This window comes from Astyanax mexicanus, chromosome 2 (genome assembly GCF_023375975.1).
Source record: "Astyanax mexicanus isolate ESR-SI-001 chromosome 2, AstMex3_surface, whole genome shotgun sequence".
Classification (NCBI taxonomy): domain Eukaryota; kingdom Metazoa; phylum Chordata; class Actinopteri; order Characiformes; family Acestrorhamphidae; genus Astyanax; species Astyanax mexicanus.
The window spans coordinates 38,411,661-38,483,749 of NC_064409.1; the positions used below are offsets into that span (position 1 = coordinate 38,411,661).

At 38.0% G+C, this 72,089-nt stretch overlaps 2 protein-coding genes across 6 annotated transcripts; one reads left to right on the forward strand and one right to left on the reverse strand.

Annotated features, from left to right (window-relative positions):
- The first annotated feature begins 4,300 nt into the window (after nt 1–4,300).
- On the forward strand, nt 4,301–42,260 carry tulp3 (TUB like protein 3). Of its 5 annotated transcripts, none has more exons than XM_015602657.3 (12): nt 4,301–4,451; nt 16,053–16,094; nt 17,153–17,204; nt 31,492–31,654; nt 34,026–34,214; nt 35,498–35,634; nt 37,470–37,661; nt 37,766–37,878; nt 39,124–39,241; nt 39,333–39,431; nt 40,512–40,683; nt 40,802–42,260. In XM_015602657.3, the coding sequence occupies exons 1-12, from the start codon at nt 4,435–4,437 to the stop codon at nt 40,933–40,935; spliced, it is 1,428 nt and encodes a 475-aa protein (XP_015458143.2). In that variant the 5' UTR covers nt 4,301–4,434; the 3' UTR covers nt 40,936–42,260. The 5 variants fall into 5 exon arrangements, with proteins under 5 accessions (XP_015458143.2, XP_007238002.2, XP_007238001.2 ...); XM_007237940.4 differs by lacking the exon at nt 4,301–4,451 and adding an exon at nt 10,427–10,634 and having other exon boundaries at nt 34,029–34,214; XM_007237939.3 differs by lacking the exon at nt 4,301–4,451 and adding an exon at nt 10,442–10,634.
- Nucleotides 42,261–44,392: 2,132 nt separating this feature from the next.
- Nucleotides 44,393–51,166, reverse strand: trim35-14 (tripartite motif containing 35-14). Its single transcript, XM_007237943.4, has 6 exons — nt 50,573–51,166; nt 49,137–49,232; nt 48,536–48,766; nt 47,289–47,311; nt 45,733–45,848; nt 44,393–45,612 (listed from the first exon to the last, which is right to left on the reverse strand). Exons 1-6 carry the CDS (start codon nt 50,966–50,968, stop codon nt 45,107–45,109), a joined length of 1,368 nt encoding a protein of 455 aa, XP_007238005.2. The 5' UTR covers nt 50,969–51,166; the 3' UTR covers nt 44,393–45,106.
- Between the last annotated feature and the right edge of the window lie 20,923 nt (nt 51,167–72,089).

Genomic DNA, 72,089 nt, shown 5'->3' on the forward strand with positions numbered 1-72,089 from the left:
ACAATATGTAAGTGTGTAATATGTAAGAGTGTAATCACTCTAAATTGTTTCCATTTGGAGGAATACAAGGTGTTACAACTTTCCCATGTTACACACTGTCACAACTGGACACAATTATATTCTGTCTCTATTGTGTAGATTTTAGTGTAAATATTTCTGGTCATAATCTTTCTGTATAATCTTTTGTTATTTTACATCTTTGCTTTGGTATTATATTACATACATTACATTTATATATGATATGATATATTATAGCTTTTTTGTCATGTTGACCATCAAGGGACTGCTTAATATGAATCAATTTACCAGGAAAGGCTGCTTATTTTGAGCTGGACTTTTTTTCAGCAGGGAGGAAAGAACATTACAGTATTTTAAGAAAAAACTCCAGCTAATCTATCCCCTTTTATGCCTTATGTACTAAATGTAAAAAATAATCTACAAAAATGCCTAATCAGGCTGGATTTTGAGGCAGTAAGGCATCCAGTCATATCTGAATAAGTTTAGTTTAGTTTGGCCTTCTGTTTTATTGGGTGTAAATGCTAATAGCTAATGACAACACAGCTAAACACTCATTCTCACTTAGTCTAGCAGAGAACTGTTGATATTCTGCCAACATCAGGACTTCTTATTCCTTTTTAATTAGGGTACAGAGACCTTCATTGCTAAACTTCCTTTAATGTAGGCATCAAGTCAGCATTGCCTGATTCTGAGGAGCACCAGCTGGTTTCATTAAGCTACACTAGGAGGCGCACTTGGAGGCCTTTTCTACCAACTGATATGAGCTTTAGCAAAAAAAAAAAACAGACATTTCATGTAATAATGTCGTTTTATGCGCCTGTCCTCTTTTGTGCACTAAGGTTATTTAAGTGGGTGAATCTGAACGTTGCTGATTCGGTTTCAGAGGGCTTTAGCTCCATCTCTATTAAAGTATTTCAGTATATTTTCTCAGAATATCTCAGCAGCATTTCGAATCTTTGAATTATGGAAAAATATACAGAGACTGGAGGGGACCGGCAGGTGGCGCTGCTTCTGCTCTATTTCTGTGCTTTAGATCTGGGGCGCTGCTGGAAACACTATTATTTCTTGTGTATTTTCATTTTTGTGTAGATTTTTTTTTAAAAAGAGTGCATTCCTGCCAAAAAAGTGAAGATTTAATGTAAATGTCTAGAAAAGGGTTTATTTAGGCTGTATTATAAGTAGTATGAATATATCCACAGCATTTCAGTGTCAACAAAGGTAGTTTGTAAGTGGTCACAGGTGGTTATTTTAGATTTCTTGTAAACCTGTCTTAAAATGTAAGGGACACTGAACCTCGGTGGGGCTAGTTGGATGACTCGAAGCGGGCGGCGGAAAATTTCCCTTATTTTTAAATCCAAAACTTGACAGGTATGTTTTTTTCTGCTTCAATATTAAACAGCTAAACGTTTATAAAGTAAAGTTTTTACTCCATAGCAGTTGTTTTTTATCCCCTTCCACCGTTTTTGTGAGACTTTTGTTGAATTGGCCGTTCCACCTTAAACCGTGCTAAAGTTAGCTGCACAGGCGCGCATTCTTCAGAGTGTACTTGCTGCACTTTTTTAAGGTGGAATAGTAAATCCGTGTAAGAAGCTGGTGAAGAACTTTGAACCCCGTTCTGTGAAAAATGTTGTTTATTTAAATATTGTGGGTCATGTTTCTCGTATCTTGCAATCCTATTAATTAAAGATGTGACTATAAAGTGGGTGTTTAAGTGAACAGCATGGATTGATGTGACACCTACAGGTAAGCCCAGAATTATTCATACCCATGACATGTGTTGAGCACGTGCTAAGCTTAAGACCAGCTTTTGTTGATATTTCCAGATGGTCTTAACTGGTCTTTGATGGCCTAGATGGTCATCCCAAAACATACCCTAGTCTGGTAAGCTGGTATATGTTGCATTTGGTTTTGGACATGTTTGGTTGTCAGGGCGGCCCTATTCCACTTGCTGGTCACTTATCTTAACCAATTTGAGCAGGTCATGCTTTTTTTTTTTTTTTTGCAGAAGGGGTATAGTGTGGGCTATAAGTATAAATACAAATTAATTTTGTATTTGTCAAATACTCATTTTCTGATTCGAACAAAGTGACATGATATGACATGCATGTCATTTAAATGAAACATGAACTTATTCCCGTTTATATTCAATACTCAAAAGATTTTTTTGCTATTTATTATTACTAGCACACTTGCATCTCTACACTGGGATTTGGGCCAATTTCCTGAAAAACCCTACCACCACTATTTGTCTTGAAAACATGTTTATTAGTGAAGCCTTAATGATAATCTTTAAAATCTTTTTGACACGTTGCACTACAATCTGTGTCAGTACAAGGAAACCCTTGTGCTTTCTTGCAACTTGCAATTTTCGATTATGTTTTGCACTGTGGTTACTTACTTACACCTGAAAATGCCTGAATAGGACTTGTCTTTCCTGTAAGTAGCCACAAGGTCCTCCCCAGGCTCCATTTGTTAACCGTTACAACTGACTAGAACCTAATTAGAGAACTACTGCATAAGCTGTAGAAATTTTGAGTGGTGTAGAAGCTTGGATTTTTCAGTTACTGTCTACAGACAAAAAAGGATGAGCAAGAAACTGCTGAAGACTGACAGGACTAAAAGAACAGGACATCAGCAGGTAAGAGATTGACAATCTCAGCATTTGACTTCACCAAATGATGAGTTTCCTCCCTTGAGATGCTTTTCCAGGCATTTTGCAGCAGCTGTCTTCAGCTTCTGCTTGTTTGTGAGTCGGTCTTCAGTAAGTAATTACCTGCTCAGTTGGGTTGACGTCAGGTGACTGACTCAGACTTTTAAGATCATTTAGTTTCTTTGCTTTAGAGATCTTGGGTGACTGAATCTGAAAAGAAAACTCTTTACACTTTAGAATGAATCCTGCTATTTATATTAATGATAAACACTAGTAATGCTATTCTATTGGCAGTCACATGCCAATGCCTTAACTGTGCCACCACAATGTTCGACTGAAGATGTGGTAGCCTCTGTTTCGGATCAAGAACCTTTTGTGTTCTTTTTCTCGTTTATATCTATATATATCTTTATATCTCGTTTATATCTTGTTTTGTATTGCTGAGCTTGCCAGTAGGATCCTTCTTTTTAATAACGTATGATAAATTGCATTTCTGCCTTCAAAACTATCACAAATGACTTGTTTAAGTTATGGCTATGTGCCTGCTGACATTCCATTTGTAGAGATAAATACACAAGCAGTAAATAAAAGCTCATCCTTTACACACAAAGTGTATACCACACTGCTTTTATTAACGCTGAATAGTGTTACATGCACATTTATAAGTAAATACATTTCATATTCATACTAAATGATGTTCAGCAATATTAGGTTATTTTTTCTGTGTTAAAATGTGTTAAAATTAATGATTCTTACAGAGAGCTTTCTCTCCATCATTATTACCCAGATAAAGAAAGAGCATTAAAAAGTGTTGTTTTAATCAGTTGGTATTTTATCTCTAATGCATTGGAAGAACACTAATTTCTTCATTAGCACATTGATTTAACATGATTTAATCTCAGCATTTTAACTCTTATAAATGCATAGTAAACAAAGGTTAAATAAATGTTGTTAAAAGGTTATTTTTTTCATCAACAACATTAAAAGATAAAGTAAAGCAACCAGACATATCCATAAATAACAATAATACAGAGTAAATACAAACTTCTCTCCCAGGAGTTGCGGGAGACAACTGCATATCAATAATTTCAATAAAATCTCGGAAATCAGGGACTTTTTCCTCCCAATCATGTGTGTGAAAGAGAGGGAGAGAAAGGCGCTCTCCTCATGTGCATATGCTGTGCATACAAAGAGTCTGTAAATCAGCAAATCAGTTTTTAGTGTGGGTGGGCATTGTTTTTTCTCCCTTTGTGGATGGAATGCATTCAAGAGCATCATGGCTCCCATCAAAACACATTTTACCTCTGACTACTCTATTTTGTAATAGTGATTTTAGCATTGCACATAATAGTAATAGCCAAATATTTTTTGGTTACCTCTAAAATAAAATAAATATTTTTGGGATGTCTGTAAATGTATCAGATTTTAGTGTACTAATGCAGAGACTGCAGATGATATGTTATAGGCGGAGCTCGTGCCCTCAGTCAGCCTGTGTGAGGGATGCTATTTCCCCTCAGTGTAAATATTCACTCTGTAAACGATTACATAAACCATGCGTGCGGAATATGTCTTAATCTGGCAACAGACTCCCTGTAAGCGGTGGTCCTGGATCTCCCGGCGCCGGGGCCAATCGGGAGCGCTGTTGTAGGGACGTGTTTGCGCTGCGGCGGCGGCGGCGGTACTTCTCTCTCTCCCCCAGAGCTGCTGTTCGTCTCACTGGGAGGGAAAGGGCAAACAGCTGGCAGCCATAGCAACCGCGGATAAACATGAGTTACTATATCAGGTAAAGGCTGCTAAATGTTATTGATGGGGCTGTTCTCTGGGTCTGAACTCTCACTATGATTAGAGCTGGGATCCGCTTCAGCGCTCTGCGGACTGTTCAGCGGATCCGATAACTTTTCTCACTAAATCCTGTTGAATACCGGACCGAGCCGCTGCGGCGGGTCGAGCGGGCTAGCGATGCGGCTCAGCGAGCCAGTTTAGCTTCACCGCTCCGCTAATTAACTAACTAACCAGAGAAACCAGAGAGCCGTAGGGACTGGGGGCTGTTTAAAAAGCACACCAGAACCTGACCTGTAGATTAAAAACCTACAGCACTGTAACGTTAAATGTGTTTTACACAGAGTGAGAGACTGGACACCAGGGCAGCTAGCTAACCTCGCTAACAGAACTACCGTTAACCTAACCTGGGCTGTGTACGGGCGTGTATCATGATGGCGTGTCTAAGTGTTTTCACGATTAACTGTTAAGTTAGTTCAACGATAGATAACCTAGAAATGTAGTTTAGCTAGTTAGTTATTTAGCTTGGCTAGGTTTAATAGGTTAACTAACTAACTAGCTAAGCTAACCTGCCTCTAGCTGCTTCAGTACCACAACTGTGTAATTACCATGCAATCTACAGCTAAACCTGCACTGTAGGCCTGTCACGACAACAATGTTATGTGGACGATATATCGTCCCAGAAATTATTACAATAAACTATATTATTGTCATTTTAATACTATTAAATGCCACTGACATAATGACAAAGCAATTATACCCTTTTAACCCTCTATAGCATGATGTGGCCCTCAGACAACAAAGCATCTTTTGGTTATTACACCATACTATACCATACCTTATTTATTATGTACTAATTTATTTGTTTTTTAATATAATGTTACATGACATATCTACGTCCAATACAGTCATATAAGTGGATCATAAGTAAAAATACGTATATGTGCAAGAATTTGTAAATAAGTATTTTAACTGTATATATTCTTTCTATATTCTTAGATTCCTGTTTTAAGCTGTAACCAAATTCCAAATAATAATATTGTCATTTAGATCATTTGTTTGCAGAAAATGAGAAATGGCTAAAATAACAAAAAGATGCAGAGACCTGAAATAATGCAAAGAAAACAAGTTCATATTCATAAAGTTTTAAGAGTTCAGAAATCAATATTTGGTGGAATAACCCTGGTTTTTAATAACATTCATTTCATGCATTCTTGGCATGTTCTCCTCCACCAGTCTTACACACTGCTTTTGGATAACTTAATGCCACTCCTGGTGCACAAATTCAAGCAGTTAAATCAAAGAAACTCATCATTTTTAAGTGGACTTATTTTCTTTCAGACCTCTATATACTTTTTTCTTCACCTACTGCTTGGAGTCGCATGTGTATCAGAATGTACATTTATACGAAACAGTCAAAACTATATCATAATGTGTAGTACTGTGTACTGTGTAGTGTAGTTTCTACTAGAAAAGAGGTAATTGTAGAGATAAACTGGCTGTAGATCTGTAGATCTGATGGTATTACAATAAACTGGTTCTAGCTAATCTCTGGAAAGTTTTTTTTTTTTACATTACATTACATTTGGCAGACGCTTTTGTCCAAAGCGACTTACAATAGTCAAGTACAATGTAAAATAAGTTTAAAGGTAAAAACAACTTTGGATAGGGATAAAAGGAGGGGAATAATAGGATAGAGGAGTGAAGGAGGGGAAGAAGGAAATGAGGTTAGAAGTAGTTAGTGTGTTAGAGGTGTTAAGAGAGTAAGTGCTCTTTGAAGAGCTCTGTCTTCAGGAGTTTATTAAAGATAGTGAGAGATTCTCCTGATCTGGTAGTGGAAGGTAGTTTGTTCCACCATTGGGGAACTCTGTATGAGAACAGTCTGGATTGCTTTGTGTGAATGTTTGGCAAAGCGAGGCGACGTTCATTGGAGGAGCGCAGCGGCCGGGAGGTAGCGTAAGCCTTCAGGAGCGAGTGCAGGTAGGAAGGAGCCTGTTCTGTCATCACCTTGTAGGCGATTGTAGCTTTGAATTTGATGCGAGCATCAACTGGCAGCCAATGGAGCTCAATGAGCAGCGGGGTGACATGTGCCCGTTTTGGCTGGTTGAAGACCAGACGTGCTGCTGCGTTCTGGATCATCTGGAGTGGTTTTACTACACAGGACGGGAGGCCAGTTAGCAGGGCATTATATTTTTCTTATAATACGAACTACATTTTAGTCATATGAAATACACACAATTTTATAAATGGTTAAAACTTTGACTTTTTACTTTTGTTTTGCCTCTGATATTTGACTTTATAACTTGAAAATTACATTAGATTAAGGGTGACCTATTGTAGTCAGGAACTACAGTATATAGCCGTCACATAGACACAGAGCCTAGGAGTTATCTCTTGTTTGATTATCGTTACAAACTCCACTCCCCACTCACTATTAATGATGCATAACTGTTTAAAATGAACAAATTGAACTTTGGGAATTAGGTTATGTAATTGAGTTATGTACAGTTACTGTCATTTACATTGTTTGACAGATGGGATAGATTCTCTTTTTGGAAGGCAGAGAGTGGCTTTGGTTTTGTGTCAGATTGTTTATGTTGGTCTGCATTTATCATGTTCGTGAACTCTGACTTAAGAATTCTGATTTAACAAAGTTACTAGTTTTAACCACTCGAAAAATAAATTCCCAATTAATGTATAGCTCAGTTTCTGCGAATCAAAATAAAGGTGTTTTGTATTGTTTGGCTAAGCAAGCTGATCCAGCTTGGTCTCCTGTTCTGATGCCTTTCTGTTCGGGGCTGAGTTCCCCAAAAGCATCTTAGCACAAAGACCCTGGTTAAACTGCTGGGTAAGTTTTTAATAGAAGCTTTTGGGAAACTGAAACCCACAATAAGGAATTGCCAACTTGCAGAAATAGTTTTCTTTATGCATTGTGTTCTACTATGAGTTTGGCTGATCTTCTCTTATCACCCCCTGACACAGCCGTGTCCATGGCCAACATGAAACACCACTCCTTGAGGCCGAGAGATGGAATGTAAGATGGATGAAAAGTGATGAAAATTGCAGGATGTGGTTTGGATTCGCCTGCTGGTGCTGATATTGTGTAACACAGTTTTAGACTAAGAATGTTTGACATAGTTTCTGTGCAACTCAGGGGGTGATCTGGGAAGGCATGTCAGTGGGTTCACATTGAGTGTCTGTCTCTTTTCTAATCTCAGAGAAGGGCTAGATTGGATAAGTGAGATTTTTGGATCCTCCATCCTTGACATTTAAGCATGATTCTCCCCAGCTGTGATTATTTAGACATGAATGGTGACGTTGCATTCCTTGGTATGGTCCAGTCACTGTTGAATTCCAGAGGGAGCTAAAACAGCACTTATCCAATGTGTGTTTTTGTCTCCAAGTCCAAATTACTGTGATTCTTGTTCAGAAGTTTGAAATTATGAGAAGCATCGGAAAGGTTTGCTTAAAGAAAATGCCTACTTAAAATATGGAGTGGCATGCTTTTAAGATGAAAGATACAAGCTGTAAAGGGCTAGAATAGTAAAGTTAGCCAAGGTAACTTTAGCCTTATTGTTTGTTTGTTTATTTGTTTAGCAAAAGACTTGCTGCTTTTCTCTGTGTACATTACAAGTCACAAGTCGATAAATCGCAAGAAAATTCTATATGATGTTACTTAAATTGTATAAAATACTCCTAAATAAGTGCCAGGAATTATGGATTTATTGTTTGTTTCAAAGAATTTGAAAACCAGTGTCCTTCACCGCATTTACCGTTTACCCTATTCATGAAGCAGTAACCTTAGAAAGTAAAATTCGGGGGGTGGTTTAGGAAGTTTAAGAGCTCTTATGTTTCAATAAATATATATCTGATGAAAAAAAATTATTGAATGACACATATCAATAATGTATCACAAACTAAAATGATACATTATATCACAATTTAGATATTTTGTCAGAATGCTCCACAGTACCTGGAATCAGGAAGTGACTGCATGCTCCACTTAATGTTAGCTAACTAAATCCATCTTTCTCTTTTATTTCCTCTCCTGTTTAACATATATTTACATGGACTAAAACTGGTTACTAGTTCTTTGAAAGGCCTGCATCATGATTCTGGAGCTGACTCTCCAGGCATCACTCTTTAGTCAGAAAGCCTGAATGGTGAGAATGTTGGTGTTTTATTGCAACTGATAGGCTGTAATTATTCCGTAATTGCTGGCTGTTTTGTTGCTAGGTGGCTGCTTTTGACTGGTAGGTATGATTGGACTGCCGGTACTGGAAATGCTTCTAATTATAGAAATTGCCTCACAAACCTGCTGGTGCTTTTACCAAAATATTTTGCATTGAATGAGATCAGGAATTCATTTAAGACCTTGTGTGTTAATGCAAAAACATGCCATGGATTCAGATAGTTGTGAATTGATCAGTTCACTGGTTACTTATAACAGTGTAGTCTAAGTATGTATGTGTGTGTCTGTGGTAAACCAAACAGCAAAGCCATTGTATTGCCAGGATAAACTACACAGCACACTTCTCTATATCTCAGTTTCTGCCATCCTGCATGGGTTTCTTGTCTTGCCCATGTAAAGAAGTGCTGTGGCTGTAGTAAAATTGGCATAGGCCCAAAAAACCATTTGGTACTGCTGTTGGAACTTTTTCATTTGTTTTGACAGCGTTGCTAATTACTCCCAAAGGGCATAAGGTAGCTGATAAAGAAAAGTGAGTGAAATGCACCCTCATACGCAGACAGGTAGGCCCAGAGGTCCGGGTCTCCCAGCAACATTGCAGAGCTCCCTCTGGTGCTTTCCTTGTATGGAAGTCAGCCCTCCTCTGAGCGTAACCCTGGGTGCAATTAAAATTTGACTAATGATGAGCCTAACTAGCTAATAATCAGTACAACAGAAACAATCAGAAACCTATATTATTAGAGCTTTTTTTTTTTCATTTTATCACCCTGCAGCTGTTATTAGAGTCATAATAGTCCTGCCTTCTTGAGTAATCAGATCATGAGTCATGTACAGCTAAATATATAATGACACAAATGTGTTTGGATGACCATTTGTCTTCAGATTTTGTGGTGAAGTGGCCAAAGTGTGTCTCATATGTTCAGTAATAATAGGAAGAAGAAAGTGCTAAAGAAGACGAATTTAAAGAAAAAACTGCTCTAAAGTAAACAAGTCTTCCAGGTCCCGAAACAGCAAAAAAACTTAAATCATCACACTACCACCACCATATTTTACAGTAGGTATGATGTTCTTTTTCTGAAATACAGTCTTACTTTAACGTCAGGCGTCATTGGATATACACCTTTCAAAAGTTCAACCTTTGTCTCGTCAGTCCACAGAGTATTTTCCCAAAAGTCTTGGGGATCATAAAGATATGTTTTTTGGCAAAATTTTGACAAGCTTCAATATTCTTTTTGCTCAGCAGCAATAGGTTTCGTTTTGGCACTCTGCCATGCGGGCCATTTTTTTGTGGGGTCTTTTGACCTCTTGGATGAGTCTTTGCTGCACTTTTGGGATCATTTTGGCCGTTTCACATTTTTTACCATTTCTGGATAATGGCATAGCTTATGTAATTTATTAGAATAAATTACACAAAGTCCTCAACTTTTGTTCATTTATTTTTGAACAGCAATCACAGTAACAAAAGCTCATGTTTATTTTGGTATTGAATCCTGCAGTCATTTGTGTATAGAATATACAAGGTATGAGAAAGGATACAACCCTGGATGAGTCAGTAGAAAAAAGATCGTAAAATCTATAATGATCTTAAAGCTGTTATGTTAGGATTGCACTTTTTATTGCAACATATCAGACAAAGGCTGATTAAGGTGAGCAAAACATGAAGAAACTAGCATGTGAACAGAAGTTTTCTCTGTGTTTCAGAAAGCTCGCTGAATGTTTTCACACTCATAGTTCTACACCAAAGGCTTTTAACTCAGCAGTAGCTTGGGTGTTCAAAGGATGTTTGAGAGGTGGTGTTGCCATAGCAACTGCCAGCTCTCAGGGCTCACCTGCAGCCGGCAACTGCAGGGAAGAGGAGAGGAGGAGGAGAAAGACCTGAGCACAGGTGGAGCTGCCTCACCCAGCTACACACACCAAAATACACACACTCACTACCACCCATGCCATGGACTCTGTGAAGACTTCCTCACAGCCTGTCTACAGCCGCTGGTCTTACAGGTACACACACACACCATCTTATAGACAGTTATTGTGTGCCTCCATTGGGTGGAGGCTGGTGACCTTGCTTTAGGTCTTAGCTGCTCGGAACTGTTTGCTGTAACTAGGTGTCAGATGTCGACCGTTGTCAGTGCTCTAATTGCTTGAGTTTGTTTAAGGTTGGTGATTTAGTTGCTATAGATTACAGCTCAGGCTCTGGCACTGTGTGCTTCTGTGTGTACGGTAAGACATGCATTGATGTTTTCAGATCAAAGGGAATGCTGGAAAGCTGATCGGTACTATGACTAAGTTAAAAACACTCATTATTGTTTAAAAGGACAGTGTTTGTTACTAAAAATATTACAGCTTACTTAGCTGATCTTATTAATTCTGATCTACATGTTTAAACTGTTCTTTAACCTCTTCATATATGAAATATCACATTTGAAGTAACTAAATTGATTAACTGTGAGCTGGAATTTACAGTGTAGCCGTTCATAACTGTTGCGTTTATATCAAACGGCAATTTATATATGTATATATATATATATATATATATATACACACCTACATTTTATACTTACAGGAGATTTTTTGTCACATCATTTTAAATCCATAAGCATTTGTGTGCACAGCAAAATCTGCCTTTTGGAATAGACTCCCTCTGAGTTTAATTAGCTTATTTTGAGTGTGTGTGTATATTAAATAAACCGAGTTAAAAATAACACTCTACTGGGAATTGATCTTACCCAGCCATTACGAATTCACACTTTCCAGTAAGGAAAATGGTAACTTGCTCTTATGACCTACAACATTGTGGGCAGGCAGTCACCAGTTACATTTTATATAATTGAATACCCGAGAAAAAGTAGCACCCGTGTAAGGTAAAGCCCTATCGGGACAGGATTGGTTTCTCAGGGGGTCCTGGGGTAATTCTCTTTTATGGGGGGTCCTCTGTGATTTTATTCCCGTCTGGAACGACCATGGCAGTGTTTTCCTCTGAGAAAATTACAGGCAGAATTACCTTCTATTTTTCGCTGAACTCCGTGGTCCTGCGGTACTTTTAGTCCTGTCCGGATCCACATGAGTTTCGTCACCTCGCATTAAATAAAAATAATTTAAAAAAACCTCACTGGTCCTTTTGTTTTTTCAATTAAGCCCAAATGCAAGAGTTTTATCACTGGCGTCCTCCTGAGAAACTAACCCTGTCCGGATAGAGCTTAATACTATTAACTAAAGGTGGCCGATGGGTTTTGTGTGGAGAATTCTTAAAAGTTTGGTGAGGGATTGGGGTTGGTGGTGAGTTAATAAGGGAGTGCTGGTTTGTTGTCAAGGCGGGGGGAATCAAATTAAAGTGGCATCCTTACCTACATACTGTTGCAGGAAACCCTGTACATGGAACAAACGTGATTGGAACGTTATAGTATTTTGTTCATTTTGTAGCATCTGTCTTGTTTAGTCATCAAAAATATACTTTACTTACTTTTAGCGTGAAACGCTGCTTTGAATTGCTGATGATCCAAATAGTCAATAGTTTCCCACTGCAGCGAATCATGGATGTCCTGGTCAACTAGTTGATTAGTCTGCTGTATGGAACAGTTATTGAGTCAGCAAAGCGTTGGAGACGTTTATGCACTATGGTCTTCAGCATTCGGAGAGCCCACTTTGTAACTTTAGGTGGTCTGATACTTTGTGGCTAAGTTTCTGTGGTTCCTAAACACGTCCACTGCAGCAGCTTCGCTCACAGTTTTGGAATATCTATTAGGGAATAAATTTCACCCACTGATATGTTGCAGTGGTGGCACACTATTACATCAACACACAGGAATCCCTGACAGTTATTAAGTAACTTGATTAATAAAACCACAGCAGGGGTTATATTATGATTGCTGTCTCCATTTAGCAGTATGTGGTATGAGGCAGTGCAGGGTAATGTTATGTTTTGTTTGGGAAAGATGCTAAAATTCAACGTTCAAGATGACAAAGAATATATTTATTTTATATACTATATTATATATAGTTTTTGATGTATAAATAACAGATGAAATTAACAGATGAAGAGATGAATGATTGGCTAGGATGTAGTCTTTAGAGTATACCCATTGTGCTTTCTCCCAGGGGCCTCTTTCCACTGTTGGCGGTTCAGAACAGAGCTGTTACTGGCTGTTGGCTGTGCTCCATTGGGGAGCTATCTTTGTGCCGAGCTTCTCCAGGGCACATCTATGAGCTAAGGTAGCATCCCTTGGCTTGCTGTGTTTACAACAACTTGCATAGTCTGGCAGTGATGACGGTCTTAAAGCAACAAAACAAGTAAAATGTCAATAAAAAATCATTACACTACAGCACTGGAAAACAAAAGTGATCACTTAAAAATGATGAGTTTCTTTGATTTTTACCAATTGAAAACTTCTGGATGATCACAAGCCATCAAACCAATTTTTGCACCAGGAGTGGCATAAAGATATCCAAAAACAGTATGTAAGATTGGTGGAAAAGAACGTGCTAAGATGCATGAAACTGTGATTTAAAAACAGGGTTATTTATTATTAATGTATTGTTTTCTGAACTTTTAAAACTTTATGAATATGAACTTGTTTTCTTTGCATTATTTGAGGTCTAAAAGCTCGGCATCTTTTTTTGTTTTTTCAGCCATTTCTCATTTGCTGCAAATAAATGCTCTTAATGACAATATTTTTATTTGGAATTTGGGAGAAATGTCCGCAGTTTATAATAATAAAATAACAATGTTAATTTTATTTAAACATATACCTATAAATAGCAAAATGAGAGAAACTTATTCAGAAACTGAAGTCGTCTCTTAATTGGTTCCAGAGCTGTATTTGCTGTGACTAATCACAATTAACCACATTTTTCCTACTTAACTCTAAAGCTAAGATTGTCTTTTGTAAACTATGTATCAAGTAGCAGTAAAATATAAGAAAAATGAATGAGAAAAGATTCTTTTACGGTTTTTATTTTCTCTGTAATAATGAATTTACTTTCTGACTCCATTTAATTTTCTGGGGGTAGCCTCACACCTACCCAGTTACTGACACAAACCAGTTTATTGTACTGGTAGAAGCCTCACACTCAGCTAGTTACTGAGGCCCCGTTCGCACGATTCCAGATATTTGTACAAAATGAAGGTAATCAATATTTCAATTTTTCACGGCAGGATGTTAGGGCCAAAATTGTTGTAATTATTAATCTGTCCCAAAAACAAGTGTGTTAAAGGATAAATGAAACATGTTATCATTGATGGCATTACAAAAAACATCATCTCAGTGGTTGTTCGCTTTACTAGTTTTGGTTAGGCCTTTCGCTATTGCACTGGGTGTATAAAAGTCAAAGAATTGCTCTCAGAAGCTTTCTAGCTATGCTAACCCAGTATGTGAACAGACTATTTACATCATAGCTTACCAGCTTTCCCTCACAGCACACAAAAAGATAGGAGTGCTGTGCAGAGCTGGCTGGCCGAGGACCTAAAGGTAACACATCAAACCAAACGTTCACACATCTACTGTGTACTGGCAAGAACTTGTGATATTATTTATATTGCAATATATTGGGATACTGTAAGCAAGACAATTTTTGAGATTATTTAAAACTAAATTTAGGAAAACTCTTATGGTTATAAAAACACACTTGTATATTTATAAAATTTTAGAAATATAAAATGTTGTTTTTTTATGCAAACATAACAATGGATTATAAAGAGTACAACACTGCTATCTAAGCTAAACTGAGTAAACAAATTTAACTGTAATTCTTAAAAAAAAAAAACATTCTTCCAAAGTCAAATGAGCACTGGGTGTAAATCTACAAAGATTTCTCTCTTTAAAACTGTTTATTTGGGTGAGTAAAGCGCTTCTGTTTATTTACACTTAAGCTGTGTGCAGCAGCATTAGCATTTGTGACCGCCCAACGTAGCTTGTTTTAACATGGTAAATGGGCAGACTACAGTCCGATATGCTCACCTCTGAACGGCGAAAGAGTTAGTGCTTAGCGTGGTTAGCAGCTAATGCTGCTCCAGCAGTGCTAGCTGGGGTTAGCAGCAGGCTGATAATGCTCTTCTCTGCATTGTGAAAAAGAGAGTGCTTAGTGTGTTTAGCGACTTATGCTAATGCTGCTCCAGCAGTGCTAGCTGGGGTTAGCAGCAGGCTACAGGCCGATAATACTCACCTCTGAACGGTAAAAGAGCTAGCGCTTAGCGGGGTTATCGGCTAATGCTAATACTGCACTAGCCTCGGCGCTGGAGACCTAAAGTGAAACTCCTGTATAACCCTGTACTTCAGCTCAGTGGCTTTACTGCTACTTACAACCTGACTGGTAAAATTCATACACAAGGCACACCAGATTATAAAGAGCACTGACGATTTTTGGGAAAAATTTAAGGATTTTAAGTGTGCCTAGTTCAAGAATACAGTATATCAATTGCAGTATAACAGTTTCTTGCCTATACAATGACCTAATACTAAGATATTGTACTTTTTCTTGTTGTTGTTGTACGAGAGAACATTTTAAACAAATGAAAATATGTGTTTCGTAAGTCTAGAAGAGCCATTTTTCAGTGCTGACTGCTGTTCCTGCATTTCAGTGTGTCAGTATGATGTGCTGCAGGAGCTCCTCTGCACTATTAATGCTGCTTTATATCTTTCTAATATTTTCACGCCTCTCTTCCAGTGTCCTCCTCTCCTTTCCTCTTCTCTCCTCTTCCTATTATCTGGTTCTTTTAATAGAAACAGCCTCTGAATCAGATAGTATTATCATGCTTATCACCTCGGCTCAGGGAGGCAGAAGTAGTTTGGTTCAGATGGAATACAATTAATTCTGAGTACAGTTGAGTGTGTGTGTGTGTGTGTGTGTGAGATGATACTGTGAGACGGCTTACAGCAGACACTTGATCAGAGACAGCTGAATGTAAAATGATTGTATTTTGTATTTTGATGAGCGTGCTGTCCAGCGAGTGAATGGGTGAAGGGTGGGCAGAATGTGGGTGAGATGATGACTTAAGGCTGACGCTGTGTTTGAGTTGTGTGTGTGTGTGTGTGTGTGTATGGTTTCGGAGCTAGAGGAAAGAAGCTGATCAGCACAGTGTGTTGACGTAGGTATCCATGGATACTGGAGTAGGTGTCGCACCAGCAAGGTTGTGTCCTGTCACCTTGCCTGTTTCAGACACACACACCATGAAAGATTTATACAGCGCAGTCTTAAGTCAGGACACGTCTCGCTAGCCGCTCGCTTTCAGAGTTGAGCGAGCCGCAGCTCGAGGAGCAGCATGTTGTACTCGCTGCAGACGAGCGAGAGGTAAGGAGGATCTGGGTGCTGCTGCTGAACATGATGTCAGATACTGACCACAGAGTCCATATCACTGACTAACCTCCTGTCATTTTCTCTTTCTCCATTTTGTGTTTGTCTGTCTCCACCACGGGAACAAAGACCCTCCAGCTCGGCCAGCTTCACCTCCACCGCCAATGCTAGGTGAGATTGGCACGCAGCTTTCACCTACACTCACCTCGCCTGAACATACCTGCTCCATTACTGCATGTACCACTCAGGGCACTGGCAGTCTATCCAAGTCTCAATCCATTTCCTGAAAACGTTCTCCACTTAAATCTGTTTTAAAGTAGCAGTTAGGATCCCCCGATGGATCCTTTTTTCTAATAACACTTTACTGTTGTGGACACCTATTTAACTTAACCTGTTTTTAACTTGTACATTTCTAAAAGGCCAAACATTAAGCAACTTGTTTGTTTGACTTACACACTGAAAATGCATCTGCTTTATCACATTTTGTCGTATTAAAGTACCAGGTTTATTTTAGGTGGATTCTCTGACCTACTTAAAAAAATCAATTAGTAGAAACATGAAAATGCATTTGAAAGTCACCATTTAATAGAATTAAGTGTCCTAGCATTATGATGTAAACTTAAAATTTAAAAATGACTAGAAGAAGACAGCTAGCATATTTTCATATCGCCAATGGGTACCATTACATTTTCAACGAACATCAGACAAAATGGCAAAATTGGCAAACATGCTTATTTCAAACCTTTTTTTTTTTCTATAATATATTAAATTGTAAATCTTTATTTGTTTCTGTGCATAAATTACAGGGCAGTATAAAAACCTAATAAAATGTTAGTGTAATGCATCATTTTTTATAAAATATGAAGGAGAAAACTGAAGAAAAAAAACGTTCCAGTCAGCTGCGTGAAAATGAGTTCAGTACGTTTGGACACTGAATAATCTCTTTTTTGAGTTGTTATAACCATTCACAAGAACATAAGCACATCTGATTGGTTAGCTTATTACTTAATAAATTACATTGGTCTAAACAAGAACAGCCTTATTTAAGAAAACAGGTTGTGTTGTTTTTCATGCTCTAGCAGTGGAGGCCTCTAGTGACAAATGTGTAGTATTGTTTTACTCTTAAACCGGAAAAAAAATATATTTTACTGCAGTTTTAATGTTTTATATTTTCTTCAGTTTTGCCATTGTAAGTTAATTTAAAGGTTTTATGTTGTGTTTGTTTGCAGTTCCTTGGATGATGACAGCAGTAGCCTTAGACAGCAAAAGCTGGAGAAGCAGGTAAGCAAAATATTAAACACAGCAGTAGTAATAATATTATTAACCTTGTTAAAACAAAGCCTTATATTAACAGAATGACAACTTCACAGGAGATGGAAAAAAATCACTTTTATTAGAAATCAATATAAAAAGGGTTTTAGTTTTTCTATTGTTCATACATTTTAACATAATTTAAAGTACTCCAAAAGGTACAAGGTACTGGTACTATAATCCTTCCCAAGCAGTATGTCATTGCCGAGTTATTTGGTCTAAACTGTTGTTTTCTTAACAGCATGATCTGCTGAAGTTGCTGCCCTCCACTAGTTTAAAGAAATACACAACAGCATGTAAGTGCACAGCACAGGAAGAGGCTGAACAGATAGTGTAGGGAGATTAATCAAATTAATTTGAGTAATTTACTGTTTTAATGTGATTTTCGAAATGGGATAATCAAGATTGTGCATGTTGACATGTAGAACCCCCCAGATGCAATATCAGAAGATTGACTTGTGTATCTGTGATTTTTGTGGCAGTGATTTTCATATTTTGCTCTTTTCTTTAGCTGAAGGATACGGAGATCAATTTTGCAACTCGTTCAATAGAAACGCTGCTGGGAAGGTTATTGTGTTTATTGGTTGCTCTTGAACACGAAGATCTACAAATAAAAAAAAAAATAATCTTTTTCAGTTTTGTATTACATTATATTATGTTTGCCTTATGTACATTGAATTGTAATCGAGAATCCCTTATAAATCTGAAGAATATTGAGATTTAATATATTTACAATATCACCAGTCCTGTTTATCACAAAACAGGCAGATTTGCATGTTCAATATACAATACAGACACTAGTCACATGAAGTCAAGTTAAGTTAAGAGGCTTTTATTATCATTACATCTGAGTGTAGGTACACAGTGTAGTGAATTATGTTTCTCCGGAGCCATGGTGCAACATGGAACAACAAACAAAAGACAATATAAAATGCAAGATGTAACGAAAACTATAACATTACAAGTGACCTGATGAAATGGGGTCTTTGAGAACAACTGAATAAATAGTCTTTAACAACGGTCTTGTCTAGCTGACCTGCATGAATTTTTGCACCAGGAGTGGCATAAAGTTATCCAAAAGCAGTGTGTAAGACTGGTGGATGAGAACATGCCAAAATGCATGAAAACTGTGATTAACCAGGGATGTTTCCTTTGCATAATTTGAGCTTTAAAAGCTCTGCGTCTTTTTTGTTAATTTAGTGATTTCTCATTTTCTGCAAATAAATGCTGTAAATTTGGGAGAAATGTTGTCCGTAGTTTATATAATAAAACAGCAATGTTTATTTTACTCAAACATTTACCTATAAATAGCAAAATCAGATAAACTGATTCAGAAACTGAAGTGGTCTCTTAATTTTTTTCAGAACTGTATATCTTGTAGTAAATGCTATTTAGGTTTGGCCGTTGGGCGAGCCCCTTTAACCCTCTCTGTTCCCAGGGTGCTTTAGAATGGATGACCTTGTGTTCTGAACCCAACTTTCTCTGCTGGGATATATGTAAAATCTTTGGGGGCAGTGGTGGTTCAGTCGTTAGAGCACCTGGTTTTTGATGACAGAATTGTGGGTTTGATGCCCGGGTTTGGAAAGCTGCCACTGTTGGGACCATGTGCAAGACCCTTATCTCTGGGCACCACAGCAATGGCTGCTTACTGCTCTGGGACATGTGTGCTCACTGTATCACTGTGTGTGTGTTAGGGCTGCACAATATATTGTTTCAGCATCGATATCGCTATGTACACATGCGACATCTCATGACATGCACAGATATGTGCAATTTTAAATTAGATTTTTAAAAACCTTTGCTGCTTAATACAAATAAATAATCATAATCTTCTCATTTTGAATAACAATACCAATATAATTTATTTTAATCCAATTATTGATACACAGATTGCATTATTACATACATCATGACATGTTGGATTTTTGTATTTTTAATATTGCAATATACACTGCCTGGTCAAAAAAAGTTTGCCATCAAAAAACAAGTTACACACAAGATCTTGCTTTGATGGTGGTAGAGTCTGACCACTGCACAAAGCCGTCTCCAGCACTTCTCAAACGGGGTAAGTTCTGGACTCTGTGGTGAACAATCTAAGTGTGAAAATGATGGTCTCATGCTCCCTGAATCACTCTTTTACAATTCCAGCCCCATGAAACCTGGCATTGTCATCTTGAAATATGCCCAAGCCAACAGGGAAGAAAAAAAATCCATTAATGGAATAACCTGGTCTATATTCAGTATATTTAGGCAGTTAGCTGACCTCATTCTTCAGCACATACTGTTGCTGAACTGAGACCTGACCAACTGCAGAAACCCACATAATTTACTTAGTTAAATCCAGGTGGCGACTTTCTTTTGGCCAGGCAGTGTATATTGCAGAAGAACAACATATTGCAATATACATTTTCTCCATAATATTGTGCAGCCCTTGTGTGCGGGTTCTCACTAAGGTGTACAGTTGTGGTCAAAAGTTTACATACACTTGTAAAAAAACAATGTTATGGCTGTCTTGAGTTTTCAATAAGTTCTACAACTCTTATTTTTCTGTGATAGAGTGATCGGAACACATACATGTTTGTCACAAAAAACAGTCATAAAATTTGGTTCTTTCATAAATTTATTATGGGTCTGCTGAAAATGTCACCAAATCTGCTGGGTCAAAAATATACATACAGCAACATTAGTATTTGGTTACATGTCCCTTGGCCATTTTCACGGCAAATAGGCGCTTTTGGTAGCCATCCACAAGCTCCTGGCAAGCTTCAGGTCGAATGTTTGACCACTCTTCTTGACAGAATTGGTGCAGTTCAGCTAAATGTGATGGTTTCCTTGCATGAACCCGTTTCTTTAGCACTGTCCACATGTTCTCAATGGGGTTTAAGTCAGGACTTTGGGAAGGCCATTCTAAAACCTTAATTCTAGCCTGGTTTAGCCATTCCTTTACCACTTTTGATGTGTGTTTTGGGTCATTGTCTTGTTGGAACACCCAACTGCGCCCAAGACCCAACCTTCGGGCTGATGGTTTTAAGTTTTCCTGCAGAATTTGGAGGTAATCCTCCTTCATTATCCCATTTACTTTCTGCAAAGAACCAGTTCCACTGGCAGCAAAACATCCCCAGAGCATAATACTACCACCACCATGCTTGACAGTAGGCATGGTGTTCCTGGGATTAAAGGCCTCACCTTTTCTCCTCCAAACATATTGCTGGGTGTTGTGGCCAAACAGCTCAATTTTTGTTTCGTCTGACCAGAGAACTTTCCTCCAGAAGGTTTTATCTTTGTCCATGTGATCAGCAGCAAACTTCAGCCGAGTCTTAAGGTGCCTTTTCTGGAGCAAGGGCTTCTTTCTTGCACGGCAGCCTCTCAGTCCATGGCGATGTAAAACACGCTTGACTGTGGAGACTGACACCTGTGTTCCATCAGCTTCCAAATCCTTGCAGACCTGCTTCTTGGTGATTCTTGGTTGACTCTTGACCATCCTGACCAATCTCCTCTCGGCAGCATGTGATAGCTTGCGTTTTCTTCCTGATCGTGGCAGTGACACAACTGTTCCATGCACTTTATACTTGCGTATAATTGTCTGCACAGTTGCTCTTGGGACCTGTAGCTGCTTTGAAATGGCTCCAAGTGACTTCCCTGACTTGTTCAAGTCAATAATTCGCTTTTTCAGATCCACACTGAGTTCCTTTGACTTTCCCATTGTAGCTTTTGTAGCTGAGTCTAATCACTGGGTCAAATGAGCCCTATTTAAATGGGCTCATGAGAAGTCAACAGCTGTAGTCAATCAGAATCACTTACAAGAAGTGAAGAGGCCATGACATGAAGCTAATTTGATTGACACAACTCGCTACATCACCAAAATTGACAAATTTTGTTGCTGTATGTATATTTTTGACCCAGCAGATTTGGTGACATTTTCAGCAGACCCATAATAAATTTATGAAAGAACCAAATTTTATGACTGTTTTTTGTGACAAACATGTATGTGTTCCGATCACTCTATCACAGAAAAATAAGATTTGTAGAACTTATTGAAAACTCAAGACAGCCATAACATTATGTTTTTTTTACAAGTGTATGTAAACTTTTGACCACAACTGTATATTTGTGTGTGCACTGCAAAGATGGGTAAAAGGCAGAGATTATATTTTATCTGTGTTCAACACAAATTTGGTAAATATTTAAATATATAATCTTTATCATCCAATATCAATTAATATAAACCAGAGAACAAATTCTGAAATCTTTGTTTTTCTTGCTTGTGCATAAATCTTTGATCTAGGTTGAGCATTCCTTGCAAAATTACAGTATTTGTGCTCTAAAAATTAATTGAGTCACACTGATTATTGTTTTAGATTACCGTCCTGAAAGTCTGGACTAAAACTGAAATCATATGTAAAATTATTTCATGAGGTCCAGTTGTGCATATTAAACTTTTTGCAAAATAAAAGTTGAGTGCATTTAAATTAATGTCATTCAAACTTATTAGACCACAGCTCTGATATTTTGCACATTTTTGTTTGAACTCTTTCTTTAGTGGAAATCTATGACTCATATAAAGGTCTAAATATTGCCTGGTATTTATGTGAAAACTAAACCCTGATGAGCTGTATGTCTTTCATTCATTCGGACAGCCCTTAGTACTGAATCTCTCATTTAATTATTATCCTACCATTTCTAATTAGCTGATTATGAAGTATTAACTATTAATGAATTACAGTAGAACTAAGCAATATCTCCTGTTCCTGTTAATGGCCACAGGGGTGGTATTAGTCTCTGTCTTGAACATGAAGGTTCTTTATTTTAAGCCCTCTTGGCAGGAACCTCAAATGCTTCTTGCAAGATTTGTTTTGAGTTCATCTGCACCTGTAGGGCTTAAATTCAGCTCAAGTGGATTTTATAGTCAGCTCAGTGGCAACAAGCCCAGGTCCTCGAGACAAAGCAAGTCTAAAAATAATGCTCTGTGGAAATGTGTTTTATTCTACTTCAGATCTAACTGCTTCGCTTTGTAGTTGATAAATTCTTGCTTAGGTTTATGGTTTGACATAGGTCTCCTCTTCTCATCTAGGGTCATAAGAACACTTCTATCCCTTTAGTTTTATTCTTTATTTAGTTGCTTTTCTTAACTTCTGTGTAGACTAAGCCTGGCCAGGGTCTTCTGACTAATAGCTCATGGATAGTGATGTGGCACTGTTATATCTTTTCAACTCTTTGCTGTCCATTCTGAAATTCTCGAGGGCTTCTTTAAAGATCTTTTGGTCGGTGGGAGGTCTGTGTTTAGTGCCTTTAGCTCTTGGTAGTTTGCCAGTAACTGACTTGCGGTTCCTGTAGAAACTGCTTTGTAGCCTTTCTCGGACTAATGTCAATAAACACACTGTCTTCTGAAGGCCTTTAACAACTCTAGTGATCTTGTATTACCACATACTTGGTTTACATCAGAGTTGACCCAGCTTCCGCTGTTTTTTCATGTTTGGTCTTTCTACAAATTCTACAAGTTTATACCTGTTAGATACAAATTATGGATATATTTGGAATAGAGTCTAAGAACTGAAATCTAATATATTAGAAATGAGTAATAAATAGAAAATTCGAAACATAAGATATTTTGGGTTATTATATTATTATTAACATATTTGATACATTGCAAATCTATGATAAGGGCTGGGTATCAAAATACGATACCAAAAAGGCCTTTAATTCATACTATACTAGTATTACTGTCCCCTCACAACAATACTGGGAAATTCCAGCATAAAAAAATGATTTTTATAAATTTTATAATTTGATTTTGCCAGTCTAATGCTGATATTCCTTAAAAAGAACTCTTAAAAACTGAAATGCGTCCAGTAATATGCTTTAGGGAAAATATCTATAGTTTAAACAGTTAAAGTAATGATGTTTTTGTTCTTAATAAAGTGCCATCATCATGCTCATTGTTTGTTTGTTCCAACAAGATCCAAAAAGATGACAGTAAAAGAATGAGATTACTCATGTTGGCTGTTGTGTGAAAATAATTATGGATTTTTGTATTTATTTTTTTGGTTGCCATTCAGAAAAAAAGTTATCGAAAAAATGACTGTTTGGGCATCGGTTTAATATCTAATATAGTTATGTGAGGCTTCTAGATCATTTTCTCCCTTTGCTAAAAATTAATAATAAAACCTAATAGCTTTTTGACTGGACAGGCTGCATCACTGAAGCCGGTAGTGTGTTGTCTTTTTGTAATTATTATAAATCTTTCAGCTTCCTTCATTTGATTGGATAGTGGGTATGTGATGTAAGCTATTCTATAAAGAGACTATAGCTCTCCCCTGCATGGGTTATACATGTGGTACAGCCCATTAAGGGATGCCATCTCTCCTATAATCTCATTCCATCACTCTTTCACTTCCTTTCTCCTACTCTCTCTAATGGCCTCTGTCTGTTTTTATCTGATGGCCGCTTACTTCCTTTTCTGTAGCAGTTCTCTTTTACCGCCTGCACCACAATGCTCTTCTGCTAGCCAACAGTAGTTAAGTGCACAGGCACAGTTGCATGCTTACTGTCTGGCACTGAGAGAAAGAAGGTAGAGACAGAGAAAGAGAGGAAGAGAGAGAAGTGTTGCAGCTGATCTGTATTGGAAATGATTAGCGAACTCCAGATTTGAAGGACAGAAGAATGGCTTGACTTGGATTTACAGAGAAACAGTCATAATTCTTCAGCAGCTTGTCTGGTTTCTGCAGGATGCCCAACGAGATGGTGGGTCAACTTCTCTAAATCTCAGTGCGCGTGCTTTTGACTGTGTGTGTTTGTATATGATTTAGGAAGAAAGCAGAGGGGAAGTGATGCTGAATCATTTGTCTAATAAATGTGAGTTCAAAGATCCCCAACATTTAACTTCTTAAAACATTTAAATGGTTGTTCACTCACACAAAATGGTTCTTTATGCATATGAAAGTGGCTAATATTGGCATGACTTAAATAACACTTAAAATTAACTGGTATATTTAGGGTTTCTACATTTTGTCCCAAATTCCAAATAAAAATATTGTCATTTAGAGCATTTATTTGCAGAAAATCAAAATTTGGTGGAATAACCCTGTTTTTTAATCATTGTTTTTCATGCATCTAGACAGGTTCTCCTCCACCAGTCTTACACACTGCTTTTGGATGACTTTATGCCACTTTTGATGCAAATCAAACACATTTGGCTTTTAGTGGTCTTATATTTTTTCCAGAGCTGTATATTTAACTGTGTATAAGTGGTTGTATGTGTGTGAGCCAGTGCTGGGCAATATATTGTAACTAGCCATGAATTACTAACTATTTTATGCAGGCTATAACCAATATACTCTGTGACCAGATTGATATATTTTACACTTTTTTAAAACAAAAATAAACATGGATCATATGTATGGAAATTGTTTGGTTTTTGGAGGTATGACCCTCAACAGAGTATAGTTTTATGCAAATAATTTTGTAGGAGCAACATGATGTCTTTTTTTTCACCTCCTCATACAAAATAATGCAGTGCAATAATTATGTATAGTCAAAGAGTGAAATTGTCTCATGCGTATTATTTAAAAAAAACTCAGATACACTGTTAGATGCATGTTTTTATTTATCTGACAATCTGTATTCTCTTGGTGTTACAAACACTAATATGATACTGCAGAGACTAATACTGAGCTGCAGAGACCCACCCATTGTTCTGATTGGTTAAACAAACCCCGTAATCTGATTGGTCCAGATAAAGCTTTCCTATTGGTTCATCAATCAGGCGTCAAAACAGGGTCAAAATTCGCAACTGCAGCTAGAGCTTCGCACACGCAGCAGAGAAGGTGAATGAGAGGATTTTTAGCTCCACAGTGAAAAACACCCACTGTCACATTTACAACCTCACAAATTCAATGTGATTTTTGGTCTGACCCAGCTTAAGCCATTTGAGCAGTACTGATTCACACATTCAAGAGATTGGATTTACAAATTAAAAAATATATATTTATATATAATTAAAATATTTTTTCGCATTTGTACATTTGAATTATTATTAATATTACTTTCTGTTTCAAGTTTGCACATTCCAGTTAATTTGTGGATTTGGATTTTCGTGCATGCAGTTGTTTAAACGCAGTTACAAGTTTCAGTACATTTGTGACTTCTGTTTTACAAACTCAAAATCTTTATGACCCTTTTTTGACTCCATAAAGGTATACCATGAGTTTAGTAAAAATGAGACATGTCTTGTTTACCTAACCTAGCAGGCTATAGTAACTGAGTGAGAGAAAAAATAGAACTTGTTGCTAACGTTAGCTTAAATAAAACTATGGCTAGTTTTGGAACTGCTGGTCGAGCGACCACATTTCAGGTGCAAGGGAAAGTGCTGAGGCTAATAGAAATTTACTGAAAACGAGACAGCACTTTAGTGTGCTTTTACCATTCTGTGGATGGAAAATTGGTTCTGAAGTACAAATCCTGGGAGTCTGTCAGAGAAGGCGTTAGCTTTAGCGCTAATGTACGAGTGCAGGGGCACAGGGGTGTGTATAGCAGCAGTCCTGCTTTACTGGAGCTTCAGAACCGAGCCGTTTCTCTGGGTTAGGATGTTCTGTTGTTGGTTTATCTTCGATAAGATGGTAAGAGCAGATTAATGGGCATGTGGGTGAATGTGTTAAATTGAGCCCCATCAACTATAGACTCAGCTCCTTTTCTGTGGTGGTGGATATAGAGAATAGGATCGTGACATCAGCACACATGAACGCAGTGCATTGTGAGATTTCAGGACACTGATACTATTGCAGAGATAGGCTGTCAGTGCGGTTCTATTTTGTTTACTTAATTTAATGTACAATACTATGAAATGTATGAATGCTTGCTATGTTATCAAGTGCCACAATTGCTTTCACGACCTTAGGGGGAAACGTTTTGCAAATGGAGTGTGTTTTTTAGCTTTCTAGCTTGGAAGCAACACGGGAGGATCACAGATCAACAACATTGAACAACATTACCCAATGTGGTCTAAGTGAAAGACAATAATAAAACACAAAAATAATAGCCTTACTGTTTTACACTAATTAACAGAAACATTTTATAGTAGTGTTTTGTGTAGGTTAGCTGATTATAACTTATAAATTAAAGCTAGGTTTGCCATTTTTATAACTTACAAATTAAAGCTAGGTTAGCTTGTCATAACTTCTGAATTAAAACTAAGTTAGCTGGTTACAACTTTTAAGTTAAAGCTATGTTGGCTAGTTATAACTTATAAATTAAAGCTATGTTGGCTAGTTATTTATAACTTATAAATTAAAGCTAGGTTAGGTAGGTATAACATAAATTAGAGCTAGGGTGGCTAGTTTTAACTTATAAATTAAAGCTAGGTTAGCTAGTTATAACTTATACATTTAAGCTAGGTTAGCTAGTTATAACTTATCAATTTAAGTTATCTAGTGATAACTTATAATACACCAAACTAAGCAAAAGGCCAAGCTCAAGGCCATTAATTCCTGCAATTTTCTTAATGTAATTCTCCTCAGCTTTTTTGTTTAGTTTTATTGTGCTGTCCATTTGTTTTGATTGTGTATCCTAAAACGTGGTGGGCACTACTCAGCATGCATCGCACCATTACGTCATTGCCCACACTCTATAAGTTAAATGGAACTTTCAATGCCCCAATATTTTTATGTTGAAGCAAAATTTCTTCATATTTTAGTCATTGTTGCATCCTATTAACCAACTGAGTGTATTATATTACTACTACTGTATGTCTATCACTGTGGCTGTGGATGTGTTTTTTTATTTTATTTATTTAATTACTTTTTTCTTAAATGTTGGATCATTAATTATGCGATTGATTAAAAAAGTATGTTGTGTGGGACATGTATGATTAAGTAAGTTGATGTACTGGTCTTTTTCAGTGAGATGCAGGCAAAAAAAAAAAGAAAGTTAAGTCTTAGCCCTCATGTGATCCAACCTGAGCATACTATAGGTGGTCCTGTTGCACTGTAGTTCTGTCTGCTATATTTAGTATTTGGTGAAAAAAAGTCCGGTTAGATTATATTAGGGATTTCAAAACGGAAGTGAATCTGAAAGCTCCGAAACCATTCATTTTGACCTTCTGTCTTGATTTGCATATTTAATCAGGGATAAGTCTGACTCGTTAATGTGCAACTGTCAGGTGATCCCTGTCGGTCGTTGGTAACCATGGCAGCACCCTTTGAATGCTCCAATAGGGCAGAGTAATAAAACTGCCTGTGACCAAATTAGTTAATACAGACTAATGGTTCAAAAGTGCTGCATAGATCTGCTAGGGTTTCTTGTAAAGTAATCCCAACTCCAAACCTTTAGCCTTACGTCATAACCGTATCAGCTCTGAACTCAGACTGACTTCCTCAATGGTTCAGAGTAGGGGTGTATGATATGGACAAAATATGTCGTGTGAATTTTATTTTAAATGCAGTAAATGAAGGTTAATTGTTTAAGTTCCTCAAATTCTTGGCTTGGCTGCACTATTTTTTCCCAAGAAAAAAAAAAAAAGATGGCGGGAATCCAGTCTATGGTTTCTACTGCCAGTCCAGACAGAAACAGAGTTTGTTTATTGCTTGCTGTAGAATGATTCTACTAAACCCAATTAGCTAGGAGAAATTAAAAGTGCACACCAGGGAAAAAAAGCATTGTCTCATGAGGTTAAAGAACTAGAACCTATCATAGATACTAGAACTAGAAAATATCCTACAGCACATGGGCAAATCAACAACAGCTCATAATCAACTGGTACAAAAGGATGTTATCTCCCTTTCTTATTTTATTTATAAACCACGCACCTCTTTCTCTAGAAATGCAGAAATAAGTCCTATTATTTCAGATATAGAAAAATAACACCAGGTAATGCACACGCAGTGATTTTTGTCTGTGTAAACACTTTTCAGCAGTTTTTTTATTTCTTACCTGTTGAAATCTTACATATGTTTTACAGTTACAAACATTGGAAAAAAATCTCTGAAAACAGACTGTTTCTTAGGATTATTTGTGTGCATATGTACCTTTCATACATAAGACTACTGGGGTGGTCAGCCAGTTGTGCTCCTAGGGGCATGGATTTTAGCTTTCAGTGGCGTGAGAGGAGAGAATTTGACTGCTGAAGTTTTTGAAGTTAATGCCATTAAATATTTTACATATGGGGTTACATGGGAGAATAAGACAGGTTGAGAATAAGGGAGAGAGTGATGGACAGTGGAAAACCGGTATTATTAAGAAGAGAACAAAAAGTATTTCAAGGATAGCAGCCTCTTCACTCAGGCTTCCATGTTCTGTTTCCATAGGAACATGTGCTTTCTTCTGTACATCTCTGAAGGATCGTGGACAAACTCTGTGTCTGAGAGAAATTACGGCTATGTTCAGAGAAATCAGATTTGTTTCTTAAATCAGATGTGTTCGCACTGTTAATTGTGAGTGATTAGATCGGATTTTCATGTATGGACATCACAAATGTATCTGCATGGGTTGCTATGGTAACGAAGTTGGTGTCAGTAACTAACATTTGCTCTTGGACTATTGTGCTTGTGTCACTCTGGATTTGATAAGATCATTGATTGTTGCTTTGTGAGTTACACAGACCTTCCAAACCAATGACTGTATTGACCCAGACTGAGAGACTTTTATGCAAACAAACTGATTATGTTTATATTTTAAACCACCTCCAAATATGGTTTAGATCCGATTTGCAAAAATCTGATTTCATGTGGTTTCTGGCCGTCCAATCTAGGTATGCAAATAATCAGATCTGGACTGCCAGTCTGAATGTAGCCCAGAAGGATTATTAGGTTATTCAAGGTTGACCTGGTTGTTTGTTTCCTTAAAAGGCCTAAACACTGTTGAGGAAAAGTCACATGGGATATTTTAGGCAGCAATAAGTAGAGCCAGAAAATCACCTCGCAAATGCAGGTAATTAGCACTATAGCAGTGGAAAGGGTGCATTTAGCAGGGGAATTAATGTGAGAGCAAACAACAGTGTTCCAATGTATCCTTCTCCTTTAATAATGCAAGGTCTTAATTTTGTTGTACTACCTACTAGATGTGTAAAAAAGGTAACCTAACAAAACTGAAATTGTATTGCTTTTTAGATGCAAAGAAGTCATGTAGCTGGCTTGCAACTCACTCATTCACTAAAGTTTCTCAGCTTGAAGATTCTCTACAGTGGGTGCTGTTAGCAAGATATAGGTTGAAAAAAAAATATGTCTAGCATAGTTTATTGTATGGCTGTACAATTAATCACAGATTCATTGTTGTGATGTGAGTTTCAATGAACGTGCTGAAAAAGCTACAAAAACTTTGTGAATAATCACAAGCTCGAGTTGCATTACCCACACACAGCAACAGAGGGTGCTCTTCACACTGGAGGCTGTGTCACCTGACATGAGGAGACTGGATGTAGAGTGAGGTTGAAATCTTAGCATGTGTAAAATGTGAGTACTGCCATGGCAAGTAGCAAAAAAAACTTTGAGAAGCTTAATTTAATTTACGAATATAATGTATCACTTTTCACATCAAAATCAGCATTTCCCAAAACTGTTCATTCAAGTCACTTTTGATCTTACATTCTTGATATAAAAAAAATTTTTGAATGGCAGTGTACTTCAGACTTCAGTTATATTTAGTTATTTATTCATATAAAATAATAAGGAAAATATTGTACTGAAAAATATAGCAAAGTCTTAATTTTTTTTTTTGTAAAAAAAAAAATTGCATCACAAATTGATATATTCCTTCTGTAAATAAACATGCATTGTGGGTACTTTGACAGCAGATTTGAATTAGTTTTGAAAACCAGTCTTGAATATTACTAGTAAGACACTAAGTCTGCTCATGTTATGGCAGTACTTAAATAGAAATAGCCATAGTTGTACGTATTTATTAGGGCCGTCAACAAGGGGGATGCCTGTGAGTTTAAATTAATTTGATTAATTGAATTATTGTTTTAATGCAATTTTCAAAATGGTAATTAAGATTTTACATCTTTACATATAAAAGCTGCCAGAGGGTATCTCAGTAGATAGACATTTTCCTAACTGAAATACAATGAGGTTATGTTTGCACCAGGTTTAAGAAGGTTCAAGAAGGGCTGCTTACTATTTGTAAAAATGTAATGAAATGTAAAGGAATAATAGCTTGTGCATCATGTTTAAATTGTGCTGTTGTTGTGTAAGAACTACAAATCTAAATTGCAATTGAGAATATGTACTCATATTTGAAGAATATCAAGATTAATCTTAAAAAATAGCGTATCATAAGCAATAGTATTACAAAATATTGACAATCTAAAAAAAATCCCTGTGATAATAACAATATTTGTATTTACTGTATTTACTTTTAATAGTTTGTTTGCTTTTTATATGTGTGCACTAAATATGCTGCACTTTATTTTTGTGGTAGGTTGTTGTTGTTACATTATTTTTGGTAATTCTTTTATTTTGTTACAATGTTGTTGTTACTTATTATTTTGTAATTTATTATTTGTTGTATTATTTGTAACTTATTATTTTGTAGTATATGAGAGTATATATCTTTTATTTAGTATAAATTAACCTTTTTTATGATTTTAAAAATGGTTTAAAAAATTGTCATATTACCAAGAATATTTTTATAATATATTCAAAAATATTTGATAAAATATTATTTTAAAGCCATATTGCCCACCCCTACTGTCAGCATGTAAATAAGTGGAGTGCTGGCTTTCCCCACTTTTAGTGTGATGTCTTTATTTAGTTTTGTTAATTCTTTATTAAGACCCATGACTTTAATCTAGGGTCATTTTGTCAGACGCAGATTAGTAAATGCCTTGATTAATAAAAAAATCCATTGGGGATTCACCTTTGCAGTGCAGTTTAAGACAATCTTAATCCATGTCTGGAAAAAAGTGTGCTGTGCGTGTGTGTGTGTGTGTGTCAGGTGTCATGTAATGGGGTGTTATTGACTGGCAGTTCTGTGATTGATGTTTTTGTGCAGTCTGTTAGTGCTAATTGCCTTGGCTTCAGTAATTAAAGACCTTTTAATGAGGTTATGTTCAGGCTGAGATGAGCTGTGCGTCTGGAGGTTATTTCGGGGCATTGGTATGGACCAGTGAGTCTTGACCCCCTGGCTTCAGCCAGCTATATTTAGTGCTGATTCTTCACACTTTGTTAATAACCCAAAGAGGGTTATTAATAAATCATAATTGTTAATTATTAACATGAAAATGTATCTGCTACCTTGATTCAATATGTTTCTGTCCTCCATTCTTTAGAGGGCGCTGTTGGAGCAGAAGCAGCGACGGAAGAGACAGGAACCGCTGATGGTGCAGCCAAATCCAGAGGCACGCCCACGACGCTCAAGGCCACGACGCAGTGAGGAGCAAGCGCCGCTTGTAGAGTCCCGCCTGAGCATCACCAGTGATGTCATCCTTGATGGTGAGGAAAAGGGGAGGGGCCTGAGATAGTACAGAGTGAAGTTTCAGAATGGAAAGGTATATACAATGAGAGTACAGGGCATATTCCCCCAAATTGGTGCCATTTCTGTCCCCAGAAAATTACATGGATAAATGTGCACACAAAATAACTTTAAAATACATTTTATTTTTAGCATAGTGTCTTGACATTGACGTAATTGTAACAGTAAGATATGTAATTAAAACATTAATAAAGACTACTTAGGACACTGAAAAAATAGCATTTGTTACCTGCCTCTCTCTAACTATATTAATTTTGGGAAGACCAAAAATAAGCTCCCTCATTTGTTATTCTGTATATGTAATCTTATTGTAACTGAGTGAGGAGGTCAATCTCAACACTCATTCCTGTTACCTAAATTGTATTGTTAGTACAGCTCATGTGTTGATACACAGGTTTTCAGACCGTTCTGTCCCATCCATAAGTTGAAAAGGTCTGCTATTGCACCACATTTAATGATGCTGAGATTTGAACCCTGAGGTTGTTAGACCGCTGCAGCAGTTTCAACAGTTTGATTTAATTGAATGTTTCTCTTTTATGTCTGTTTGCTTTTTTTCTCCACAGTAAGACCGTTTTGATTAGTTCCACATCCTTCCAGACCCACAGTGTTGTTTCTTGCTTGTTTAAGCTGATTTTCGTCTCTGTTTGTGATGAAAGCTTAACTGCTGGTCTATCAGTCAGTAGTAGTTTTTAACTCAAAGCCCTTTTGCTATGCAAGTGTATTATATCATACCTTTTTATTCTTCAAAAAAAAATAGCCTGAAAAATGCATAAGGTCCACTAAAAGTCCATTTTGACTGTAAATGTTGCTTATTTGGTCATTATCTAAAGTTCATAAAAGACTGATAACAGCTGGTTGTTTGATTTATGTAGCTGTGGAACAAGCAATCATAGACTCAAGAGATTGCCTATGTTGAGAAGCTGAAATAGTGTTGTGGGAGGAAGACTGCCTCAGATCTGGCCTCTCCTGGCCCCACATTTAGTGAGCAGAGGAGTTTTAGTTTATGTCATCCTGGATCAACACATCCCCCTTAGTTCATCAACTGATCCAGACCAGAGAAATGCACTACAGATGTGAAAACGTGTGAAAACTGTTACGTTTTCCTGTGTTTCTCTAGTGTGTTTCTCTAGTATTTTTCCATCACGTGTGTGTAATTTGTAGCTCCGCCCCTTCCCCAGGTGTTCAGTGTTTATTGTTACTATTTATAGCACAGTTTAGTCCATGTTTAGCCGTCGGTCTTTGCACCTTCCCCTGTTGTCTGTCTCGCCACGTTCACGTTATAGCTCTTTTCTCGTTCCTTGGTTGTTTGTATTTTTCACGCTCTTGTTTATTTCTAGTCACGTTTATTTCCTGTTTGTTTCTTTGTTTATTTTGAATATATTTACGTATTTATCCCTGTTTATATTCCCTAGCCCTGTTTAGTTATTATCTGTTTAGTTTAGCCACTTATCTGTTTAGCTTAGCTCTTTGTTGGTTTTCCCTGTTTGTTTATGTATACATATTTATTCGTTATTCCCCTGTCTGTTTATTTATTTATTTGTTATTTATTAAAGTATTGGTCTTACCCGCATTTAAATCCGCCTCCCGTCTGTCCCCTCGTTACAAAAACTTGGTTCTGTTGAAGTAGAACTCTGAAGCAAACAAGCATGAACCTTCTGGCTCCATGTCTAATGTCAGGCATGCGCTAGAGAGACATTAATCTTATAGCATTGAGCTGTGATGGTGCTCTGTACTTTTGGGGTGAGGTTAAGGTAAAATGGTGACCATCCAACAGCCTAACTCCTTTAGTTTTGCTGAATTTTAAATCTTCCTAACAATGTAAAAAATGTTATTATTTGTAAATATTGCACTAAATATAAATTATTTTTAATACTTTTGATTTCTGAAAAAACCCACTAACAGCTCTATATTTTTCAGGCCAATTTTTGTCTACTGTATCTGTCTGTAGTGGATAGTTGAAGTATTTGCCTGTAACTCCAAACTTAATTTTTAAAGCCAATAGGCCGTTGCTGAATCTCCATATGTACAAAACTACAAGCACTACACCCTTAACAGTGCAAGTACTTGAACAAGACTTGAGAAATGTCTTACTAAATTGTCTAATAAAGTATGTAAGTGAGCATGCAAAGCTTTAGGCAAACTTGGTCAAAATATCTATGAACAGCTAAATATGAAAAAAGATGACCCTTTTAAGAAAAGAAAAGAAAAGAAAGAAGAAAGTTTAAACACACTCTTCCTTTAAGGGTTAACTAAACCCCCTTTACAAGCACACTTTTCTCTCAGCATCGCAGAGAGGCTAAGCACTGGTGCTAAGTTATTATGGTATTCCAGCAGGTATAGATGGACCGGCTGCATTCCTGAGCTCAGAGGCTCCTGATCTGGGTACTAAGATCCAGGTGCTGTCAGCCAGCCAGCCGCAGAAGCCGTCTCCCCCTGCAGCAGAGGAACCTGAGAGAGATGGAGACACGGACACGTTACTGGAGCCCAAAACAGACATTCACACACTGCTGCAGAGACGTGGTGAGTTGAGAAACAACCATGAGACACACACATACTGTATTTTTTTGCACAATAAAGCGCACCGGATCATAAATCACTGACTATTTTCGACAAATTTAAGGATTTTAAGTGCACCTTATAGTGCCAAAAATATGGTGCTTTATTATTGGTGCAAAATATTGTCACTTGGAAAAAAACATGTCAGGGGGGAAAAAAGCTATGACATTTTGCAATAAAAATCAATATATAAGGATTTTATTCCAACCCATGTTTGAAACATTTTTATATTGGTCCATTCGCCATAAAATTTTGGTATAATATATAAAAAATTAAAAATAAAAACAGATTGATGTTTTGGCAAGACGTAGTCTGTAGTGTTTCTATAATCTCTTCCTGAATCACAATCATATTTATCCAGTCCAACATCGAACAATGAATAATACATATTGCTGCACATCATAAGATACAACAGTTTTATTGCAGTATGGATTTCTGTCCATATACACATACACACTTCACCAGTGGAGCCAAAACAGATTAACAGACACCCAAAGTGATTCTTCTAATAAGCCCTGCACTGTGTGCAGCCCAGTGTTTGCTGCTGGGTAAACTCTGTGTAAACTGAGTGAGTCAGTGAGTTCTGCTCTGTCATTTACTCAGCTCTCCTCTGAGGACACTCACAAAGAATGGCTGAATCCTGAAATACCTCAAATAATGCCACGTTTCACTGCACATTCCTTCAAACCTCTCTCTGTAGATAAACTGTGAACCACATCAATAATCTGTCAGTAAACAGCTTTCTGCTCTGTTTCTAGGATGAAATTAAAGTTTATATTGGGGAATAATCTTTTCAGTAAATAGTGCATGCTCTAGATTATGTTTATGGGAGGGACAGTTGAGTCACTCAGGTTCTCAATCCAGAAAACTGAGCTCTTTGGTATTTTAGTTAGTTGACTGGTGCATCATACTGTGTATTACAATTTCACTACTAACTACAATGAGGTCTGATTATTACAGCCAGACCTGTATGAATGGTATTATTTTTGGTTAGTATTATTAAAGCTTTACATTTTAATATAATTAACTATTAAACCAAAGAACGATTGATGAATATAGATGGTTCTGTCAGTCATTGTGGTTTGGCATGGAACTGCTTCCTTTACTACAGAACTCTCACAGAACCCCCTGTTTTAGGGGTTTAGGTTATTATAAAGAGACCTTATGGTTTTCTGTATTCCTCTGTGATGTGTGAGATATGCTGTGGCTCTTTTGAAATGATCAGTTTTGTCATTCTTTCCACCCAGGACTCTCAGGCAGTATGAACTATGATGAAGTCAGTGACGATGAAGATGATGATGAAACAGAAGACAGGGCTGGTTCTTTGTCTCCTAATACAGAGTCCACACGTCCAGCGTCTGCCTCCAGTACCAAGTCCAGCACGGTCAGACTCCTGACACTGCACACATATACGAACAAACACATGTTTACATCCTCACACACACTCTCATATGTGTGTGTTAGTTATTTATTAGACTGCAGTGTTTGTGGCTGAGGGGAATTTGCTAAGTGCAAGTATCTCCTGAAATCTTGTTTCTAGTACATCTATGCTATGCTTTTTAGCACAGTGCGTTTCATTGCCTATGACTGGTTTGCTGCATCTCAGAAATATTAATAACCTAAAATTTAAGAGGGAACATTTCCAATCATTGTTATATGAATTTTCTAGCCTACACTGTGGCTATTTGGTTTTATGGTTTATTTAAATTTTAGATTAAGGTTTGGATAAAGGAAGGTTTTAGACTTGATTTATAATTCAGGTTAGGGTTAGGAGACATGCAGTTGAGTGTTAGGTTAGCATCTATGAGGCATCTTTAAGGGAACATCCAACTAAAGTGATGCCAAACTTTATTGTGAAATAGGAATTAAAAGGAGACAATTGTGTATTACAATAATGGTGGGACAGGACACAGGTCACCGTGAATGCATCTCAATTATATACTAATTACTAATAGTAGTTTTTGATTATAAAAATATGTAGGATAGATAAAAGTGTTAAAACAGAGTATATTCAAATACTATGAGATCGGGTCCGTTTTTGAGTGTGTTTTGAGTGTGTTCACTATTATACAACCATGTAATGCAAAGCAGAAAGGAAGGAACTACTGAAATAATAAAAAAGTCAGATAACGATGTAAGTGCAGCGACATTGTCTACTAAAACTAGTTTGCATGAAAACTCTTTGTATGTATTGCTCCTCCCTGGATATTTAAAACTATTTAAAGAATAAGATATACAGTATAAATCAAAGGTTTGGACACGCCTTATATTCAGTTTAGGTTTTTTTTGTGCATCGTTATACAGCAAATAGCCTTCTTTGAGTAATGTTCTAATCCATATTATGGCAAGAACTACTAAACTCAAGTTATAAATATAAATACTTTAGGAAATGAAAGACAGTCCGGAAAATTTCAAGAACTTTGAAAGTTTCCTCAATCCAATCGCACAGACCATCAAAAACATTATGATGAAACTGGCTCTCATCAGGACTGCCACAGAACGAGAAGACCAAGAGTTACCTCTATTGCACAGAAAAAGTTAATCAGAGTTTCCAGCCTCAGAAACCGCAAGTTAACAGCACCCCAGATAAGAACCACCTAAATGCTTCACAGAGTATTTTGGTTTAACACTTAAGTGAATACATGATTTCTTAGGTGTTCCTTCATAGTCTGGATAACTTCAGTATTTAGTATTCAGTGTAGAAAAATATTTGACTGATAGTCACAAGTCACAACTATCAGAAAACAGTCTCTCAACTACTTTGTTACAAAACAACTAAGTTAACTTTAAATTAATTCGTTTCTGTCTTTTTTCCCCCCATTTCCCCCCCAATTTATACATCCAAATACCTAACCCACACATTAGGACTCCCCCTATCACTAGTGATGCTACACCACCAGGAGGGTGAGAACTAGCACATGCCTCCTCCAATACATGTGAAGTCAGCCACCGCCTCTTTTTCGAACTTCTGCTGATGCATCATTGTCGAGTATCCAGCACGCTTGGAGAAAAGCTCAGCGACTCAGTTCCGATACATCAGCTCACAGACGTGATGTGGGGAGAGAGCGCCATCTACCCACCCAGAGAGAGCAAGACCAATTGTGCTCTTTTAGGGCTCCGGTAGCCGATGGCAAGCTACATAAACAGGATTCGGCACCAGTAATACATTAGTAATTTGTGTTTTGACGTGTATTGGTGGTATTGGTTTGTCCTCTTCAGGAATGTGTGACAGTGGGATCACCCATGGCAGAGGGCCCCTCTGTCGAGGTGGAGAACCTGGAGGAGTTTGTAGTGCGGCCGGCACCACGAGGCGCTACGATAAAGTGTCGCATCACGCGGGATAAGAAAGGAATGGACCGTGGTCTTTACCCAACGTACTTCATGCACCTAGAGAGAGAGGACGGCAAGAAGGTGAGAGGAATTTACAGAGACAAAGCAAATTAAACTACCATAATCTTCTTTGCTTAGCTCTCTTAGACATTCTCTCACTCTGTACATGTGTTTTTCTTTCACAGCTGTTCCTGTTAGCTGGGAGGAAGAGAAAAAAGAGCAAGACCTCAAATTACCTGATCTCAGTGGATGCCACAGACCTCTCTCGTGAGGGTGAGAGCTTTGTAGGAAAACTGAGGTACGTATTAGCTTTCATCAAAACAGAGAAACAATCCAAATGTTTTCCCCTTCCAAAACATCTGCCTGTGCTCTGTATCTCTTTCTCTACATGGAATTTTCATAGAAACGCAAATCCAGTTTGAGCTCTCTCTACTTGAGCCCAAATTTGACAGCAGTCCAAAATAAATGTGTCCGAACCCAATCTCAACTCGATCACCAATCTAAGCCTGAATAAAACTATGCATTCCTCATGAGAGCACCTAAAAAGGCTCCCCCTGCAGGTGAAGAGTAATTCACTGCAGTAAAAAATAAATTATAAAACGTTGTTGAGGCTCTCATGGTCAATGTGAATTTTACAAATTAACTAATATTGAACTGGGATTTAAAGTGAAAAAAAAAACATGTGGACTGTTGTGGTATTATAAGTATTATATTATACACAAATAGAACTTTAAATTGATAATTCAGTTCTAAAGAGAAGTGTCTTGCATGCTTCACCGGAGTTCCATTGTACAGTAGTTTATGTAGCTAATAGTGGTGTGTAATATTGTGTCATACACAATAATATTGGCATTTTTTTGTGATATTCGAATATTCTGAAAAGCATCTATTCATTTATTAATTTTTGCTATTTACTTTTGTGTTTATGGTTTATATGCATGCAAGTGCATAGTGCATGCTGCACTTTATTTTTGTAGTAGATTTTTGTTGTTACAATAGTTTATTTTTGTTATTTTTCTAATTTTGTTATTATTTTCTACAATATCAGAGTAATTGGTTATTGTTTATGAAATGAACAAATGTTTAAAATGTATAAAACCACTGTTATATTTATACTAAATAAAACTTTTCTTGTGATAATATTATTGCAAAAATGCCCTGAAATATTGTAATATTATTTTAGAGCCATTTTACCCACCCCTAGTGTTTAACATCACAAGTCAACAAAAGGTCTCATAAAATCTTTGATAAAAAGCATAAAAATGTCAGCTTAAAATATGTAAAAAACAAATGTGATTTTGTAAACTTAGATATTGTTGAAAACTTTTGAAAAACAACATTTCACAGGGTGGGATTAACACCCCAGACAGCTGGACAAGCTATGAACCCAAAGAGCATATATATATATGTGTGTGTGTGCGTGCATGTGTGTGTGTGTGTGTGTGTATTAATGTACAAACCTGGCCAAACTTAACATTAGTCAGGTCTTGCAATTATATGTGTGTTTGGATTATGCTATTTGTGTTCTCCCTGTCTTCTGTAGGTCAAACATGATGGGCACTAAGTTTACAGTGTATGATAACGGAACAAATCCCACAAAAAATCCTGGAACTCTGCTTGAAGAGAGCAACACGCGGCAGGAGCTCGCTGCTATCTGTTACGTGAGTACAGAAACATGCCTCCACACCTTTTTAGTCTTTTTTTTAGTGCTGCTAAGTTTCACAGCTGACTGAACTTGTGTTTTATTTGTAGGAGACCAATGTTTTGGGGTTTAAAGGGCCGCGCAAAATGACTGTCATCATTCCTGGGATGAATATGAACTTTGAGCGTGTTCCAGTGCGGCCCACTAATGTAAGTTTGATCAATAGTAAGGGACAACGGGACAATATTGTATTGTATTGTGATCAATATGTTCTAGTATATTTTGTGCCGAATTATAAGCATTTTTATAAATATTTGCTTAATTTGCTGGAAAAATCTAGTCAAAATTAGGGTCTTTATTAATATCACTTGATATACTGCAGAAGAACTGAATATTGTCAGTTTTTCCCCCCAAAATCATGATCATTAAAATAATGCATCCGCTTTCAGCCACACTTCATTTTCCTCCAAACTATCGACATACCATCGCTGTGCTCTGTCTCTCTCTCACCCGCTTGCTGACTCACTTTCTCACCTAGTCTCTCTCTCTGTCTCTTACACACTTGCAAACACGCATGCACACAGCTAATATGCAGCCACAGCCACATTTATTTTATTTATTAAAGCTCTCAGTTAAACTCAGTAACTCGGCACATTACAATATTCTCATTTAAAAAGCATCAAATTACCTGAGACATTATAATACAATAAAAAAAGGTCTCCCTCGCAACAGTACATGAAGCTACCAGCATATAAACAAATAAAACAAATCATTATTTTAATCATGATTAACTACGGAATGTTGAGGTGATTAATACAATTGTTTTTTTAATGGTTGACATTATTAAAAGCTTAAGAAAATCTAGAAGGTAACATGGTTTATGTGTGCTCTGTTTTATAATTGCACTTGTGATTTTAACGTTGTTTGTGCAGCATAAATATATAGTTTACATTAATATAGTGAGTAACCATTTATTATTCTTTGATAATCGCTGACTAGTGCAAACACATTTTAGAGAAATGCAAAACATTGTTTATTATTGTCAGAATTTTTGTGTTTGTTGGTGAGGAGGGTGTGATTTGTAGAACTCTTTTATGGTTGGCAGGTTTAAAATTTCTATAAACATAATGATACAACGTTTTACCCATATCGCCCAGTAATATTCTTTACGTTTATTTGTTTACTTATGGCCTCTTGGCTGTTTTTTGTGAATGTTTGTGTTCCTGTAAAAATGACTGTATGTTTTAATATGATTTTTAATGTTTTGTGTATGTATGTGTGTTTAACAGGATCAGGAGTCTTTATTAAGTAAATGGCAGAATCGTGCTTTGGACAATCTGATTGAGTTACATAATAAAGCTCCGGTGTGGAACGACGACACTCAGTCCTACGTCCTCAACTTTCATGGGAGGGTGACGCAGGCATCGGTCAAAAACTTCCAGATTGTCCACGACAATGATCGTGAGTTTATATACACACTTTCACATGGATGGTTTTCTTTTATTTCTTCAGCCCTATCATTCTCATATTTGTTTTTGAGGTTTAAGGACTCTCTTCTCTGTTGTCTCTCTCTCTTCAGCGGACTACATTGTGATGCAGTTTGGTCGTGTGGCTGAGGACGTGTTCACGCTGGACTACAACTACCCCATGTGCGCTCTGCAGGCCTTCGCTATCGGCTTGTCCAGCTTCGACAGCAAACTGGCCTGCGAGTGACTCCAACCACCACCCCTCTTAAATTCTAGCACCTACAAACACTCCTCTATTCAGACTGTCCCGACAGGAAACTTCCTTCCTATATTTGGGCCTGAAGAGATCACCCCTCTCTGCCCTGCTCCTTCCTATCTAATCATGACATTCTCCTGCTTCACCCTTTACATCAAGAAAATCCAAACCAGCACAAAAGACTGAGACCATCTACTAAAACCATAAAGAAGATACAGGAAGTTTATTCTGTAAAGATTTATTTCTTGTTACAAAAATAAAGAGAAAGGGGCATATCTTATAAGGGAATTCCATCACATCATCTTTTATCTATTTGCTATTTCTGTTTTGTTGACTTACTTTTGTGTAGTGACCTTGGTTTCTTTCCATCGCGTTGAAACTTACGCTATGACTGAGCATTTGTAAAGAGGAAGTGACCTTTCTATTGATCATTTCAGTTGGACAATGAGGGACAAGGAGCTTAAATATACTAACAGACAAAGGGACACGTACAATGGTATTCATGCTTTGTTTTTATTACATTTTGATTGGTGTTGTATATTTGTTGAGTTACATTTGTTTTTAAATGTACTTTTCTATAGCTGTTTTTTTGTCTTGATGGATATTTTTACAGTGTCAGGTTTTGTGTTGTCGTTTTTAAAACATGTAGCAGTGCTGAAACCTTTTCCTTCCTCTGCAAACTTAAAGATGACTGACAGCTATTTCATTTTTATTTACCACATGTTGAGGAGAGTGAAGCTGGTAGTGAAGCTTCACGTCCTTTAACATGACCCCGAAAGACCACCACCACTACATTCAAAAGAGCTAAATGACTGTTGCTGTTTCTTCCATTGGCCTTCCATTCCATAGCCTGCTAGTTTTGTTTTTATTACTTGTGATATTCTAATTATTTATTTACTTTCCTCAAATAAGTGAAATTGTGAAATGATGACCCGTTATATTGCCGAGTGAAATTTGTGATTTATCCTGTAAATGTTTGTGTGTGGCCTTGCTATTTTTTTTATTGGTAAAACACAGTGCAATGATGCTTCCCTTGTGAAATGGAAACACAAAACATATTTTGGTAATAATGGCTAGTGAGTCTTAAAAATTGCCTTAATATGTTACAGTTGTTTGAAGAGAGCCTGGATGCGGTATCGGTGACACGCGAGTCGACGTCATTGGGAACTAAAGCACATTTCTCCCTGTTCGTTAAGTGAACACTCTCCTGTAATCCTGACTTGCGTGTGAATTCTGCATCATGTACTGTATGTGATTAACAAGCCAATAGTTTACTGGAAATAAAAGGAAAGCCTATTTTTTCCACTGAAAGTTCAGTAATATTTGCAAAAATGTTATAATTATGAAATTGTTCGCCTTTAAAACGTTTATTGCAGCCATTTGTTACTGGAAAGAATCTGTGTTAGGAAGGCATCGAAATTATTATTTTTGGCCAAAACTTAAAAAAAAAAAAAAAAAAAAAAAACATTCAAATACTAAATATGTTTTTCGCAGGGTTTCATTTCATTCGATTTGCCAATGAATACATTTTATAGCCTAAATGTATTTTTGTCTTGCTTTAAAACAAAAGCTATTACAAAACTACAATTTAAAATATAAAACTACAATTTAAAATATATTATCCCAACAGACCTAACAACAGTGGTGTGGTGGTGCAGTTAATAACACCACCGCCTGCCTACGAACTACCATGCTGTAACTATGCTGTGATACACCAATAAGTGTCCTTGGGCAAGACTCCTAAAACTACATTGGCCCTTCATCTATAATAGAAATAACCTTGTAAGATGCTCTGGATAAGAGCATCAGCTAAATGATGTACATGTAAATACCAACAAAGAATTTATTTCTGCAGTGCTTTTCTAATCAAGAATTTATTTCAATTCACAAAGCTACACCAGCAGAGCAATTTTAGTCAGAAATGTACCTTAGCAGTGCTATTTTAATTACACATTTATTTGCCTAGTGCTGCCACAGTTTTTTTGAGGCCCACTCATAACATCACTGGCAAGATGGCAGCAAAAGTGACCAAAGAAACTCACAAAACTGAGTATTTCTCTTGTTAAAAATTACAATAGCCACTATATTGCTGTAGTTTCATGCGTAGTTTTGATGTTTTGTGGCCATTTTCCTCATAGCAAGCACACAATATTTTTACAAAATTGCTAATAGTTTGACCCAGTAGCTAGGTAGCTAACTTTACTGTTCCATCTTTAATGGTGCAACAGGTGGCAGAGTCTGCAGTTCAAATCTTGTTTCAGCTTTCCATCACAGAGGAATAAAGGAATGGACAATAATATTCAATTAAATGAAGACATACGATGCCCTAAAGTTAACTAGTTATCCAGCAGTTAGGTGGTTGAACTTTAGCAATCTATCTGTAAGGGGTGCTTTAAGGGTTCTCCCAATCTTTAGGAGGAGGATTTCACCTTTTCCCAAAGGTTATACTTGAAAATAAGGGGTGGGCGTACAAAAGAGAAATGAAATTGTCACAATGAAGCTTATTTTATTAAACCTGTAATTGTCCCACTTCCTCATACTCTTTTCCCTTGCTCTGTACACAACAGTCAGACAGGCAGAATAAATTAATCATTGAAAGAATCCTAACTGTAGCTGAAACACTGAAATAATCACTTACAATACTTTAGCCCTTGTTTGGTATTGATTATTTTGTCGTTTTGCTAGTACTGTCAAAGGTAACGTATGATTAATCTTGAAACGTTTTTTAAACACAATCATGTCACCAACTCTGTCCACAACCTGACTCATTTTACAGACCCTGGCTGCGAATTTGCGGTATTTAACTACATAAACACAGTGGAGCTCACTACTGCTGAGTTCAGAATCTAAGTCAAGTTTTATTTATGCTAATATGTGGATTTAATCTCCCTCTTTAATGTGCGCACACATCCAGATGTAGCTGCTGGTTTATTTTCTTTCCAAGTTGTTGAAGTTGAAATATGGAGCTAGTGTTCATTTCCTCCCTGAACACTCAATTATTTTTGTCCCTCTCCCAAAAATACAAGAAAGTACCAGCATTTTAAAATGTTTAATCATAATTAGTCACAGAATATTTTTGTGATTAATACAAATCTTGATTATGGCACATTTTTAGAGACACATATTGACGTTTAGTCTTACAGAGAGGAAAAGATACGATTGTGATTTATGGCAGAATTCTGGTATTGTTAAGGTGATTGATACCACACTTCTTTATCTATTTTTTTTTTTAAGCTGCCAAATATTTAATGCAACGTCACCTTCACTACATGCAAACAGGACTAAAAACACATGCCTTAAGAATTTGAATTAGCGGCAGGTGATTTGGCACTAAAATAATATGACAAGAATATATAGGATATACATTTCAGGATATTTTTGCTTGATATTTATTCTTGGCAATATGTCAAAACATCTAATTAAAAACGTAATTTCACAAATAGACAACTTCAACAAAATGAATACTATATTTTATTGGGCAACATTTTTGCAAACAATATGATATGGCACACCCCTAATTATGATTTCACCAAATTGTAACAAAAGACAATGCTCCATGTCATGATAGTAATAATGCACTCCATATATCCAGGATTAAAGTAAAATAAGTGATACTGAACAGATATCTGTCTCTAGAAGATATTTAAAGGAAAATGAGAACAGGGTGGATTTTCCTTTTGCTAAAAAAAAAAAGTTGTATCCTGATGTCCCATGTGGCCCTAAAATAATATGACAATATTTCAGGGTATTTTTGCGATATAATTGCGTACTATAATATATGGCACACCTCTAAATCAGCATAATACTAAAATTAAAGTGTAGTAAATGTGTAGGACAGTGGTTCTCAAAACACCCTTGAAAGACAATCAATCACATTGTCCTTATTTTAGCAGTGTGTTAGTAGTCATAGATGGATGGTGTTCCTGAGGACAAGTTCAAGGAGCACTGGGGCAGATAGATATTGTTTTAATAACAAAGTTTAGGAAAAGATGACACAATCGAGATGATTTTAAAGTGTTTAAGCAATCACACAGCATCAAACAATTGATGAGTTTTAAAATGATTCTGAAATCATTTCTTACATCAGGACTTGTCTGTGAGGATGATGCCATCTTGTGGTCATTTACAACCTTGCAGCATGTGTAAAAATTAGTCCTGCATGTTAGGAGATGTGCAGTGGGCAGACAGCACTTGCAGTATTAAAGTAAGGAAATAGAGCTTCTTCAAATGTGTCCGTGAAGGTGAACAGAACGGGTCCTTTGGAGGGGTCTGAGAATGCGATGACTCCGTTATCGTAGTCCAGCTGAACTCTGATGACCCGCGGCTTCTCTGTTACCGTGAGATCCTTGCGGGACTTTCCAGCCCGGTATTTTCCATTGATCAAGCGAATGCTCCACATTCCACTGGAGGGATCCATCTTCAGAATTTTCTTCCTCTCCACAGACTGCTTGACCACTCCTATGGTCCAGTGGTCATTGTCTCCCACCTCCACGTCCCAGCAGTGCAGGCCAGAGCTGATGCCCTGAGAGCCCAGCACTCCCAACATGAATCTCTCGGGATTATTGGCCACCTCCAGCTTCTGCTCCACAAAATACACACTGCTCCGGTCCTCAGACACCACCAGCTTGTTGGAGGCCGTATTGGGGTCCAGGGACACTGTTTTGGGAGCTAACCAGAGACCACGTACATTTTTATTATCTTTTAGCCAAGTTACTGTATTCTTAATTACACTATAAATGTTGAGTCATATAGTGAACAGCAACAGTGAAGTAGAAAGCCTAGACTCACGGTCATGCAGCAGTTCACACATCTTTGCCCGTAAATTGATGTTCAAGAATGCCAAATGTTTTGCTGTATCTATTCCTGAGATCACGTCAGGTTCGGGCAGGCTGTTCTTGGCTGGACTGAAACAGAAAGTATACAGAGTTTGACCCAGAAAATACATTTGAAGTCAGTGGACTGTTGAGATCAACACTAGTCTTACAAAAAAAAAAACAATGTGAAATTGAATGTGAAGGTGTTCAAGGTCCACTTGAGACTTTTGTGTAAAAAAAAACAACAACATAATTTTAATTTAACATAATTAAATGTAAATAAATAATGAATGTAAGATTGCCAAAATGGAATGATAGCAATATTACTGGTCTCTGTTGATTAAAAATGAATACATACATTTAAACTCCAGTAACAGAAATAACAATGTAGTGTTATGTTGTAGTAGGAAGTTTTGATGCATTTTAATTTAGAATCTTTTAATTGTCCTGTGTTTAAGCACAAAACCGAAGAAGCTGTGTGTGTGTGTGTGTGTGTGTGTGTAAAAGTGTAAATAATATCTATAATACATCACCAGGATCTGTAAAAGCTTGAATTATTAAGGGGAAACTGATGCTCAATGTGGTATTATGATTAATTTTAGATTATGGATTTTAGATTGATCACAGGGTGCATTAACGTCAACAGCAGTATTTTTTACAGGACTACCCTGGTGAAAATATGGTTAAGCTGGCTAAACAGTATAAAGTATGTTTTTGTTTGAGACCATGCCAGTCAAACATCATAACTAAGCTGGTTGCCAGCATAACCAACACATGACTGTAATTAACATATTCTGTACTGGTGAAGAACTGTTACCTGTGTAGGTTATGTTTGTAACTGAATGGCCAGCTTCATATTTGGTGTAAGGCCAGCTTACACCATCTAAAACTAACTACCAGCAGAAGCTGCTCCAGAGATGGAATACGAAGCAGCACATGTTACAATAAAAAAAAAATAATTTAAATTTAGAACTGGAGGTTTAGGAGCATGACATTTCTCCTGAAAAATATTTTTAGGAATAAAGGGAGGCCCTACTTAGCATTCATCAGGTACTTGATGGGTGTATGTTATACAGTCATGGCACTCCTTATTTTTTTCCAGAAAAAGAATTGCAATTACACGTTTTGTTATACACATATGTATTTCCTTTGTGTGTACTGGAAAGGGTGCAACCAAAAATTAGGTTGAGGGTGCTAATAATTTTGTCTAGACCCTTGTGTGAAATGGTACATTAACATTTTAAACTTTTATTTTTTTGTGTTGTTCCAATACAGACAAATGAAAATAAACATGTGTATACAAATATGTTATTGCAATTCATTTTCTGAGAGAATTTTTTTTTTTCTGGAAAAACTTCAGGGGCCAACACTTTCAGCTTACATGTAACCTTATTTTTCAGTTTTAGCTGTTGATGTTGAGTACGTGGCATTTTTTGAGCCAATAGATTTTACTGAATGACTTCCTGACACTCTGGGAGGGAAAAAGTAAACAGAGACAAAGTGAAGAACAGAGTTGATAAACACACTCACCTATAGTGGCCATTGGTGTAGTTCTGAAAACAGAGGACAAAAACTATAATTGACACTATTGATCACACCTGGTCGTCAGAATCTGTTAGCCCTATAAGCCCCTTTAGCAATACATAGGCAAGCAGTCAACTGCACACCATGCAGCTTGATTCTGTCAGTGTAAGTACGCCTTGTGCAGCTCAAAACACACAAAAGGAATGTACTAATTCTTATAAATAATTATAGGTGTATTTTAGGTGTAATGTGCAATAAATCAATTAGCATATCATTTCATTCATTCCCTTTAAGAGTCAGGTGTGCTCTGACTGGTGGATTGGTATTTTAACAGCGCAGTGCTTCTGCACTTCTCAGCAAAGGTGAGCGGGCAGGTAATTTACAGGAACAGAAATGTTATTTTATTTTTTATTCTGTTTATTGTTAATGCAAAAGTTTATGCGCTGAGTGCAGGCAGGGAGCTCGTGGTGCCAAGATGAACATCTGACTGATGACTGTTGTCAGGGTTCAGATCAGTCAGTGGTTCACCTGTGTTTTTCCGCCACCAAGATAGCAAAATGCCAGAAATTTGCCAGTACACACCTATTTTCCAGACCACCACTCACATCAGTGTAGATATACTGTATTTTTTGCACTATGAGGCGCACCATATTATATGGCGCACTATCAATGAACGCCTATTTTCTGGTCTATTTTCATACATAAGGCACACTATATTATAGGGCGCATCTTAAGAGACACTACAAGGAACTTCTAATTCAACAGGTCTTGCCGCTGGGTAACTAAGGGGGAAGGGGAAATTAAGTTAAGTAAAGCTAAGCTAAGTAAAAAAACTGTAATAATAAAAAAATAATAATTTTAAAGGCAAAGAGACCTGAAGACGGTTTAATTGGTTGAGTGAAGCGCTTTCGTTTATTTACAGTAAGCTTAGATTGCCAAATTTCTCCAGCAATAAGGCTGGAGCATTAGCAGCTGTAATTCATAATTTATCAATAATCAAACAAGACTGTATTCATCTAAACTATATCAATAACTGAATTCACTTTTTTTCTAATATCCCAAACAAAAAACACTAATTGATCATTTAAATGTATAAAACACACACATTTAGAGCCATCTAATGCACAGTACTGTGCACAAATTTGTCTACTACAGAAATGATTTATAGATGTTTAGGCCTTTGAAACACGGATGGTCTGACACACTCAGTCACACTGTAACTGGAGAGTTAACTGAGAATTGATCACTCCTACCTTGAGGAAAGTGAGCTCATCCATTTCCATCTCCTGGTTGATCATTTTTAGAGTCATGGAGAGGTTTGAGATGTCATTTGACAACTTCTCAATCCTGTTTTTGGTTTTCTCATATTTCTGCACCTCTTCCTCTCTCAGGGCAGCAATCCTGGCCTCCTCTTCCTCTTTGAGGTACTGATGAAGACTGTCAAACTCCTGCCTGATCATGTTCTCCGCACTCTGCCGCTCTTCCTGAAAAGAAGCACACGGTGCTACAGTTTCACTGATAGCGTCATACTTGTACATACAAAAAATGGTTGCTTGTATCAGTGATGCAGAGAATCCACTTTTGTTTTGAAAAAAAAAAAAATTGTGTGCTTGTGAAGAACCTCTTTAAAGTCAAAAATCCCTCCAAATAAAAAAGAAAGGGTTCTGAAATTCATTAAAAATGATGTTATGTTGAAAAATGAATGTTATGTTCCTGAAAAGGGTTGTTAAATATACATCTTATTTTTATCTTAGCTTTTTATGGAACCAAAAGTGTCCTAAATATGATTTATTTAGGAATGTTTATTTTGTCTTAGTGTGTGTATTATTATAAATTAATGTGCACAGAATATACCTTTAAAATCTCTGCCAGGTCTTCATAATCTGCTTTAGATTTATTCAAGATTTGAAGGTTCTGCAGCATACCAGACACCTCAGACTTCACTTCTGCCTGTGTTAAAACAAATCACATAACCAACAAAATAATGTCCAATGTTTAAAGAAATGTGTCATATACTTAAATGTTAAATATGTTTTAAAAATGGCTGCAATCACATATGGTCCTCACAAAATGACTTTCAAAGGCCATATATTATTATCTTTTCTTTTCTTGGATTTTGTAATGCAAAAACAGTAATGTGGACACTAAAAAAAGTATTTGTTCTTTAATTTGCTTTATTTATTTGAAAAATTATGAATTATAACATTAAGTCAACTACGTTTTAGCATTACAAACTGTATGTAAAATACAAAAAAATACTTTATTAATTAATAGAAATAAAATGTACAACAAACTAAGAAAAAAATGTTTTATTGGGGGGGCAGCATGTTTTTTTTAAGGAAGCTCCTATTAGGCTTATTGTACTTATTGAGTTGTAATGTCACTGAGCTCAAATGTTACTTTCTTAAAAAGACAGTTATTACTGGAAACGATTAAATAGCTTGATGAACATTGTGGTTTTATTCTATAAACTACTGATAACACAGACTCCAAATAAAAAATATTTTCATTTAGAACATTTATTTTAGAAATGGTCAAATTAACTAAACATATGCAGTGTTTTCAAACCTCAAATAACGAAAGAAAACAAGTTCATACTCATTTAGAAAGAACAACAATACTAAAGTTTTATCTAAGGAAATGTTCTGAAACAATAATTGGTAGAATAACCCAGATTTTTAATCACAACTTTCATGCATCTTGGTATGTTCTCAACAAGTCTTTCACACTGCTTTTGAGTGACTTTATTCAACTCCTGGCACAAAAATACAAGCAATTAAGCTTTGTGCCAATTTTTGTGCCAGGAGTGGCATATGGTCACCCAAAAGCAGTGTGAAAGACTTGTGGAGAGCATGCAGAGACACACAAAAGCTGTGATTAAATATCAGGGTACTTCCACCAAATATTGATTTCTGAACTCGAAAACTTTAGTATTATTGTTTCTAAATTAGTATAAACTTGTTTTCTGTGCATTATTTAAGGTTTAAAAGCACTGCACATTTTTCATTATTTTGACCATTTCTCATTTTCTGCAAATAAATGCTAATATAATGACAATATATCTTACCAAATCATTACTTAACCATATAACTGTATAAAATGTACAAAAAGTACTTTTAAGTGGGTGTTAACACTGATCTATGTTTGCAATGCTGTGAGTTCAGTGTAAATCTTGTAAAAGTAATAGGTACACATGGTTTTATGAAATATCAACAGCTCTGCTGCACGTTGTCCAGAGTGTCCAGCTGGAGAAGTAACTTAACCACCTTAACCTCCTCGCGCTTTCTTACCTTCAGGTCCTCTACCGCCTCCACAAGAGGAGCACACTGGTGATTTTTATGCTTCTTTGAAGTGTGACACACCACACAGATGGGCTGCTTATCTTCAAAGCAGAAGAGTTTGAGCTTCTCCTCGTGCTCAGGGCACATGTCTCCTACTGGAGACAGACAGGTTCTGCTCTTAAACTTCTCACACAGGCTGGAGAAGGCCAGGCTCCGGGTGGGCTCGTCCTGAGAGCACTCTTTCCTACAGTCAGGACACAGCAGCACCTCCTGAACACTCCAGTAGCGCCGCAGACACTCCTCACAGAAACTGTGACTGCACTTCAGAGCCACGGGATCATTAAACACTAAATAACAGATAGAGCAGATCATACCCTCGTCAGAAACAGACAGACTGGAGGCCATATTACCGCCCTTCTTCAGTCCAGTACACTGCAGCCTGGCCCACTCTACAAATCCCCCATGAATGGAGGAGAGACTTCCTTGTTTATGAACTCCTCCTTGTTTCTCCTCCCCTTCCCAGGACCGAGTTTCGTTTCTCTGTCCGGGTTGCCAGGTCCACCCAAAAAACACAGCGCACAGATAGCTAAAATGAGTCAGAAAGAGATACAGTCAGAAAAGAGAGATTAGACAGGGTTGCAGTATCTCTCCTATTGTATTCATTATAGTCAGAGGCGGTTATTTAATTAGGCAAACCTAGGCATTTGCCTAGGGCCTCGACCAAATCTGTCCTCTATAGGGGTCCCAAAATCTGACCAGCCCAGCTACAGTAAATACACCAAAAACAATGTTAATTTGTCACTTATGTAAAGTAAAGAAAAAAAACATATTTCTTTTAAAAAACTGTACGCGACTAGAGTGAGAGCTGTCACAGTGAAAATGAAGCGGAGTTATGAAAGTGGTTCTGCTAAACGAAAGAAACGGGCAGAGAGCAAAAGAATCGCAGATGCACTGCCAAAATTGACCTCCTTTTTTACATACCGATATTGGGCGGGGCCAAATGCCACATTAATGCCACACAGGTGCCAGGCAAACTTGGTACTGATTCCCCTAATTACATCCACGCCTAAGCAAACACTGGTAATATACGCTGCTAGTAAATAAACACGAGTGTTACTGACCAAAATAAACGCTTTTTATGAGAGATATAAGTTATGTGTAAATATTTATAAGACAATGTCTGACAAAATCTGTTTTAATGACGTTAATAAACATCACTGTGACAGCGCTAGTCGCAGTTTCACCGCAGCAAAGGCTGAGGACATGAATCACTTATCTAACCAGCTACTACTGATTTCTGCCCCCAATAACCCTTTTAATAACCTCCAATAGCCTTTAATAGTCTTCAGTATCCTTCAATAGTCTAACCTTGCAGCCGTGGTGTGTCCACTAAACTCCGTAGTTATAAACATCCTGAGGTTAGCAGCGCGCTAACTGACCTGTTTATAATGTAATCCGAGCAGTGACTCCGTGACGGCTGCTCTAAACTGCTGCTGTTAGCTGCTTCGGCTGAAAGATGAACTGTAGAGAGCTGTATTATCCGTTTAGTGGGGTTAAAACCTTTATTTCCTACACAGATGAACTTAAGAAAACTGTAAAAACGCTCCAGACTGGCTCAGCTGAGCCTGTAGCCCGCGGCTGGGCTGTAGCTCTGACTGAGTGAAGAGAGCGGGGCTTGTGCTGCTGCTGCAGTGGTTGGATGAGGAACTGCAGCTTCCTGTAAGTGAGCAGTTTCACCGGTTTCACCAGTTTCATCCACACACAGCTCTGATAAACTGCTTAACCCTAAACCCCTGAATCAGATCGGCTAAAATCCGAAAAATATCTGCCGATCGCCGATACCGTATTTTGGCTGAAAATTGGCCGATACTGATACAGTATCTTGTTTTTTGTTTAAATTTTGCCTAGGGCCCCAAAATGGCTCGATCCGCCCCTGATTATAGTCACCAAAATACTAGCAATAACTAAAAAAATGTAAACATTGAAAGGTTGAATATAAATAATAATAATAATAAAAGTCAATTTGCCGACGATACAACACCTTTCTTAAAGAACAAAGAATTTTATCAGGTCTATTCAACATATATATATATATATATATATATATAGATAGATCAAAAACTAGAACCAATCTGTATAAAAGTTTAACATTTTAAAAATGTTTGGTGTCCTACAAACATGAAATTTAATGGTAATCAAATGAAAAAAAAAATACAAAAAATGTATAGTTAAGTTGACATTCTTTTGTTATATATGCAATTATAGTTATACCTTAGTTATACCTAAGAAAACCAGATGAAAAATGTATCTCTTTATTTTCTTAAAAATCAATCATATTCTTAGTTTTTAGGTTTAAGGTGAAATATATTTGCTTATAGGTCTTTGGCTATGCAACACTTAAGGAATTACTTAAGGAAATTTAAGGGTTTATGACGATTTTCCTTAAGAAAGCCCTTATATAACACCTAAGGGAGAAAAACAGTGTAAAATGGACTTGGCATGTAGTCAAACGAGTACAAATTTTTTGTTGAATAGTCCACCTCCATTCACCCCCAGCATTCCTAAATACAACACTTTTAGCCATGCTCTCGAGAGGCTTAAAATGCTGGTGATGGGGGCATAGCTCTGCCCATGCAAAGAAATTGCTATTTTTACACCATTAACTAGCTTAAAGTAGCTCCACACTTCATTGGTAGAAATTGGAGAGCCCTGATATTTAAAACTAAGCATCGAAAACTTTGAAAGCGCAGAGGTCGTTTATTAAAAACACTGTTTATAAACGCAGTACCTTGAGGTAGTTCTCTGGCAAGAATATTGGCAAGGAGCATGACAGTGCTGCCCTTTCAGCAGCCAAACCCAGACAATGAACTGGAATGTGACATAAAAGAATTTGGAGGAGTTTTGCCTTTTAGTGTATTATGTTATTCTCGATTAAATAAATCAGTATTTTATCTTAATTAATATTTAGCATAATCAACAAATTATGCAGTATTACCATGATCTCTGGTTTATTTTCTGAGTAAGAATCCGTATGTGCTTTGTATAACTTGGATGATGAGCTTTAAGGCCCTTTTTTGTGAGATCAGTTCAGTTTCTTTATGTTTAAACACTGTTTTTGATAACTATTGAGGATATATGTGAGCTTCCAGAATGCTGTCTGTGCAAGTTTAATGGACAGAAACACAAGGTGCCTGTTTCAATATTAAAACCGGCTGATCTAAAGAGGTCGAGTCGACCTCAAATCTCACCACTCACACTTGATAGGTGGAACTGTGTGGGATGAGGTATGATAGATATGGGAACACAGATGTTTCATGGAGGGTGGTGGGGGTTTACGGTGGGATGTATTATTGCTGGCTGAGAGTTGTGAAGCATATAGAACTGTAGTAGTACGCCCAGTAACACTGGCTAGGAGGAGGTCTTCTGGTCAGGTCAGCCAAAAGGAATATATTGCACAGCCTGAACTCTGGAACTTTGCAACTTTTTTTTTTCTCTTTTTAATTTTTATTAGTTTTTCAATTTTATTTTCATTATACACTGCATCCCCCAATGCAGTTTTGTCCAGAAAATTCTTTGAATAAAATTGCATAGCTACATTTGGACTGGGACTTATTTTCTCCTATGCAGTCTCACAGAAGATACATATAAGTCGAACAAGTGTACCAAAAATCTTTCATAGTACACACTAAGAAAAGTAAGTACAGATTTGTACCTAAAAGAGTACAAAGCTTGTTGCTGGGGCTGTACCTTATATTGAGGTACAAAAAAGTACCTTTCAGTGAAAGTCCTTTTTTGTACCCATGGTTTTAGTGCCAGTAAAGATTATAAAGATTATAAACATTATCATTCACTGAATATGGCTCAAAAACTTGATGATCCAAAATTGTCTGGCTTTTAAATAAAAAAATGTGCAATTTAAATATATATTGTTTATTAGTACAGTGATACAGAATACTGAATGTACCTGAATACTGAATACTGAATGCTGGTCAAATGGTACAAATTTGTACTTATTGCTGTTAGAAATGACTTTGTACTTCAGAGGGAACAAATCTGACCCTGTAAAGACCAATATTGTACCTTTGAGGGTACAATTATGAAGAGTGTACCTTTGGGTACAAAAAGGTACTCATATCGTACCTCTGTTTTTTAGAGTGTAGGCATAGTGACTCTTTTTTCTCGAGATAGCAGATTTGTATTTGAATTTTTCCAAGCTTCTTCCACACAGAGATTCACTGCAAACCATGTAGCCTGAGATCATTGGGGCATGACCAGAAGAACGTGAGCTTGACACTCCTCACCTGAAGAAGACCAGAAGGCCACAGATGTGGTAAATTTACTCTACACATACTGTAGTTTTACCTTCTTAGGTATATTCTATTTAAAGCATAATGTTTTATCAACATTTTAATTAGTTAGGTGTCTATTGTTAAATCCACCAATTTGGTCTGCTCTATGCAGTTCAATTGATTATTTTATTATTTTTGTTTTAAATACATCTTACAACATTATAAACTGCTAAATGATAAGTAAAACCTTTACAATTTAAACATTTCTAAAGTAAGTGTAAAAAAATGCTACAGCAAAAGGTAGGCCCAGATTGAATAAGAGTAAAAAAGTGTCATATGCTTTTAAGACATAATTGCTTTGCATGAGTTTTGCAATAGATTTACAAAAACATGTGCCACGTCCAATACGTCAGTGCTGAACACGCCACACAGCTTCTACAAGTGAGTTTTTCCTTATTTCCCCGTAAATGTTACAATTGCTAGTTTCAATTACAGACCCTTAAATTTTTTCCACTGTAGTGAATACACCAATGTCTATGCACCAATTGTCATTGATAGCATTTCAGAGTCAGAAGAAACTGTGGAGCCACAAGAAGAAGATTGGCCACTTGGCCACTTTATTCTCCAGCTATAACTCCCAAATTTGCTGGACTCTTGTGCGTTTCTGTGATTTAACTGCGCTGGAAACGCAGCCGTTCCCACAGACTGATGTGGGTCCACCCCGTTCAACAGAAAGAACCGGGAAAGAAACTAGAAATTCAGAGGACGTCGAACCGCCTTGTTTGTGATTGGTCCAAAGAAAAGCTAGGAGCCAATCGGGTTAGAATGTCGCTTCACCGCGTCATAACTCATTTGCATAGAGTTGAGAAAAATACATCTCCGTGTCGCTTGTCGCTCTGTCGCTTTGTCGCCTCTCGCGTGTCGCGGCGACAAATTATGGCAAGCCTATGGAACGCCAAATGGCCCAAAAAACGCCTGGACCAGACGCCTTTTATCGAAAAGAACGGCGTAAAATACGGCGTTCTGTGTGGGTTTTACGCCGTAATATACGCCGTATGATTTCAAGACGCCGTAATATACGCCGTATGATTTCACGACGGCGTTAAAAACGCCGCTAAAAGCACAGAAGACGCCGTTTCCCACGGCGTTTTTCGACCCTTTTGGCGCGCCGTACAGAGCGCCGTCTCAGTGCAATGAGACGGCGTAAAAAGCGGCGTTTTAGTGTCTCTTTTGACGCCGTTATAAGCGGCGTAAAAAGCGGCGTTTAATAATAAGATAATGAGCTCCACCTTCCAGTTTTGAAAGCCAATACATTTAAACTCTGTTCAGCCAATGCTCTTACAGAGAGACTCAGTCTAAAGCAATTCACTGCAGATCCGAGCTCCCGAGCTCTTCAGACACAGTTTCTTAGACACAATTAACAATATACCATCTATAGACATTCCCGCTGGTGCTCATGCCTTTTATTAGTCTAATATTTATGCTGTATCAATGTAAAAATAAACTCTAGGTTTAGGTGAAAGCAAAATGCTGTGCAGCTCCCCACTTTTTTTTTTATCCAGACGGAAATCACATCACCTTGTCAGTATATCACACATGAAGAACCCTATTGTTGCAAAAACATCAGGGTTTCAATAAATGAATTTATTAATTTATTAAATTAGTTACAAATTATATTAGGAAGCTGATTCTTCTTATTTTTATTCTTATTAAAATATTATAATTATACAGTGTAATTATAATATATATATATATATATATATATATATATATATATATATATATATATATATATATATATATATATATATATATATATTATATAAAATTATATATTATAATTATATAATATTATTATTATTATAAGATGTAAATTATTCTTAATTTACTATGAATATTATTGTTTTGTTGTTGTTTAAGCATAATATTATTAATATTAGTTTTTATGCTTCAGCAGATCCGGTAATTTTTCTATTTCCATAAGGAAACAAGTAATGTCATTTACAGACATAGACTTACAAGTTACATATTTATTATATTTATATTTATTATTATATTATATTTACTTCAGTCGCTTAGAAACCTTCATTACATTATTAATCTGGCTCTTTACACATTCCCGCTGGTGCTCATGCCTTTTATTAGTCTAATATTTATGCTGTTCAATGTATTTTAAATAAAATTAATAGTAGTAGGGACGCCCCTTGTGCATGAATTTTATTAATTAACAGTGTGTTTCTTTTTAGGCTACGTTTGGTAAATGATAGCGAATAGGGTCATTCTGCTATATTACAAGAGTTTCTTGGTTTATTAGCTCTTAAATATTTGGCCAGGAACTGTATCAGTATTTATATTATTTGAAGGACCTAAATAACAGGAGTGTTAGTAATCATAAAATGTAAGGAAACGTAAATGTTTATGATATACAGTGATAAACCAAAAAACACTTTTAAAAAAACACCCCTACAGCTGAATATTCAAGGACACGGAGGTGTTGGTAGAGAGAAGGATGACGGCTAAATTTATACTCCACGAAGAACACTCTCAATCACTGGATAGCTCAACTTACCGATCATTCAATCATTCAATCAATAAACCTTTTTTTCCTCTCGGGAGTACATAATTTCCAGTGTAGCCAAGCATTTACAATTTAAAAGGGACTGACAACATTGAGTAAGAAAATAGAATTAATAAGAATAAATTTAAAAAAATGTATATATATATATATATAATCAATGCCAGGCTGATTTGCCCCTGTTTGTGCAAATAAATGATTTTTAAGACCACCAGAGACACAATTATGAAAATATGAAAATTGCAAAAAGTACACAACAACAATGTTAAATTCAAAGGATTTACAGTAAGATTTAAAGGCCTTTTTAGGGCAAATAAATGACAAGACTTGATAATATAGGTGTCTATACACAGGAACGTCGCTATAGCCCCTTTTTAGGGATGTTTTAATTGTTTTTACAGAAGTGTCTCTCTAATATGTTAAGAATATTAAAATCTTAAAGTATACTACAATTAAAGAATTTTAGTAACAAAATCAATCTCCCCACGCAGCGCGAAAGATCTGATCCACTTTGTCTCGGAGCCGCGTCAAGAAAAATGCATACACGCACGTAAAATTAAACAGCGCTTTTTTAAGCTAATGATCCAGGCTGTCCAGCATTTAGACTGGAGTGAGTTAGGCTAGCTGTGGTGCTGTTGGTCAGTTTGTGTGTTTATAATAAATACTGTGTATTGTACTGCCTGTATGTGTATCAGCTAATTGATGTTACATAATAATAGAATATGATGAGATAAGTTGACACTCATAATGTGCGTGGGGCTTGCCAACGAGTTTGGATATTGAATAGATTTTCCAAAGCAAAGAGCCAGATTAATAATTTAATGAAGGTTTCTAAGCGACTGAAGTAAATATAATATAATAATAAATATAAATATAATAAATATGTAACTTGTAAGTCTGTAAATGACATTACTTGTTTCCTTATGGAAATAGAAAAATTACCGGATCTGCTGAAGCATAAAAACTAATATTAATAATATTATGCTTAAACAACAACAAAACAATAATATTCATAGTAAATTAAGAATAATTTACATCTTATAATAATAATAATATTATATAATTATAATATATAATTTTATATAATATAATATATATATATAATATATTATAATTATACTGTATAATTATAATATTTTAATAAGAATAAAAATAAGAAGAATCAGCTTCCTAATATAATTTGTAACTAATTTAATAAATTAATAAATTCATTTATTGAAACCCTGATGTTTTTGCAACAATAGGGTTCTTCATGTGTGATATACTGACAAGGTGATGTGATTTCCGTCTGGATAAAAAAAAAAGTGGGGAGCTGCACAGCATTTTGCTTTCACCTAAACCTAGAGTTTATTTTTACATTGATACAGCATAAATATTAGACTAATAAAAGGCATGAGCACCAGCGGGAATGTCTATAGATGGTATATTGTTAATTGTGTCTAAAAAACTGTGTCTGAAGAGCTCAGGAGCTCGGATCTGCAGTGAATTGCTTTAGACTGAGTCTCTCTGTAAGAGCATTGGCTGAACAGAGTTTAAATGTATTGGCTTTCAAAACTGGAAGGTGGAGCTCATTATCTTATTATTAAACGCCGCTTTTTACGCCGCTTATTACGGCGTCAAGAGAGACACTAAAACGCCGCTTTTTACGCCGTCTCATTGCACTGAGACGGCGCTCTGTACGGCGCGCAAAAAGGGTCGAAAAACGCCGTGGGAAACGGCGTCTTCTGTGCTTTTAGCGGCGTTTTTAACGCCGTCGTGAAATCATACGGCGTATATTACGGCGTCTTGAAATCATACGGCGTATATTACGGCGTAAAACCCACACAGAACGCCGTATTTTACGCCGTTCTTTTCGATAAAAGGCGTCTGGTCCAGGCGTTTTTTGGGCCTTTTGGCGTTCCATACAAGCCAACTAAGCCAAAACGTGTGGGAAAGAAACGCCTCCACGCGTAAAAATATGACGCGTCCACACGTAAAAAAATCACGTGTTGACAGATAAAGACGTTATCTTTTTACGTGTACAGACGTAATCTTTTTACGTGTGGAGGCGTAAATTTATGCCGTCTGTACATCACGTGCTTTTTTTCCACCTGTACAGACGTGGATATATTACGTGTACAGACGTAAAAAATTAACGTCTTGGGATTTACTGTCCATCTCAAAAAGCCGCAGTTGCAATATGCAGCCTGTAGATGGCAACATTTACTGAGCTGTAGAAGCAGTCTTAATATGCCTGTACAACACCTCATATCTGCTAGGACAGATTAAAATGTGGATAAACAAGTATTTTTAATGCCACAGTGCCCTTCTCAGGGAACATAACATTCCCTACATTAACACACAAGAAATATAACTATTATTGCTAGGTGTAAGACAGATCCCACAGGGAAAGTCATATTAAGTCAAGTCGTATTATAGCGGCACAATTAACACTAAAGCAAGGCTGTTATTAAAAATGTTAGGTCTAAAAAAAACATTAAAAAAATGAACTACAATCAATATAAACACAATATTTCAGTCCTAACTGTCCACACTTAAAGTCTTAACTTTTAAAATGTTATACTTTTAAATTGTAATTTTGCTTTTTTAAGCCCTAGTAAACAACATTCGGTGTTCAGCCACTGAATTTAGTAAATTTAGTCACAATTTCTCTGTATCTTTTATTAGTTTCTTTTACATTTTTATTGTCCTAAAGCAAATCAAAATGACAAAATAACCATAGATTATTGTGCAGATGACTAGTACTACAAAAACTAATAATAATAATAATAATAATAATAATAATAATAATAATAATAATAATAACAACAATAATATGACTAATATATATACTATGAATTGCATTTTAATAAAATAGACATCCAAAGTATACAATACAAATAATGCTATATTAAAATATAGCTTGCACTGACCTAAAGGCAGGGTAAACACTATGGATATAAAATGGCGGGGGTTACATCATGTGAAATAGGGGGTACATCATAGACACATGATTACAACGTTTCAGTTATGTGGACCTTGCGTGCAGAGTGTGTATGAGTATGTATGGGGCTATGTCACGGTACGTAGACACTGCCTTATTAGAGGCTGCCTTATTACAATGCAAATGTATGCATAGGCGCGTTTACCGATTGGATGTTAGATGCCAAAACGTGTATACACGAACAGTTTTACCGCCTGTACACGTGATTTTTTTACGTGTGGACGCGTCATATTTTTACGCGTGGAGGCGTTTCTTTCCCACACGTTTTGGCTTAGTTGGCTTGCCATAACAAATCGCGCCCTGCCATAGGAAATGAATGGTCGCCTGTCGCTTTGTCGCTTTCCAGTGTGAACGCAGGGTTACACATACATTTTGTCACTGTACTGTACTTTGTTAGAACTTTAACTAGTTTATGCTAAACATTTATACAGTAACTATAAATTATGACCGTTTAATGTCAAGTCTTTTTTTGCCCTTTAAGAAGACTTAAGAAGTCAAAACTTCTTAGTTCAGCTGTCTTATCACTTAACAACATTAACAAAACTAATTGCATGTTTGTTTATATTCCAGCACGGGACTGGCTGCTTCAGATGTGGTTTCTAATCTGTCTTTAAAGATAGATCCTACCTCCTTCAACAGATTCAATATTAACAGAGTAAATGTGTGGGATAGAGCCATACGAGGGTTTAAGAGATCTGAATACAACCCATCCTGTGACATGCTGGTCAAGTTCTCAGATGATGTCGGACAGACAGAAGATTCTATTGACACAGGAGGGCCTAAACGTGAATTTCTTACACTGCTACTGGATGCCATTAAAACAAGAAGAGTGTTTGAGGGCAGAAGTTCTGCAAAATACCTCGCATTCAACAGTCAAGGTAAAATGTTATCACTATATGCATTTTTTAATGTTGCAGGTACAGCTGTATTGTCATGTCACTGAAACATTTACATTCCAGCTGCAGATGAAGATGAGTACTTCCATGTTGGAAGAATGATTGCAGTGTCCATAATCCATGGTGGTCCAGGTCCACGATGCCTTTCCCCAAATCTCTTTGAGTACCTCATTGGTAAAGTGAAGTCCATTAAAGCTCCTATTGAGGACATACCAGATGAAGAAGTTAAGAATTCTCTATTTGAGGTAACATTTGCGATTTCAAGTAACTTTCATTACAATATAGATAGAATTTTTATGCAGTTCCATAAAATACAATGTTATGTTTTTAATTTTTTTTGAATCTAGGTATATAGCTGCTAAAGTAGAGGCTATTAAGTTTAAGTCTTAAAAGGCCTTCTAATCTGCCTTATGAGTTTGCTATGTGTTGCATGTACAGTTTCATGATTCATTTTTTGTGCTTTATAATGTTCACACTATACTATGAAATAGCTTTCATCCTTTTTTCTCACATATCTTTACTCATTTTCAGCATTTTACAACCACAAATTATCCCCCCACCCAAAAACCCAATGCTCACACTATCGATACAAACTATACATCTTTACATTTTTTACATGTTACAATTTTGTTACAAATTCCAAGAAGGGTAACCACATGTCTTCAAAGTCCTCAAGCTTTCCTTTAGCTATATAGGTCAGTTTCTCCAATGCCAGGTTGCTGGACATTTGTTTAATCCATTGGTTTATCTTGGGTCTCTCAGTGTTTTTCCAGTTTAACGCAATCACATGCTTGGCCTGTAATTTGCAAAAACTGACAAGCTTTCTCCTTATTTCAGTCCCTCCAAAAACATCAGGAAAAATGTGCAGCAAACAAACTTTACAATCCATTGGCATATCACATTCAACTAAACGAGAAAGAAATGTTGTAACCTCTTTCCAATAAATCTGAAGTTCTGTACATTGCCACATACAATGAAGAAGAGTGCCCTTATCTGTACCACACTTAATACAGTCATCAGGAATATTTGAATTTAATTAGTGTGAATTAGTGTTAATAGTTTGCGTTTGTGGCAACAGACACAAGTTGTTCCAATCTTCATTAGAGATTTCTGTTTGCAGATCAGTTTTCCATGCTTGTAAATATGAAGAACTACTTTCTTTTGAGGCTAGAAGTAAAATGTTGTAGAATTTAGAAAGCAGACCTCTACTCTGATGATGATGAAAAGCTATGTTTTCTATAGTAGAGAGCGGGGGTTCTGCAGTAGGTTTTAAGAGAGTAGTGATAAAACTTCCAATCTGCAAGTATTTAAAAAAATGTTTTTTAGGTAAACTGTTTTTATTTACCAATTGTTCAAAAGACATTAATACTCCTCCACTATATAAGTCCCCAATTTTATTTAAGTCTTTATTCAACCAAATTCTAAACCCCATGTCTGCTCTTTCTGGTTTAAATCTATTATTTCCCCAAATAGGTGACAGATATGAGATCTTGGGCACCTCATTCAAAGCCATATGTGACTGGTGCCAAACTAGTACAGTGTTTTTGAGAAAATGATTCTTTGTGTCTTTTAGCAGTTCTTTAATTTCATCCGAATAAAGATAAGACGTTATTGGTAGCTTTAATCTATTATTTTCAATGTGTATCCAAGCCGGTGAATCAACAGTGGAAAAAATAACAAGCAGCAGCCCAGAGTTGAGCTGCCCAGTAGTACAGCTTGATATTTGGCGATCTAAGCCCCCCTCGGTCATAGGGCAGATAGAGAAGAGAGAGACGCAACCTGGGGCGCTTACTATTCTATATAAATTTGGTGAATATTTTATTTAGGGAAGAAAAGAAAGATGCTGGAATTTGCAATGGAATAGACTGGAAAATGTATAAGAACTTTGGGAGAATAGACATTTTAATAATGTTAATGCAACCTATCATCGAAATTGGCACCCCAACCCATCTTTCTAAAGCTGCACAGATAAACATTCAAGCATGCTCCAGACAGCAGGCTGTTTTCACCTCATAAAGAAACTGGAGGACAAGGAGAAAATCGTACATGATTACATTCAGTGGTACTTCATGTACCGTAATCATTTTTCCATTAGGAAGTATTGCATTTAAACTCTTTTTTATCTTATTACATCTGTGTGTACTCACAAATAACTTGGCACAAATAAATATCAAGGGGAATTTCAGAAATGAAAGTATGGCTTAAAAGTATGGTTTAGCTAATGCACAAAATAATAAAATGATGCATGTTGTTAGATTTATATAATGCATTTGATGTTGTGCAATTTCTAAATGTTAATTAAACTGTACAGAATATACAAGAGATTAATTGACATGATGTTGCCAATGCTTTGGAACAGCACCCATCACTCTTGCAGCCTTTCATGTGCTATACTGAGGCCAGGCTGACAGCAGATACTGTGGAGGATATCTTAGCCCTCCTGGAAGCACCAAGTGACATGAAGAGATAAGGGTGCTTGTGTCACATATAGGCCTGGGGATTCTCCTCCCTGCCACCAGTGGTCACACTCACCAGAATTTTGAATGTTTGTTTCTGCATTAGGCGGCCATTTTGTCTTTGTCCTTGAGCCTTTATAAGGGCAAGCTTGTGTGTGACTCTTTGCAAGGTCTTGTAGGTATCACAGTTAATGTTTGCTGCAAGTCTGAGCCTGGATTTTGTTTATATTGCTCTGATCTTTTGTGTTTCTGGACTTTTGGACTGTTTTTGGATTTTTGCACTTGGATTACACTCTCTTTGTACTTTTGCTGTTTGTATCATTAAACCTGCACTTGGATCCTAAAACCTGGTCTGCTGGGTCTCTCATGACAGAAGACTGTTGGGTTACTTATCGTAATCCCTGGTTCTTTGATAACAGAGTGAGGTGTTTAACTATGGGAACCGCCTTCGGCGTGACCAACTACGGAAGCTCCAATTGCATCACGTCTGTCTATGACACACAGGTCGACTTGTGACTTGGCTCCGCCCCTGCCCTTTAGCCACGGTCAACCTCCTCCTGAGAGGGTTATTCTAGAGAGATTTCTTCCCGTCCCAGTGCAGGGAGGGAAGTGTTGGTGAAACACCTCACTCTGTAATCAAAGAACCAGAATTTAGTTAATTAACCCAGTGTTCTTTTTCTAACTTCGCTCGGTGTTTCTCTATGAGAGATATACACAACTCCTGGACTGCACCCTTTAGACAGCAGAGAAAAAGTACCGGCTAAGTGTTAATTAGAAAAAATCTGACTCACCAGCCTGCAGTACTGCATGAGCTAAGGATGGACCTGAAACATCCAACCTGTAGAACCATGCAAACGTGTTCCCTGAGGCCCAGCTCGCAGCAGCGCAGAGGTCCAATACTGACACTCCCTTAAACAATGCCCACGACGTTGCCACACCTCTAGTGGAATGGGCCCACAAACCTTGCTGGGGACTTAAGCCCTTACATCTATATGCCACAGTTATGGCCTCCAAAATCCAATGAGACAATCATTGACGAGACAAAGGTTTTCCTTTAAGAGGAGTGGCCCATGATACAAACATCTGATTATGTCTTCTAAAAACAGCTGTTCTGCTTATATACTGATGCAAGGCCTTGACAGGGCACAAGCAGTTCAGCCTCTGATCCTCCACCGTGTTAAAAGGTGGGGGGTGAAAAGCCACCAACTCTACTGTCGGGCACCTATGGACGGAGTCTATTACCTTCGGCACAAATGCAGGATTAGGACGCAGGTGCACCTTAGGGACAAGTCCCACAAAGGAACCAAAGGTCTGGAGACAGGCCGTTTACGGCGTGCCCCTTTCATAAACCAACAGACCAGAGCATGCTGCCCCACGGACCTATCTCCAAAGCCCACGTGACGACCTTGATCGTTGAAAAGGCTTTCCCTTTATCCAACAAATCTTGTAGGAAGCAGAGTAGCTCCGCCACAGAGCACTGAAAAGGACTGGTGCACCAGTCTTCAAAAACTCGCCACTTGTGTTGATATAATGTGCGAGTAGAATTAGCTCTGGTGCATTGTATTGTATCAATGACAGCAAGTGGCAGCTGTCCACCTCTCACGGGCCAGGCCCAGAAAGCCAACTTGTCTGGGTGGGGATGATATATTTTCCCGTTTGCTTGTGACAATAGGTCTCTCCTCAGTGGGAGTGGCCAGGGCTGACCCGCGAGCATTTGGACAATCTCCGTCACCCAGTGCTTCGACGGCCAATGCGGGGCTATTAGTATAAGAGACAGACCCTGCTCTCTCACTCTGGTCAGAGTGGGAGAAATCAGACTCAGGGGTGGAAACGCATAAAGAAGAACGTTTGGCCATGGGTGGGCTAAAGCATCCAAACCCAGAGGTGCATTTTCGTCCCACAGGGAAAAATACAGAGGACACTGCGCGTTTTCCCGCGAGGCGAAGAGAACTACGGCTGCCTGGCCGTATCTCTGCCACAGCTGCATCACCACCTGCGGGTGAAGCCCCCAGTCTCCGTACAGGGGGTTTCCCCTTGACAGAAGATCGGCCCCTCGGTTCAGTATCCCCGGTACATGTGTCGCTTGAATAAAAAAAAACGGGTGCTGCTCCACAGGAGAAGCTTTCGCGCCAACCTGTGTAACTGCATTGAGCGTGTCCCACCCTGCCGATTTATATAAGCCACCACAGTGAAGTTGTCTGTTTTCACCAGGACGTGTTGGCTTCGGGGAAAATCCTTGAAGTGTCTTAGTGCTAGAAACACTGCGAGAAGTTCCAGATAATTTATGTGGGCTAGACTCATCTGGGGGGGCCATGCCCCATTTACAGCTCTGCCCATTAGAGTCGCACCCCAGCCTGGAAGGGACGCATCCATCGTTAGGGTAATCCTCGTGGACACGCCCCCCGGGGGATTCTCGCCAGAGACGGAGCGCTGTCATACACACTGCTGTCACTTTGACCGGGCAATTGAGGTGACGGCGGGTGCACAATCACAGAGACGTGACCCAACGTTGAAAGTCTCTCATCATGAGAAGTCCCCAAATCGCTGAAGCCATAAGCCCCAGCATGCGAGGACAGAGCCTTAACGAGACAACTTTCCCTGTTTGAAAACGGGATAGACATTGCTCGAATGACATTACTCTTATCTCCGACAGCCGAACTCGATAGGAGAGGAAGTTTATAATTAGACCCAAGTAATCTGTGTTCTGTGAGGGCTCTAGACAACTCTTGTTCCAATTTATTTTGAACCCCAGGTTCTTTAGGTGATTCAACACCGTATTGGAATCCATGAGTGCTTGTTCCCTCGAGCGGGAACAAACGAGATAATTGTCTAAATAAGAGAAAATCCGATGCCGTTGTTCCTCAACGGAGCAAGTGCTGCTTCCAAACACTTGCTGAATACCTGTGGTGCCAGTGACAGACCGAATGAGACCGTTTGATATTCGAAGGTTTTGCCCTCGAATGCGAACCTAAGATATTTTCTGTGTGCAGGATAAATATCTATGTGAAAATAAGCATCCAATAGGTCGATTGTCACAAACCAATCGTGCTGACGAATCGACTGACATAGCACTTTGTGTGTTAACATTCTGAACGTGTATTTGCACAGATGTCTGTTTAACATACGGAGATCCAAGATAGGGCGGAGTACTGCGCCCTCTCTCTTTGGAACGACAAAATAGCAAGAGTAAAAACAACGCTGACTCTCTGGTCTATTCCTAGCTGCTACGGCCTCATAGGACGGTTTTCCCCAAGGTCCGGGGTTGGGTTCTCCCCACGGTCCGGGGTTGGCTGCTCTCGGTCGCTGGCTGGCCTGAGCCCCCACGCTTGGCCTGCCCCCATGCTTCGCTCTTACAGCCGTAACTGCGAAACTTTGCTGAGCCAGTGAAGGGGGGTGTGGCACCTGTCTGCGTGGCAGACACAGGTTAAAAGCCTCATCTTCTTGCTTTCTGAGAGTGCTGGTTTCTCAAATTTTTTCCAAAGCTGGTTCGAAAAGACCTTTGGTGGTCCATTATCTCCGCCTTTTGGCTGTCGCTAAGGCCTGACAGGTTCAGCCAAAGGGCTCTCTCCCCTGCCACGACCAAGCCCATGACACGTCCACAGCCCTGCACCGCGCCACATGAGGAGCGGAGAAGCAGGTCATTCACCACACACATTTCGTCCCAGAGAACAGGGTTTGGAGCCCCTGAATCCAGCTGCCGCCCAATTTCCTCCAGAATCTCAGCCTGATATGCTGAGAGGAGTGTGACAGCATTGAGAGAGCACACTGACTGAGCAGCATCTTTGTAAACACGCTGTTAAATGGATGTTGTAAGGCGATCCGTTTTACTGGGTAGAGAAATGCTGGAGGAGGCGGAGATAGCGCGGCGGTTAGGGTGGAGGTGGTAGGCCACTGAAGACTCTACCGCTGGGGGTCCGGTCAGCCCCAACTCCACCATCCCATGGATCTAGGTATAGCCAGTTTCGCGGCAGCCCATTTACACACCTCATACAGGTTGCTGTCCGCCTGAGAGTCGGTGTCGGACGCACTGGGTGGTCTGGGCTGTTGGGCCCGGAAGGTGGGATCATCTTCCTCATCCTTCTCCATGTCGCCCATACCGAAGAGATCGGAATTAGCATTGTCGTAGCTTTGGAAGCAGCCCCGGCCAGGTAGGGGTCCTTTTCATTCGCTACAGCCACTCTCAACCTCCTCTATTTTATCTTCTGTGGCATTAAAGCACAGTGAGTGCACGTTTGTGGGTCTGAAAGAACCGCCTGGGCGTGTTTCATCCCCATACAAATGATGCACAGCGGGTGAGGGTCCCTGCCCTAGATGGTGGCCCCGCATGATGTTGGACACGGGCGGGATGCAGCCTCTTTAGAGTCTGGATCCTTCCCTTTGGCAGGGGTCGAAGCCAAACACATAATGGCTGAGAGGCGAGAGAAAACTTAAGTAGGGCTTAAGTTAAATTAGCGTATACAGAAAATAGCTCGTCGTGACACGTTAGCTAAATTCTGGGTGAAAACTAGGTGGCTAGCTACTAGCTCGGCCAAGCTAGAGCGAAGGCCCGCCTTAACGCGTTTAGCCTCCTGCTATGGTGAGCCTACCTTGGCAAGTTAATGCTAAGTAGGGCTAGCACGAGTGTAGCTTCAGCAATTTAATGTGAAAACTACGGAGTAGCCAGAGAAAAGCTTGCCACGACGTGGTCACTATTCTCGGTACTGTAGCTAAATTAACAGCTAAAGTGCACGAAGGAACTTATTCAACACTTCCAGAACTAGCTGTAGCCGCGTTCGGCGACGGATTCCAATGACGGTCCGTCTGTGAACTCTTAAGCGAGCACAGCCTTGCCTAGAGCGCTGAGGGAGCTTCCAGTCCTTTACGGAAAGAAAGCGAGAATGACCCTCTCAGGAGGAGGTCGACCGTGGCTAAGGGGCAGGAGCGGAGCCAAGTCACAAGTCGACCTGTCTGTCATAGACAGACGTGATGCAATTGAAGCTTCCGTAGTTGGTCACGCCCAAGCCGGTTCCCATAGTGAAACACCGAGCGAAGTTAGAAAAAGAACTTGCCACTCATGGATCCAGTAGGTTTAGAAGAGCGACTAGCCCGCCAGGCACAAAGATTGATGAACTGGTTCAGCTAGTTCAAGCTGCTCTACGGCCATCTCCACCTACTGAACAACTGGACTCTACATCCAGCAATGATCCAAGCCACATTTCATCTGCCTTTAACCCCCCTGTTGCTGATCCTGGATCCTCTGCTGGTTTCATTGCGGTTCCTGAAAGGTATGATGGCTCTCCTGATCATTGCAAAGGCTTTCTAATGCAGTGCACTCTTTATATAAACCACCATCCGGCCTAGTTCCAGTCTGAGGTTGACAAGATACATTTTGTGCTTTCTCTACTGACTGGAAGAGCTAAGGATTGGGCCACTGCTCTGTGGACTAACAATAGTGATGTGTTACATTGAGAAAGTCGTTTTTATGCTCTTTTTAAATCAGTTTTTGATCATCCTGCTGCTGAACGTGATGTTGGATCACTCATTTTTTATTTAAAGCAGGGATCTAAGTCTGCTGCAGAATATGCTCTTGAATTCAGAACTCTAGCTGCTGGTAGTGGATGGAGTGAGCCAGCCTTGCTAACCATGTACCGCAGAGGATTGCGCCAAGATCTTCAGGCCGAGTTAGTGTGTCGGGGAGACGTCCTGTCATTGGATCAGTTTATCCAGACGTCTATTGCCCTGGACATTCTTCTGTGTGAAAGAAGACGACTCCGAAATACTCAAATGGTATGCCCACTTCCTGTACCCTGTAGTTCGGAGCCTGAGCCTGGGCTCACCTTTCCTTAGAGGAACGGCAGCAGAGACTGCGTGACCCGCTTTGCCTGTACTGTGGACAAGCAGGCCATATGCGTTCTTCCTGCCCTGTACTTCAGAGGTGAGTGAAAAAGTTCCTTTCCTGTTTGAAAACATGACCCCTCAATCTCCTGGAGAAATTGTGACATTTTAAAATGGAGTGACTTCTGTTTAGCTAATTGTTTATCTTTACCCTGGTTGTCCATGAAAATTGAAAGCCCTCATGTTGACACGACAGTCTCCATTCCCCCTGAATATCTTAATCTAGCAGAGGTATTTAGTAAGAGTAAGGCATCTCAATCACCCCTACATAGACCATGGGACTGTGCTATAGAGCTTCTTCCAGACACCTGCCCACCAAAAAGCTGCATATATCCCCTCTCTCAGCCAGAGACAGTAGCTCTAGAAAGTTACACTGAAGAAGCACTTGAGTTGGGCTATATCAGGCCATCCACTTCTCCTGCAGCTGCAGGTTTCTTCTTTGTAGAAAAGAAAGATGGTGGATTAAGGCCTTGCATTGACTATAGAGGCCTGAATGCTGTAACAGTTAAGCACCGTTATCCACCACAAGAGATCATTATGAGTATCTAGATATGCCATATGGTCTCTCTGGCTTTTGTTAATGAAGTCTTGAGGGACATGATTGATCGATGGGTCATTGTATACATCGATGACATCTTAATCTACTCCACTACCTTGTCTGAACACATCAATCACATCAAGCCATTTCTGCAAAGGCTCCTGGAACATAGCTTGTTTGTCAAGGCAGAAAATGTGAATTTCACAAGGACCAGATTTCGTTTCTTGGGTATGACATTAATGCCAATGGTGTAAGCATGGATCAAACGAAGGTCAGTGCAGTAATCAACTGGCCTCAACCTAAAAATGTCAAAGAATTGCAGCGTTTTTTGGGATTTTCTGATTTTTTTTGAAGATTTATTTGTGGTTTCATTTCTGTTGCAGCCCCCTTGACCTCTTTGCTGAGAGGACAGCAGAAAACTCTGAAGTGGACTAAGGAAACCTCTGCTGCCTTTAATGCTCTGAATAAACATGTTGTCTCTGCACCAGTCCTTCGCCACCCAGATCCATCTCTCCCATCTGTGGTTGAAGTGGATGCTTCAGAAACCGGACTGGGAGCAGTGTTATCCCAACGCTTAGGTATGCCACCCAAATTACATCCATGTGCCTTCTTTTCACGGAAACTCACCCAGGCAGAAAGAAACTATGATGTAGGCAACAGAGAACTGTTATCCATGAAAGCAGCATTTGAGGAATGGTGGCACTGGTTGGAGGATGCTCAACATCCATTCCTACTGTTGATGGATCGTAATTTGGAATACCTGAAGACAGCTATTCACGGCAGGCCAGGTGGGCTTTATTTTTCACTCATTTTGATTTCACAGTGACATACAGACCAGGCTCTAATACCAAAGCCGATGCTCTCTCTCGAATCCATGGACCAGAACCTGTCCAGAAAAATGAGAACATTCTGCCCTCCTCAATTGTCATAGCTCCTGCACAGTGGGACATTATGGATTCTACAGGCACAGCAAACCGACCCCAGTCCAAGCACCTGTCCAGCTGAAAAGACATACGTCCCTTCCAGTGTGCGCAATCATCTTTTACACTGGATCAACACTACCCCTAGCTCCAGACACCCTGGCATTCAACGTATGACCGATCTGGTAAGCAACACATTTTGGTGGCCATCTCTGATGAATGATGTCAAACATTTTGTCAATGACTGTTCTGTTTGTGCTCAATCTAAATCTCCTAGGCAACTTCCAGCTGGCCATCTGGAACCTTTGCCTATCCCTAACCGACCTTGGTCACATATAGGTATTAACTTTTCTTCCAATGACCAAATTACCTACTGCTTGGCAAACTGCTGAGGATCTTTTTCAGTATGTATTTTGTTACTATGGTTTGCCAGAAGACATTGTCTCTGACCATGGCACTCAGTTTACGTCTCATGTCTGGAAGGCATTCTGCTCATGTCTCAACATCAATGTCAGCCTCACCTCTGGGTATCATCCACAAGCTAATGGACAAGTCGAATGCCTCAACCAAGAAATTGGTAGGTTCCTGCGCTCATATTGCAGTAGGTCACAAAATGATTGGAGCCGTTACTTGCCATGGGCCGAATATGCTCAAAACTCCTTAAGAAATTCTTCTACTGGTCCAACACCTTTCCAGTGCATTCTAGATTTCCAGCCACCATTCTTTCCATGGACAGGGGAACCAAGTAATGTGCCTGCAGTTAATGACTGGATGCGGAGAAGTGCACAAGCCTGGGAGGAGGCCCATGTCCGCCTACAGAGGGCGGTGTGCCGCCAGAAGTTTCACGCTGACAAACACAGAAGGACAGCTCCCACTTTGTCTCCAGGCCAGATGGTGGGGCTCTCCACCCGGGACCTCAGACTCAAGGTTCCATCCAAGAAGTTAAGTCCTCGTTTTATAGGTCCATTTAAGGTGTTAAGGCAAATATGCCCTGT

What these genes read in the sequence shown, in the direction of transcription:
- tulp3 (XM_007237939.3), top strand. Translation starts at nt 10,582, where the DNA reads ATGGACTCTGTGAAGACTTCCTCACAGCCTGTCTACAGCCGCTGGTCT. An exon ending in CAGTGATGTCATCCTTGATG is followed by an intron (nt 31,655 to 34,025) that starts GTGAGGAAAAGG and finishes ATGGTATTCCAG; the next exon opens with CAGGTATAGATGGACCGGCT. An exon ending in GATTGTCCACGACAATGATC is followed by an intron (nt 40,684 to 40,801) that starts GTGAGTTTATAT and finishes CTCTCTCTTCAG; the next exon opens with CGGACTACATTGTGATGCAG.
- trim35-14 (XM_007237943.4), bottom strand. Translation starts at nt 50,968, where the DNA reads ATGGCCTCCAGTCTGTCTGTTTCTGACGAGGGTATGATCTGCTCTATC. An exon ending in ACCTGGCAGAGATTTTAAAG is followed by an intron (nt 48,767 to 49,136) that starts GTATATTCTGTG and finishes GCTTCTTTTCAG; the next exon opens with GAAGAGCGGCAGAGTGCGGA. An exon ending in GTGTGAACTGCTGCATGACC is followed by an intron (nt 45,613 to 45,732) that starts GTGAGTCTAGGC and finishes GTCTCTGGTTAG; the next exon opens with CTCCCAAAACAGTGTCCCTG.